The sequence below is a fragment of the Clupea harengus genome, chromosome 18 (genome assembly GCF_900700415.2).
Source record: "Clupea harengus chromosome 18, Ch_v2.0.2, whole genome shotgun sequence".
In the NCBI taxonomy this organism is placed as follows: Eukaryota; Metazoa; Chordata; class Actinopteri; order Clupeiformes; family Clupeidae; genus Clupea; species Clupea harengus.
Genome location: NC_045169.1, coordinates 11,085,132 through 11,155,591, shown reverse-complemented (window position 1 = coordinate 11,155,591; position 70,460 = coordinate 11,085,132). Strand labels below are relative to the sequence as shown.

At 44.1% G+C, this 70,460-nt stretch overlaps 5 protein-coding genes across 11 annotated transcripts in view; 2 read left to right on the top strand and 3 right to left on the bottom strand.

The window, feature by feature from the left end:
* Window positions 1-2,207, bottom strand: part of eml3 (EMAP like 3) — a 40,696-nt gene extending 38,489 nt beyond the window's left edge. The window contains exon 1 of one of the 2 annotated variants that reach the window (XM_031584886.2): window positions 1,743-2,207. In XM_031584886.2, coding sequence (XP_031440746.1) covers window positions 1,743-1,824 — 82 coding nt within the window. In that variant the 5' untranslated portion in view covers window positions 1,825-2,207. The remainder of the gene's footprint in view (window positions 1-1,742) is intronic. The other variant, XM_031584887.2, reaches the window with a different exon arrangement.
* A 108-nt stretch (window positions 2,208-2,315) lies between these two features.
* On the top strand, window positions 2,316-6,929 carry ecsit (ECSIT signaling integrator). The gene is made up of 7 exons (XM_012832837.3): window positions 2,316-3,206; window positions 3,360-3,768; window positions 4,013-4,236; window positions 4,971-5,028; window positions 5,370-5,518; window positions 5,774-5,894; window positions 6,166-6,929. Exons 1-7 carry the CDS (start codon window positions 3,069-3,071, stop codon window positions 6,429-6,431), a joined length of 1,365 nt encoding a protein of 454 aa, XP_012688291.2. The 5' UTR covers window positions 2,316-3,068; the 3' UTR covers window positions 6,432-6,929.
* Window positions 6,930-10,904: 3,975 nt separating this feature from the next.
* On the bottom strand, window positions 10,905-27,074 carry si:dkey-28a3.2 (spindlin interactor and repressor of chromatin binding). 3 transcript variants are annotated; one of them, XM_031585102.2, is made up of 7 exons: window positions 26,895-27,074; window positions 14,574-18,142; window positions 13,226-14,386; window positions 12,972-13,021; window positions 12,769-12,830; window positions 11,959-12,279; window positions 10,905-11,442 (listed from the first exon to the last, which is right to left on the bottom strand). In XM_031585102.2, exons 2-7 carry the CDS (start codon window positions 17,910-17,912, stop codon window positions 11,345-11,347), a joined length of 5,031 nt encoding a protein of 1,676 aa, XP_031440962.1. In that variant the 5' UTR covers window positions 17,913-18,142; window positions 26,895-27,074; the 3' UTR covers window positions 10,905-11,344. The 3 variants fall into 3 exon arrangements, with proteins under 3 accessions (XP_031440962.1, XP_031440963.1, XP_012688255.2); XM_031585103.2 differs by lacking the exon at window positions 26,895-27,074 and adding an exon at window positions 19,152-19,796 and having other exon boundaries at window positions 11,959-12,276; XM_012832801.3 differs by lacking the exon at window positions 26,895-27,074 and adding an exon at window positions 19,152-19,793.
* On the top strand, window positions 24,409-33,798 carry zfta (zinc finger translocation associated). Of its 2 annotated transcripts, none has more exons than XM_031585109.2 (5): window positions 24,409-26,861; window positions 27,505-28,110; window positions 28,457-28,807; window positions 29,224-29,754; window positions 30,814-33,798. In XM_031585109.2, exons 1-5 carry the CDS (start codon window positions 26,732-26,734, stop codon window positions 31,329-31,331), a joined length of 2,136 nt encoding a protein of 711 aa, XP_031440969.1. In that variant the 5' UTR covers window positions 24,409-26,731; the 3' UTR covers window positions 31,332-33,798. The 2 variants fall into 2 exon arrangements, with proteins under 2 accessions (XP_031440969.1, XP_031440968.1); XM_031585108.2 differs by having other exon boundaries at window positions 27,505-28,119.
* A 44-nt stretch (window positions 33,799-33,842) lies between these two features.
* On the bottom strand, window positions 33,843-59,750 carry rtn3 (reticulon 3). Of its 3 annotated transcripts, XM_031585105.2 has the most exons (9): window positions 59,402-59,750; window positions 53,586-53,633; window positions 45,995-48,721; window positions 40,877-41,084; window positions 40,152-40,290; window positions 38,459-38,528; window positions 38,235-38,281; window positions 37,109-37,167; window positions 33,843-36,747 (listed from the first exon to the last, which is right to left on the bottom strand). In XM_031585105.2, the coding sequence occupies exons 1-9, from the start codon at window positions 59,490-59,492 to the stop codon at window positions 36,699-36,701; spliced, it is 3,438 nt and encodes a 1,145-aa protein (XP_031440965.1). In that variant the 5' UTR covers window positions 59,493-59,750; the 3' UTR covers window positions 33,843-36,698. The 3 variants fall into 3 exon arrangements, with proteins under 3 accessions (XP_031440965.1, XP_031440966.1, XP_031440967.1); XM_031585106.2 differs by lacking the exon at window positions 45,995-48,721 and having other exon boundaries at window positions 59,402-59,708; XM_031585107.2 differs by lacking the exons at window positions 45,995-48,721; window positions 53,586-53,633 and having other exon boundaries at window positions 34,240-36,747; window positions 59,402-59,703.
* Window positions 59,751-70,460: the final 10,710 nt, after the last annotated feature.

Sequence of the window (70,460 nt, the reverse complement as noted above, 5' to 3'; positions counted from 1 at the left end):
ATGGTCTGTTTGTGCCAATCTTGTAATCAGCACAGATCTTTACTTCCTTTAGTTCCTGGTGGTTCATTGGGGCCCTCTTCTTCATTAGCCTTCATCAAGAAACAACCAAATCAACAAATCAACAGCACCTTTCTCTGAAATCCAAACACAACAGCACCCATCAGCTGTCAATCTAAGGTTGCAGATGAGGTCTGACAAGCGACTGATGTAGGCTCAGAGGCAAAGTGACCCACTGACAGCTAAAGAGTGACAGCCAAAACGTACATGTGACTGCCAGGTGTGTGCCACGGTCACCAACTCTCAGATAGCACTTAATGCAAGGGCCGGAAACCCCAGTGTCAAGCAATCCCTCAACTGCAGGGCAATCCCCCAAACAGTCCATCACACATTCAGAAAGCTGAATGACCCGCTACGCAAGTCTGGTGTGGCCTGCATCAACATCATAACATGCCTGCAAAGTATGCTGGAGGTAGGGGGTGGGGCCGAAGATGCCGAAGGGCCGAACGTGCCGAAGGGCTCCCCAAAAACCAGGGGCCGGGCTTTTTTACAGGGAGACAAGCAGACACGAAACACATGAGGAGGGACCAAGTCAGACACCCCCACAATGTCTCCATTGTGCCTCTGCATTATAGCAGCCCCCCCCCCTCCATTAAAGGTTTTTAAGAGGCAGCAAAGGAGAAAGCTCAAAGGAGGGGAAAATAAATACACTCACTGAAAAACACACGGGAAGGAAGCCAAGGCTGATGAACAGCTGATGTGAATTATTATTGTTTGCTGTGTGTGTGTGTGTGTGTGTGTGTGTGTGTGTGTGAGTGCCTGACCGCTTTGCATGAACATGTGTGTGCATCTATGTGTGTGTTTTGTAGTGGGGTCATATGAAAACATCAGAGGGTTATCCTGTCAGCATCCAATATTTATCCAATATCAATGTTTATTTTATGTAATTGTATTATCTACGCTTGGGTTGGAAAGAGAGCACTGATGTAGGCCTGCAGCTCAGGAGTGCAAACAACACAACGTTCAAGCCTCAATGAAAATGCTTTTTCAATTTCAGTCAGCGCCTGTGACAGTCGAATGTTTAACTGACCAAAGTAAGACAATTACAACCCGAGTCATTTTTTTTTGGTCACAGAACAAATCAAAGCCCAACCTTCTTCAACGTGTTCTTTCAGTTGAGAAAACACTTGGGCAATGGCAATGTTCTGGATCCTTGTGGTCTTGGCAATGTATTCCGGAAAAAGCAGTACACTATGGGCAAGCCAAGTACTTACTGTAGTTAGACAAGTGAAACACTGGGTAGGTTGTCTCATCTATGTAATGCTGCTTACCGTGACAGAAATATCTGTTATCTTGTGTATCACAACGTGGAGTCTGTCTGGTCTTGTCTTGATTAGAAGTTTAAAGACAGACATTGCTGTCCTGTGATTAAGGTTTGCACTTATGATCAACACTGCAACCACTAGTGCTGTGTGCTACAGACATATGGCTTGTGATGTTGATCCAAACACAATGTGTAAAACTTTCTTTAGTAGGCCTATAACAACATTCCTCCTGTACTGTCTCTGGTATAACATGTAATTTATCATGACAAATGTCCAATTTTTGCTATCTGATTATGTGACTTTAAGCTCAGGTAAGTCGTAAAATGCTTTCCTGTTAACTAGGGAAACGTTATGATAACGTGTGTAAAACTGTATTTTCAAAAATATCAGATAAGCCAAGCTTCATAATAATCAACTTACCAAGGCTGTTCGTAGACCCATCCATGATCGAATCTCCAATACTTTTAAATCTCAGGTTTCTCAGGAAAGCGGATAATTTCATGTGTTTCCCATCCTGTTAGTAAGCCTGGAGACTTGACAGAAGTGAAACGCAGATGCCCCAAACGCAATTTCTCAAGAAAAAGGGAAAAGACACGCACATGACAACGTGCGCTGCGTTGCCACGGGACCGCAGTATTGTAACTCAAAATCACAAATCCAGGAAATGAGTTGCGTATCTTGAAGGCAAGTGCATCATCACGCAGATAACAAGTATGATTCTACCGTTGGAGGGACTCCACTTTTACTCACTAGGGGTTTGTACCATGTGATACTACATGTTCATTACTACATGTGGCGCGATTCACTGTAAAAACTTGAAGGTGTGTAGAAAGTTTTCTCGTTTGAGCGCTGCGACTCATGAACCAACATCCAGTTCGTAATGTTTTCCTTGGGGTGTAGTGCCGCCTACAGGTAAACCATTGCCTAACGCCCCTCTGTAGCGGAACCATTCATGTCTGATTCCTTCAGATTAAGGGAAGACATTAAATGGGAACAGGAACTGCAGCCACCGGCGAGTGATGTTCACAGGTTATGTTGTCTAAAAGTCATGCTTGAAGGAGAGTGCCCGTGAACGACTAAAATTAGGTTGACAGTTGCGTATCACCCACCATTTCAGTTACTGGTAATGTAAGCTTGATAGCCTATTTTTTATACAATATATTAGGTGGAGATGGTATGCTACAACTCTTTGTAATGTGTAATGTTAGTTAGGATACAGTAGCTAACGTTAGTTATATAGGATATTACATGTATGCTAGCTAGTTTGCCAACACACGCAAAGTCGTAACGCTACGTTTGCCAAGCCTAGCTACCAGTGCGTGTCAACGTTGAAGAACGTTTTATAACGTGAATACATTTGAGCATTCTTCAGTTCTCTAATGTAAGATAATTACCTCAGGTGGTCTGCAGTAACGTAATTCTGTGCTGTACGGATATAACTTAAGTATATGGAAGTTGTGCTCCCGTGCCATTTACATTAGCTAGGTGTAACGTCATGTTTAGTAACGTTAAGCTGCTGTACTTTCCTGACCAGCCTGCTACCATGCTACCAGCAGTGTGAAAATTACAAGATCAAGTTAGATGAATGAGCCTGCAACTGACATTACACATTACTGGTCTTTCGGCATGGGAAGCTAGCGATGTCTACCTAGCTGCATTATCTGACTCGGTTGTCCTAATATTTAACTCATACTCACACACTCTTTGTATTTCACCAATGAATACATCTGCTAGCAAGATGTTATAATGAATTCGGCTCACATTCTACTACGGGGCCAGTGTGTCCGGTGCTTAGTTCCTTATGTCAGGACAGCTGTCCAGCAGGCTGTCCTCTTCAGTGGAGGCCTCCCACATCGCCCCACTCTAAGCAGTACCTGCGTCCAGGTAAATAACTACCATACTATTTCACCAATAACGCTTTTGAAAGCACTGATGCTAATATAAGTACACGGTTACGTTTGGTTCATTATACCCATGCAATGATTTGGTTCTGAGCATCTGTGGAGATTCGTCTTCATCTGTTTTTTTCTTTGGCAGGTGCACCGGGCTGTTCACGTCAGCTGCAGGTACAACAAGAATCGTACTGTACCCTCAGCCTTCAAAGGGAATAATGAGGATGCCAAGAAAGAGAAGGCTCTGGTTGCCCATGACGATCTGTTTGAAAGGGCAGGCAAAGACGCAAAGTCTAAAGCCACGTTCAACAAGGTCGTGGACATTTTCAACCATAGGGACAAGCGACGACGGGGCCACGTGGAGTTTATTTACGCAGCCCTGAAGAAGATGCCGGAATTTGGAGTGGAGCGAGACATTACTGTCTATAACAAGATCTTGGATGTTTTCCCCAAGGAGGTGTTTGTGCCACGGAACTATATCCAGAGAATGTTCTACCATTACCCACGACAACAGGACTGTGCTGTGGAAGTGTTGGAACAGATGGAGGGTCATGGTGCGTCTAATGCGTGCGTGCATGTGTGTGTGTGTGTGTGTCTGCCTGTGTCTCTCTGTCTCCACACACATATTCGTGTGTCTTATTGTCAACCAGAAACTGCTTGAATCTCAAAACATGTCTGTCTGCTTAAGCATTTACTTCTAAACATGTCATATTCTTTATGTAGTTAACCTTACTGCAAGTGTATAAACATTTAAAAGTCACACATTTTAAGTTTATATCACAATTCCTGTCTCCACAGGAGTCATGCCCAACGTTGAGACTAAGGTCCTGCTGATACAGATATTTGGAGAAAAGAGCCAGCCGGTGAGGAAGTACCAGCGCACCACCTACTGGTTCCCCAGGTTCAAGCACGCCAACCCGTTCCCTGTGCCCCACCAGCTGCCTGAGGACCCAGTGGACCTGTCTCGCTTCAGCCTTGCGCGCATCGCCAACGACAGAGACGCCCAAGTCACTGTCTATCAGGTCAGCCTGAAGGACTCCACTCCTACACTGACATAGAACCATAGAGTTTTAGATTGATTGATTGATGGATGGATTGATAGATAGATAGATCAATTAAGAGAGCATATTATTGATTGTGAAGCAAATGTAGGTATCCAGTAGCTACTTGCTTCACATGATTAACCCTGATTTACTCTGTACAAAAGCTGCGCTATACATAAATACGAACATCTTTGTTCTTAATCTTGTGTGGAGCTAGTGATCCTCACAATTTCTCGATTACTTTATTCTTCTCTGCTGGTTTTAAAATCAAGAGGCAGGAAACTAGGAGGGATAGATTAAGGAGAAGCCTTGATACTCAAAGCACACCTACTACATGTTCCATGTATCAATTCATATATGCCTAACTTGTTCATGCATAAGTGATAAAAATGTCTTATGGAATTGAAAATAATATTACATCACAATTTCTATCATTCTATTGTAGATACAGTACATTACACAGTATGATATTTTGCAGACTTGGGGCATCCCAAAGGATGCCATGGGGCATGTAAACTGGTATTTACTTGCCCATTTGTCAGGTACAGCTGGTTGATGAACACCTGGGTCTGGTTTAAAACCATGGGTAGAACAATTTGATTGATTGACTAATTTTTTTGGCCATTTCCTTATTATTCATTTCCTATTAGTCCAATTGTTTTGTGATTTACAGCGAACTGAAGCACACCTTTTTATTTGATTGTCCAACACAGATTCCTTACACGGACCTCACAGAGACCGGCGAGGTGATCGAGGAGCCGCACATCGTAGGTACAGAACTTCACTCCTCCACAATTTGAAACATGCATTGGACACTCTTGTTGACTAGTATTGTGAAGTAACAGATGTAAGAAGTCCAGGTTTGGTGAAAATGCCTTTGTGTTTAGACCACTGAGTGATGATAAATGTTCACTTACCTAGCAGCATGGCGGTGTGTGTTTCATTGTTGGGAAAACAAAAGGTGGCACAACTAGTTATCTTGATCAAATTTAAAAGACAATAATCGAAAGTAAGCCACACAGCAGAAAGACATGGCACCAAATATTTGAGCTGAAAATAAGTGTTTGTGTGGTGAACTGGTGCTAAAGGCTAAATTGCTCTCTGCCCATCAGGAATCCAGAGTCCAGATCAGCAGTCCCTGCTGGCCAAGCACAACCCCAACAGGCCTGTGTTTGTGGAAGGGCCCTATCCTCTGTGGCTCAGGAAGACTTGTGTGTACTACTATGTACTGAAGGCTGACCTTGTACCACCTGAGGAGAAGGTTTGACAATAATGTTTTTTTTCTTCTGAACAGGCATCTTTATAGACAGCTATCAAATGAGGTTTGCTTGACAGTTGCTGTGTGGAAGTGACACTTGACACTTGCCGTTGCTATGCTGTTCCTCTAAAGGGATAAAAGGAAATGCCCCCTTTTTTTTTTTTTTTTACAGTCCCAGGATAGCAGGTTTTGGTACCATTATGCAGTTTTGATTTCCCAAGCAGTGAACCCCCTTGTGCTGGTTCCTGTGTCCTGTAGGTGAAGGAGTACATAGACCCGGAGATGGTGGGTCCTGAGCAGTCTCTCTACTACCCTCTGTGGTTAGACCTGGATCTTCAGCGTGACATGGGAGATGATTTCAGCTTTAAAGTGGAGAACTGTAAGTTGTAAAGGTCTTGTATTTCATTTTACTCAAGGACGTAACTCCAGTCAGGACTTGGGTTTCATGAAAAATGTTCTAAAGGTTTAATATGTACATAATATATCAATATCTTGTCTTCACTCTTGCTAGTCAAACATCTGAATCTCCTCTTGTTTGTCAGTCAGTGTCATATTTTAATAATTCCTCTTTCATTTCTTACAAGATAAACGTCCATTACGAGTCTTTTATGTCATTCTTTTGTTTTGTGCCCGTTTCCTTTGCTCTGCAGTGGAGGAGGGGGCTGTCTATGCCATGTGTATGGCCGGTCAGGGCGACCAAGCCACTCTGGCCCGCTGGATCTCCGGCCTCCAGGAGACCAACCCCATCCTGGGCCAGATCCCCACAGTCTTCCGCCTCGATTCCGGGCCCACGGAGCTCCAGGATACCATGGAATCCCAGCGTCCTCCGGGGCCAGACGCCGAAGCGGAACACGGAATGGAATCTGACCGTGTCACAGAGGAGGAGCATCTGGGTGGCCAGAGAGTAAAGCAGTGAGGGTTCGGTTTGTGCTCTGCTAGCTCAGCATAATGCAACTGTCCCAGTTATACTCCAAGACGTCTACCCTCTCACTGGATTAGATAATGACCCTAATCACAGCTAGTAAAAAAACACAGCTAGTTCCAGTGCTCAGATACTCCTGAGGGGCTAGCTGTCACCATGTTAGGTGTGCTATGCTGGGGTTATGACTGAAACTTCACAGAAGGATAGACCTTCAGGAAGAGGACAAGGTACACATAGTTCTCCCCAATAACAAAAATGGTTTAGTGCATCGTTTGCTTAAGTCCTCCGCTGGGGTTTGACTAGATGGACGTGTGTGGACACTTTTGAAATGAAATAGATGCAGCAGAAATATTTTATTTAATCAAAGTGGTTCAGATTCAAACTTTGTTTATGTCGACAGTTGTTTAAAGAAGAAATATATCTGTTGGTAATGTTGTGAGTGAATGAGTTCTATAATTTAATTGAAATTAAAATCATGCAAAGTTGTGAAAACTGGCAAAGTGTGCATATCTTGTGGGGGAATGTGTCAGCTGAGTGTCAGATGAAACTGTTTTCCCTTCAGGTTTTGATTTCACCATCATTGCACACACATAGATAGTTCCCTTTGACGTTTCACAAGGAATTAAACAGTTTGTTTTGACAAAGCCTGGACTGCTGTGGCGCAGTGACTTTTCACATCTAGATATTTAGAACCTGTGATACCTTGTGGCAGAGAAGTCTATTTATTTCACATTTAATCATCCTCATTGAAATAGACAAGCTTGGATTTCAGATGACCAAACAACAGGGAAGGGTGTGTGTGTACTATTTCAAAATGAGCAGTGGGAAATCTGAAATCTTCTTTATCAGAAGTGCTATATACTTCTCCCCCATGATCAGCAAACAAGACTTAACGTATAAAGGGCTTATTTGTCATGGAGACCGTTGCATCCTGCACAGTTTACAGTATAACCCAACAGTACAAGAGAAATTATATTTCGTATGGGCAAAACTGAATTCCCCAAAATCCAGAGCTCTCTAAAGCTCAAATGACCATCATTATCAGCTCCACAGGACAGCATTGTGCTGATGTGAAGGTGACGACCTTGTGTCTGAGCAATACAACTCTGTTACACCTCTCCTGGGAGTGCAGTAGGGGAAATAAACAGATAACAGGGATTAAAGTATTCCGGCACCGTGCCGGATTTCCGGCGTGCCGCGCTTGGCTGCGAAAAAAAATATTTTATTATTTTTTTTAAAATTTTAAACACGTCTCGATATCATCACCATCACTTTCGAGTTTATGAGTTCGTCTGCCAATGAAATGAAAGGAGCACAACTCTCCCGCTCTCAAAATAACATTATTAGCCAATCAGAAGTAGATTGGGGCGGGTCTTGGGAAAATGTGCTTCTAACACCGACTTTTCTCTATCCTCTGCCTAGGGTAGATGCCCGAGTAGAGAGACATCACACCAAAGGAGAGTAGGATGGAAATAAAATAAATGGCGCTGGGCATGGATAGAAGAGATGGGAAGGGAAGGACAGTAAGCCTTTTGGTAGCTGGTGTTAGAAGTTAAGAGAAGCAGCTGCTTGCTTTTGCACTTTGTGCTCCAGAAAGCTAATATATGCAACTAGCTCTCCAACACACAACGCCTTTACCGGGAGCAACATCCACAGCTGATGTACCGGCATCAATAACTGACCGTGTGTTTGACTAAACTGTCAATATCCAATCGGCATGCCGCTATTTTAACACACACGGCATAACACCAGAGTTTAAAAGACGTAAGGTATTTCGGAAAAGCTAAAAAAACGTCATGTTTTCCTTAAATGTCGACGAAGCCACCAACAAGTACATGGACAAAGTCCTGTTTTGTATTTATTTCCCAACATTAAAGTTACCAGTTGTACCAGTTACTACTTGTAACATTTTAATGTTTTGTTTGTTATTTATTGTATTGATATATTCTCTATTAACAAAGTAATTATGGAAATGTTGCAATATAAAACTACATTATTATCTACAGTTCACTGTTGCACTTTAAGTAAATCGCTGTCCTTTTTCATATATCCTCAATGAAATGGTTGCAAATCAAATCTTCTTCCACTGACATACCCTTATAACATGTCACCTTGTGATTGTAGGTCATCTTGTAACCTTTCAAGGACAAAGCTTAGCAGCAAAACTTGATATCAAAAGAAATCGTGAATGCTACATGTGTTAGTAGGCTACCATATTGTAGTGAGGTGGAGTAGCCTACTATTGCTGACCTTTCTTGGGATTGCAGTTTCAAAAGTCTCACCATAATCTGCAATCATTCATTTCTAAATGTTTGTTTGTTTGTTTGTTTGTTTTTTTGACCCTGCGAATGTGTCCATGCCACGGGACACGCCCCCCCCCCCCCCCCCTCCCACACACACAAAAAAGTTCAGGCTCAGGATTTTTTTTTGCTTTAACCCCTGAGATAAACTCAGATAATAATAGCAAGGTGGGCTGCAACTCTGTCCTTCATTCATTCCTCTGAGTCAATCGCCTTGAACTTACAGTCGTGAGTAATGTCCCGGTGGACCTCCCCCAACCCCAGGACCCTTGGCATGTATATTAAGCGGAACTACCTAACGGTGCCTCATGCGGGGCCCCAGAGAATGGGGTAGTGAGTGCAGATGTGCAGTTTTGAATCTACAAGCGTGGGGTGTTTTGGAAGTGTGAGGCCCTACAGGGGAACCTGCTAAGATTGAAGAGTAAGAGCTGGCCTCTGAGGGTTGTGCAAGATGCACTCGAACTGGATGTTAGGAAGAACCATCTAACGGTAGGTTTCCATTACAGGCGAAATTCGCTGCGCTCTCATTGGGGAAAAGAGAGCGAATTCACCTTGGCAATCAAAGTTGGCAAATCTTTAACTTTATGCAAATGAGAACCACCCGAGAGCCAATTAGTTTGGCGTGTATGATTTTGAAGCCTACTAACATATGATAAAGAGCTACGTGAAGGGGCCTCACGACTCGCTAGAAATATGTTGTAGGGAGACCAGACACCTGAGGTTTGGGGCCCCTCATGTTTCTGAAAGGGCTACTGCTACTGTGAACAGCAAGATAACTGAATAGGGCCCCAAACTGTCCATCCTGCCATGGACATTAGTTATGGCTTCAGCCTGTATCCATTCAAGTTCAGGTACATCCTAATGCCTAGAGACTACTTCAGTAAATAAATATCAAATTTACATACAGGATGAATAGCCAGTTTAAAAAAAAAAAAAAAACATGTTTTGTTGACCTTTGCTCAAGGGCTTCTTAATGGCACGTTTCCTCTCTTATTATGAGGATGAGATTGGCGCGTAATCCACGGAGATTAGACATTTTTTTGGATGAAAACCAGGCTTTGGGGGCTTTTAAAGCAGTGTCTGCCCCTTCAAACTGTTTTATACTAATGCTAATCATGCTAAATTATTGATTGTTTCATCAGTGCTAAATATAATTGACCCATAAATAATTAAACATCTTTATATAACATTATTATGTAACAAAACATGTAATGCATTTGGGTACAGATGAGTAATAAATAACCTGAAAGTAATCTGATAAAAACATTTGAAAGCCATGTTTACATATACCTGGAAATCCAATCATGCATTAAATAACTCAAAATGCTGCTGCAAAAAAAAAAGTATAGAAAATAAAAAGCTCTAAATATTGTGCTTTATATACAGTGCATAAATACACCTGTACCAAAGCTGTTGAATTACATTCAAACAATATATTCTAATAAGTAAATATAATAACTGGAAAGACTGTGCTCTTAAATAACTTCCAGGATTCACAGGTACATACATAACCTGATGTCTCCCCGAGCATTCTAAATCTGCTGCTTGTGGCCTTGTCTGGAGGAAAGATTGTGTAGGGAAACTATGTTGATATATAATATAAAATTACATTAAACTTAAACTGAATTGAGGCCAAATATGATGGAAGGTTGTATTAATGTCTCCTGTAATTATAAAAAATGAAGGTAACTAATGACAGCTACTTTTAGGGGTGGGAATCTCTTGGCACTTCACGATTCGATTAGATTCCGATTCAGTGGTCAACGATTCGATTCTAAACCGATTATCGATTCTATACCGATTATCGATTATCAATTCTAAACCGATAAAACGATTATCGATGCATCTCGATTTTTAAAACATTTGAGTTTACTACTCAGAGTCTCAAATCTGAGTTTGCTACTCAGAGGTTGCTAATCACTTCCTACTTTGTGTTTGATAATTAAAGAAAATCAACAGATCAATTACCTTCTCTATTTAAAAAAAAAATAAAAAATACAAATAAAAAATCAATTATGACCTTTTCTGAATCAAGACAGAATCGTTCTAGAGAGAATCGAGAGAAGTCGAAGAATCGATTTTTTTCCCACCCCTAGCTACTTTGATCTGAATGACTCTTTCCATGCGGGATTTTTTTTTTTGCTTATCCCTGTTTCTTGTTCTTTTCTTTTGTTTGTAAATGAAATATAAACACTGCATCCATACAAAAACAGAAAATATGACCATACATTCAAGTTTGTGTGTGTGTGCATGTGTGTAAAAAAAAGTGTGCTGCTACACAACTTGAGTTGTATTAGAAACACATGATGTAAACACTTGGTTCTAGTCCGCTTTGATCAAACTCAACTTTTTCAGCTGTTTAAGTGACATGCACAAGCTGCCCACGGGGGAAGAAGAGAAGAAGAAGAAGAAGAAAAAGAACTTAATTCAACACAAATTTCATTTTTTTCAATGCCTCATTTTCCAAATCTTTTTTCACACACACTTTTAAGCCAAGCAGTTGAAATATAGTACAAAATTACGTCATGCACATCAGTCTCACCACTCATCTTTAAGCACTGCAAATGCATGACTGGAAAACAAGTAGCTGCCATTTTGCAAAGCCACTCAGAATTTTCGCAGGTTTTTAGTCTTGGTCGACTTGCTGTATATTGATTGTGAGGGGTCATCCATATCCACAGTCACCTCCACTTCTGCTATGGATTCTGAAGGGGGGGAAAAACAGTCACATAATTTTGGCAAATCTTAAAGAACACTAATGATTAAAAATGCATAATCAAATTAATTACAGAGGTGAACAAACAGTAAGTGAAGGAATGACTGTGAGAGAAAGCGTGATTGAGTGTGTGTCGGAATAATTGTCAAACATCTATAGCCTAGACAAATAAACACCCACAGAGATGCCACATTAATTTCTCACGTACAGGTAGCCTATACGGACATTTGCAAAGATATAAGATATACAATAAGCAAGGTCTAACTGTGGCACAATCTGTGTATTTCTAGGTTGATTTTGTACAAAACATACAAATTAATTCCAGTTTGCTTAACTTAACTGGCTCATGTGCAGTCTCTAGCATTTCTGCACAATAAACCATGTGACCTCAACCATAGTAGCTTATTAAATGAAACCATGCATTCAACTCCAGCCTGCTAGCATCTTAATCTCTCCACAACGGTAGGTAAACGCATCCCCACTCCTCCGGTGCAGGCTCCCTCACCTGTGTGTGCCGTGGTGTGCTGCTGCAGCTGGCTGGTGAAGAACTGCTCCCGCTGGGCCACCTGCTCGTCCCAGGCCTCCTGGAGCTTCCACCGCTCCTGCTGCCCCAGGGAGAGCGTCTCGGGGTGGGCCTCCTCGATGTGGGCCCTGGCCCCTGCCAGGCTGTGGGAGTACTGCTGCTCCCCGCACACCATGCACACCAGCAGCTGGTTCAGCGGGTCGTAGTCCATGAGGTAGCGGTTCCGCCACGCGCTCGCAAAAGAGGGGCCGCTGGGACAGATGTCATCTTCAGCGTCGTTCTGGAAGACCATCTCGGCTTCTTCTGGAGAAACACAAGGCCAAAAGAGATGGGATCAGCCTGACTTTATCGATTGTGTCTATTTGAGGTGTATGTGAACACAATATAATCCAAGCCAATGCTTTTGTTTTTTCTGTTGCAGAATTCTTGGCAAAACAACTGTGGAAGATTTTTGTTTTATGTAGCAGTCATCTTTACAATCATTTTCAGCCACGAAGAACATTTTTGCCAGTAAAGTATTCTGTTTTAAAATTTTAGACTAAATGGAGAACCTTAAACTTTTAAACGGAACTTAAACATGCTTACAATACCAAATAATGTGGTGAATGTACAGATGCGTCTATCCAGGACATTAGGAAGCTGGTCCAAATACATAAAAGTGATACAGCTGGTCTATTCTCATCTATCACAGTATACCTATCAGATATAAGGTATCTGCTTCCGTGTATAGAGGTGTGTGCGTGTGTAAGTGAAGTGGCACAGGGTAACTTAAAATACATTCGTAAACTATACCTTTCATGGGTTCAGCATGGCTATGTACACCCAAGTACCCCAGATCTGCATCCACTGGTGAGCTGATGAACAACAGAAATACACAAATAGTGGAGTTAAGCAATGAAAATTCTGATCTGATTTATTCTACATTTGCAATTACTAAGATCAAGGAAAGGATTTTTGTTTCAAATAATTAGTTTGTTTGTTTGTTTTTGTTGTACCTCAAAGTTAAGTCAGTCTCTTCCGAAGCGTTGAACCACTGTGTGGAGTCCTGCATTGTTTAAATAAAATATGCAACAATTATTTTAGAAATTAAGAATTCCAAAAAGCAACTGAAATTGGTAAAAATATATATAAGTTAATGTTAGAAATATATTTCTGGACATAGAAATCTGAATGTAACATGCGACACGTCACCCGTAAAATAAAATAAATACAACTTATAAAATATAAAAAATATAACAGCATGGTCTACCTGAGATTGAAAATTGTGAGGCAGTTGGTTCAGGGTGGGGAGGACGGGCTCCCATGGAGGTGGCATGTCCAGGTGTCCGAGCCCTCTCTCTCGTGCTGCCTTCTTGGCCCTTTGCTCCTTCTTCTTCACCCGCCAGTACTCCCTCTTCCTCCGCATAACATCGTCATCGTCGTCCACAGCACTTGCTTGTGTGTGCTTATGGGGACTGAGGGTGTGTGGGTGCTTGGCAGGACTCTTATAGTTGTTGTTAAATGGTGGCGCTACCCTGCCGATGGGCTGAGACGGACGGTAGTTTGGGGTGGGTGTGAGAGTGGCAGCAGGGGGCATTAAGGTGCCTGTTTGCACCTGTAGGTTCCAGCGCCTCACTCCCTGCATGTGGCCAGGGGCAGAATTCCTCCGATTCTCCACCAGGAGCAATGGCCCAGTCTTCTCACCAGAGAGCACAGGGACTGCCCCTTGTTGCACAAGCGGAGGTACACGTCTGCTTCCACCCATAGGGACTGTTCCTTGTTGCACAAGCGGAGGTACACGTCTGCTTCCACCAGTAGGGACTGTTCCTTGTTGCACAAGCGGAGGTACACGTCTGCTTCCACCCGTAGGGACTGTTCCTTGTTGCACAAGAGGAGGTACATGTCTGCTTCCACCCGTAGGGACTGCTCCTTGTTGCACAAGAGGAGGTACAAGTCTGCTTCCACCAGTAGGGACTGCTCCTTGTTGCACAAGCGGAGGTACATGTCTGCTTCCACCAGTAGGGACTGCTCCTTGTTGTACAAGCGGAGGTACATGTCTGCTTCCACCAGTAGGGACTGCTCCTTGTTGCACAAGCGGAGGTACACGTCTGCTTCCACCCGTAGGTGAAAGCACAGGAACGTGGGTGCGAAGGCCCTGGAGGTCTGCCCTGGGAGGGCACACAGGTTGAGCTGATTTCTGTGCAATGGGGGATCCACCTGAACACGAACCATACTGATGGAAACTCTGTTGCTGGTTCGCCTCAGAAACAGGTGGGCTCACGACATGGACAGTGGGCAATGGGTGGACTGCAGTAAGGTGTGTCTTTCTTTGCAAGGTGCAAGCTGAGGAGAGAGACTTGTTGAGAGGTAGGCTGGCCTTCGGGTAGCTGCTCGGAATTGGCCTCTGAGCACCGGTCACAAAATTTGGAGCCTGAAAAAAAACAAAAAACATTACATTCATATATACATTTACTTTTTAAACATGCTTTTTCCCGGAAACCCACACTTTCAGCACACTATTTTTACTTCCTAAGAAATAGAACTATAATAACCTTGATGTTGGCATGCTCCATCAGTTCCTATCTCTACCCCTTTATTACAGTGTTCTGATGTTGTACCTGAAATGTTCTTGTGGCCGTTTTCCCCGGTCGGAAGCCCTGCTTCTCTTGTGCTTTCCTGGCCCTCTGCTGTCTCTTCATGAACTTCCAGTATTCCCTCTTCCTCTCCAGGACAGAGGTTTCATTAGGCACCTCTGATCCATGCTGTTGCTGATGGTCAGGCGGTTGTTGATTTGAGGTCTTCAAAGAGCAAGATGGCTTTAGTCTGGCCCTTGGGGAGCAATCCATCTGGACTGTTTGTGGTGAGGCGAGGGGTGGTGAGGTTTGGGTGCAGGGAAGATACTGAGACGAGCATAAGGAGGCAGGCGTAGTGGAGGCAGAGGAAGCCATAACTTCAGGACAGGAGGAAGCATAAGAGGATGGTGGAATGTCTTGACTGGAATGTGGACTGACTAGAAGAGGAGGTGACGGAGGGAGTGTATGGCCTCCTGAGTGTTCACTCGTCTGTAGATGTGCATCTTCAGCAGAAAAATAGACGGGACCTGGGATGTCAGCCTCTACAGACTCTTCCACTGGATCTAACACAGGGTCTGGTTTGATGGCAGGGGTGGTGGACTCCTCAACAGGAAGTGGCTCCACTTCAGTCTTACATTGAGGCTCTTCCATCTTAATGTTTGTGTCTGGTGCGTCAGAGCTCACAACAGTACTGAGTGATTCTTCCAGGAGTTTCTTCATGGAGGCCACAGCCAGGAGCGTGGTGGCCTGGGTGTCTGTACTGCCTGATGGGTCTGCTTCACTCGGAGGCTCTGAAGGTGGCGTGAGAGAGGGTTTGATGTCATTGCTGAGGGGCTGTTCTAGAGGAGGATTCACCTCTTCCTTGACAGACAATTCCTGTTCTTGCTTTACTCTTTCCGCTGGGAGAGCATCTATGCTGGGGGGGGTGGGGAGACTGGTTGAGGTGTTGACTGGGACAGAAGGGTTCATATTGGTGGTTTGGCGGACAACACAGGGTGAAGATAATGGAATCTGGTTCAGTCGTCTCCTCTTAGCTGCTATAGCCCTTCCTCGTAACAGTCCTTGTCGAAGTCGGGCAGCACGCTCGGCTCTCTGCTCCCGCTTTTTTATTCTCCAGTACTCGCGCTTTCGAGCAATCCTTTCTTCTTCAGTTATTTTTTCATTTGGATAGAGTGCAGCAGCCACAGAGGCTGTGCCAACTGCCCTGGCTACATTGCCAATCCTCCTAAAATTTGTAGTATCATTAATCATATTTTGGGCATGGTCAGGAGCAGAGACATTAATCTGAGAAGTACTAGGACTTGAGTTTGTGAATTTATTATGATGGTTATTTGACACAAGCCTGGGTCTAATACAAACTAATTTTGGAGGTGTTTGGACAGACACTCTGACAGGATAATTATTTTTCAGTTGAACTGCTCGTTTTTGTAACGGTGGAGGGTTTACATGGCCACTGAAACTGGCACAGTCCCTACTGGTGGAAACGTTAAAATGTGGAAACGGAAACAGTGGTTTGGTGGGGGGAACCATTTCAACGCCAGATTCTGTGCCTTTTGCAAAAGATGGAGTAGGAATACCAATGGTGACGGTCCCATCCTCCTTGATGAATCCGCCAATGGCCTCTGAGGTACTGGTTATAGTATTTATCCTAGGCTGCTGTGCCTTTTGACTTTCTGCACGCGCCCAACGCATTTCCTCCAGGATGCCCTGGTAGCGTTTCACGCGGCGCACCAAGCTATCCCGCTCCCTCAGCTTGGTCTTCACATCTGAGGACAGTTTAGCCCGCTGCTCTCGTTTTTTGATGCGCCAGTATTCTCTCTTCCGGGCCATCCTTTCCTCCACGGTCTCTTCCGGATTTTCGTAGAAGGGTGAGAGAGACAGCCTTGTATTTCTATACAGAAACTTTTGGGTTCTTATAAATGTATTTATTTGTATTCGGGAATTGTATTTGTATTTGGCTGTGTTTGAAAACTGGGCTGTGACTCCTTTAGGTGCATAAGTAATACCATGTTCCAATTTCATGTTATTACTCACAACACAAGTTGCTGTTGTTGTAGAGGGTGCATAAAATGCCTTGTTCTGTTTTGGGTCTCCTGTTTTCACAACCACAGATGGTGGCTCAGGATCTATCACAATATGATTAGTCAGAGAAGAGCCCTCAGATTTAATTGCAATTGCAGTATTTATGCTTTTTGGGATGGGGCCAGACAATGCTAATGCATGGTTGCTTCTTTGCGTTTGCGAAGCAAGAACACATGGAATCCTGGCTCGATTTACGGCTTGCCTTTGACCCTGCCTTGACAGTCTTGAGCTGTTAAAGGCCACCCCGACAGCCTGCGCTCTCTCTTGTGCAGGCACACCCATTCTCTGGATTCTCTCTCTCTCCTTGACTATCTTTGCTGCCCGCTTTGCTCTTTGCTCCCTTTTCTTGACGCGCCAGATCTCGCGCCGCCTTACTGCCCTCTCCTCCTCTGTCTCAGGTGTCTGTCTCTCAAGAGGTCTGGTGAGTGTTGTGGCCAAGGCACACTGTTCGGTCTTCATGTTGGCACAACTGACATCTGAAGGGCACTGTTTCACATCAACCCCTACTTTGTTTGTCACACTAAGAGGCAAGGCTTTGCGCGGGATTTGGACTTTGACTTGAGGCCTCTTGTGGTCATTAAGCCCTGGAACACCGTTTGGTGGAAGGCTCTGATTATACACCTGAACTGAAGATGTTCCATTAGTAGCTGCTATTCTGCTTGGAATTCTGTGGTTCACAGTAGTAGCAGGATGTACTGTGACTCGAACCGCAGGCACTGGGACATTGGTGTTTAGCAGAGATCCATTGGATTTGGCTAAGGTATTGGATGCAACTAAAGGCCCTGCTGTGGACGTCCTTACCACTTTTCTACAACCCATTGCTCCACCTTGTGGAGGTCCTGATCCCTCTGGAAACTTTGGTAAGACTCTGTTGAGTTTAATCTTCTGAAACCACCAAACTCTTTGACCAGGAGAAACATTTTTAAGTTTCCGCGAGGAACCTGGAACACAAGCTCCTGCCACAAGAACTTCATTCACACCAGTCTTCTCCACTTGCTCGCCACAGCTGGAGGTCAAAAGACCTAATTCAGATGAATCACATACATTTGTCTGGTGTGACCTATCGCTATTCAGCAACGTGGGACCGGATGCAGCGTTTTGCATATGGGCACTCAAAACATTACGCCTCGCATCATAGACCCTTGCATTCTCCACACCAAGCTTCTTCCTAACAGCGGCCACCTTTGCCCTTTGTTCCCTTTTCTTAGTTCTCCAGTATTCCCTCTTTTTAGCAAGCGTGGTATTGTCAAATTCAGAGGCTGGGTGATAGCGCTGTGTGCGAGGCCCTTTCGCGGTGGCCATTGGGTCAACTCTCAATCAGTCTTCAGCAAAGAATCTGTGCTTTCTCTCCTCACATCACACACTCTAATGTGTTAAATTAATTCCTCATCTGGAAGGTTAGCAGCAGTGTCACCGTGCAGTCACATATCGGATCACCTTGGTAGTCTCTCCTCTGACTGTAATCAAATGACATGTCAATAAACAAACACGTGTGCCTGTATCAGAGGTTTGTGCAGAAGCATCCTGAGGGCCTGAGGAAGAAAAGAAGAGCAGAAAAACAGTTTTTCACAATTTATATATTTAAATTCCAAGATGTTTTAAACACATATCAAAGGAGAGGTAGAAAGGTTAAAAAAAAACAAAATAGGATACATAGTATTTTTAGACTATTTTGCACATTTCATTCAATAAATATACATCTTGGTGGCAAAAATATCTGGTAACACCTATCAAGATATAGACAACACATTGCAAAACATAATTGAAAAGCATTGTATATCTCTTTGAATGAAAATAGCTTTCTAGATCATTAAATTTACACCTAATTGTTGACACATACACAAATAATTAGAATATGCGCAATGTACATTTCTGATTTGACACGTGTGAAATCAAGGCCACTAAATGTGAAATGAATATAGTCTACAGTCAAAGTAGCCTACCCACAAATGCAAAAGACCAAATGCTGTTCTCTGCCTATGCAGTTCAAGGAATGCCCAGTGTTCAACTGCAAAAAAAACAATCCCCCAATTCTTTAGCACACCGAAATAGCACATAGCACATTGCCTCAGAGAAGGCTTTTGAAGGAATGTTTTCTTTTGTTGGCTGGAATGCGATTAACATTCCTGAAAAATCGAGAAGACAACAGACAAATCAGGAAGCAAAAAAAAAAAGACCTGTCTCTTTAAAACATGTCCCTCTGTCTATCACGGATGGATATGGTCGTTAGCCATTATTCACGTTTTATTCACAAAAATAACATTCATCTAGAGCTCCGTAGCATTGCTTTTGGTGGTACAACAAAATTGAGAGCTAAAAATAACTCCGAAGAGACAGTTTCGCTGCAATCGTGCTTTAGTTTACGTTGTCTCTTGTGTACTGTACAATGGACAAGCTCTTCCTTCTCCTGTCCACACAGACTGGCGTCTGTCTGCCAGGCGATTGCTTTATGTAAAACGGAGCGATAAGTACATACAAATGATCAGAGCCTTTCAAATACATTCTCCGACGTGTGTGAAATAAAGCATGCATCAGTTTTACCTGGTAGCTTCACCTAACTTTCCGGGACACTTTTCGAGCGCTTGGACATGGGCACTGTCAGGACACTGCAGCTACTTGGCACGAGCCAGCCTGCCTTTCTTTCTATTGCTGCCTTGACAACGGTGAAAAGTACCAGGATGTGAGACCTAACAGTATTGAGGCGGAGCGAGAGCAGCAAACGTACGACAACTTCCGTGTTCGGTGTTTGCAAGTGGGAGGGGGGACTTATCCCCCCTTCATGGGGACCAGGGGGGGATTCCAAGTACGTGGTTTAGTGACAAACCTGGGCCACGTTCAATCTCAAAACGGTGTGCACCGTTTCGCTATGGTTTCCGGGTTGAGCGACATTTGTCCTCATGTGTAATGGTTTTTGGTGTTTTCTCTCGTTTGGTGGGTGTGTCAGAGATATTATCCAATCAGCAACAACATATATAACTAACCCGCCTTATTAAAAAGGCAGTGCGCACAATAGATCCAACCAAAGTAATTTACCAATGCAAGATAAAAATAAAATGTTGGAAAAAAAGTAAACGCGTATTAAAACCGATTTCACTAGGCTTCAAAAATTGGCCTTAGCTGCACTTGTAAAACAACAAGGTGTTCAGAGTACCACCATTTCCATTTAAATTTGTCAGGGCTGAAGGCAGCCCTGAGTAAATTAATTCAGAGTAAGTGGTAAACCTCCATATAGAAGAGCCCTCTTCTATTAGGAGGTTTACCACTTACTCTGAGTCAAAGGCTGCGATAGGATAGTAAAAACAATTACGTCTTACTGAGCTGACATATCACAGGCAAAAAAGTTATCCGACAGCTACATGTTGTGGAGATGAGGATGCCTGTTCGTAGCACTCTGTTTAACATGAATCCAACTATTCCTGCAATTGGGTTATGCAAAACTACTAAGCACTGTTAAAATAACCCATAATGGCACAGCAGCTTCATCTCAGCTTTAACATAGACCAACATGGTCAGTATTGCACAGTGCAACCTCACAATTTTTTTTTAAATGTTCCATTCTAATTATTTCTGCCAGATCAGCTCAGATCCGTATTATGGGTTTGGGTCTTTTAAACACATCTTCTGAGGATTTCGGCTGAGTGGTGAAAAAAGGATCTGGGCCGAATCTGTAAGCCGGCAAAAATACTGCACTGCTTGCAGTTGGGATATTTACATTAAAACCTCTGTCAGACACCATGTGTAAGCTACAAACGGATCTAAAGGCTGTGTGGATCTGGTCCAAAGGGAATTGCTATCCGAGTTCCTAACCACTTTTCTTTGACCTAAATTGAAAATGTCACAAGGTCAATGAAAGATGGGAGAATTCATAAGGACTTGGAAAAAGACAACCGCGGTGCTAAGAGAATCCAACTGCACTGAAAGTAACACTACAATTTGACACTTTTTGAGGTATGGTTTTATAGGCAACTAGCTTTGGTACCATCCTCAAATTCATTTTGATAGCATATGGACATATAAAGGACAGATAAACACCTGTGCCTTTCCTACTAGCCATCCAGGATATGCCCTATGTAGTTATGTATACCGGGCTGGAATACCCTGCAAAAATGGAAGAAAAGCTTTCACAGCATGACATTGCCAGCTATACTGCCAAAAGACACCAGTTAGTGTATAGGCAAGCTTATATCAGTGTCAACTGGGCTGTTGGTGGGGTTTGCAAGGTTTTTGCATGCCTTTTAGGTAGTTAGCTTGCTAGTTTTGGAACAGAATTCCTTATTGCTGCTTTAAGATGGTGGATGTTATTGGCAGGGGTCTTTAAATGTTGCTGCCACAAGGAATTGTGGGACAGCATTATCTCCTTTTCATTCGCAAAGGATGGTCCAGTGTACCCTATGCTAAAAGAGATGAGAAACGATGGTCCAGTGTACCCTATGCTGAAAGACATGAGAAAGGATGCACTAAAGCACCTTTCCTTAGCATTTAGGGAACACGGATAGGTCTTATCATAGCTGTTACTTATAAATACTTCCAGGTCATGTAACTTGGTTAGGAACCTTCCTAAGTAAAAAAAATTATATATGACCGAAGCCAAAGACTGTAAAACAGAATACTACTTAAACCAGATTTTTCACAAAACCACATACTTGGAATAAGCTCATTGCCCTATTAAGGTCAATGAGAGAGTCAAGATTTAACCAAAACATTATTTCCCCCTGTTTTTTCTCTCTTGAGTGGTTAAGTGGTTGTGATTGAGGTGATTTGGAGAAATTTTACTCTAATGGTAGCCTGGTTGCTAGCTAGCAGAACTAGCTAAGGCATCTTTTTAAATGCAGAAGAGTTGTTTCTATGAAATGATAGCTAGCTAGCTAGCTAACATAACTGATGTTAATTAAACTGACGTTTAAAAATTCAACAACTCTGTGTTTTAGAGTTTAACTCACAAGTATTAAACTTTGCAGTTGTGAAGGAGTTGCGTGGCTTTTTAATCCCCATTGCTGTGTCATAAGCACATGTGGTTTAACCTGTAGCTCAGGCCCATTGCTGTGTCATAAGCACATGTGGTTTAACCTATAGCTCAGGCCCATTGCTGTGTCATAAGCACATGTGGTTTAACCTATAGCTCAGGCCCATTGCTGTGTCATAAGCACATGTGGTTTAACCTATAGCTCAGGCCCATTGCTGTGTCATAAGCACATGTGGTTTAACCTATAGCTCAGGTTTAGGTTGAATTAAATTGCTGTGTCATCATGACCTCACAACTGCCACTAGAGGTTGCCTTTTGTTTGTCTAAATTTAAACCTGGTGCGATGTTGGTTTATGGAGATTAGAATGACTTTTCCCAGAATTAGACTGATATCACATCCATCACACAGTCTTGTAGGCTATGTATTTATTTACCCATTTTGGCTTATGTTGTCTTTCAGACCTACTTTGACTGTATGAAATGATGAAATGTAAATGTATGAATTAAATGCTTTATAGGCTTATTAGCCTACGTCACATATACAACGTGGACAACTGTAGCCCAACTGGGGGTGGTTTCTCTTTTCAAAAAATGTCAGGCCAAATGCAAATAGCAATTTTTTTTCCCGCCATGCTTACAACAAGCACCATTGTGAATGTTGATTTATGGGCCATTTCATTTTATGTGACATTCAAACATAAGTCACACTTGCTTAGGCTACTATATTAAATTTAAGGATCTCAAAATTAGTAGGTTTAAACTTACTTTATGTACCCTAATATTTTGAATATTTTTTATTATTGATTCCTAATGAACAGATTGTGGATTGTTAAAAAGACACGACAATGCCAACAGTGTAACCGTTATATTCTTTATTTTATTCCTTTTTTTTTTTTTTACATTTGATGGTGAATGCGATGTTGATTGTATTAAATAGCCTGACATTTTTATTATATTTGCTCAGATCTAACTTCGTAATTGATATCATTAAGTGATATCATTGTACAGTCTGGATATTGGATATTGTATATCGGATATTGAATTCCGGTTCCCAAACTTTTTTCTCACACAGCAATCACATTCAGCTGTGTTAAACTCCAAAGCTTCCAGTTTAATTAGTAAAGATCTAGAGTGCAGCAAAGCTAACTGAGAGAGCAATTGCCTCTGTCGGTAAATGATTGGTGGAAGCCAGACGATCCGCTTCGCCGGGAAGTAATTACAAATAATAATTGGTTAGAACCAGTCACCTGACCGGAACGGAAAACACGATACGTTTGATTGGCTAATACCAGGACCTTTACTTTTTCATTGAGTAACGTTGTCGATTGCCTGGCTTTTAAACATTCGATTTTGTTTTATTCTGTAAAGTTATACCACTTAATACACAACTGACTTGTTAACCGAACAAGTTTACTTGCAACAACACAAGTCAGACTAATGTCCTTAGCTGTTAGTTAGTTAGCGCATGTTAGCACACATTAGCCATGTTGCCATAGATACTGCCAACTGTTTATGTATCCTCCTAAGCTAGCGTTAATTAGCTAGCTAGCTAGCTCAGTGAACCAACCTAATTAATTGCATATCCGAAAGAGTGATTTATTGGTATTATACACAATCATAGCCAGTAATACAGCACAGAAAATTGTGTGATCTTCTCATATTGCTTATTAAGAGAAAATGTTTATGTTGTGACGTAAGATGACACTCACACCTGCCTGACTGTGAACTGAACTGTCCTGCGTTTGGTCTTTATTGATTCTGGTGATCATAATTGATTTTCAGCCACCATTTGAATTGTTGATAATTTTTTTGGAACGAGGTGGTAAGGAACTACAATTAATACATTGCATAGATGACATCACTAGTTAGCCCCGCCTTACCGAGCTGATCAAAATGGTAATTTGTATTGCTTGGCTGGCTTAATATTTTTGTAATGACAAAAAAAAATCATACAGGGTGGTGATAACCATTATATGAAAAGAAAGCGGCAATTCATATATTGCTTGAACTTTTCACAGTTAGTCAGTTATTACTCTACAACTTTTTGCCTGTCACCTTATTGATATGGCTTCGTAGTATTTTCTTTCATTTGGTTTATGGGATTTTACATGTAGCCTAATCTGTTCTCCGATAGGAATGAAACCACTAGGGGCATAGATTTTCACCTTTCCTCCCTATTTTGAGGTGTGTTCCTGCTAAATCCGCGAGGGTTTAGGGATGTCAAGTGCATGAGGGGTCTCTTGCAGACATTTTGACCCCTTTATGCACACTTTATGTAAATCCACATTTTTGCCTTTTCCCTGAGGGGATTACACACAGTTCCTAGTGCTGTGACATGGAACACGGGGTTACCAGGGGAAGCCCGGAAGTGTTATAAAAACAGTAAACAACCGCCATAAACCAGAAGATATTTTCTCTGTTGGAAAATAACAGGATTTTGAATAACCGCACCTACATATTGCCCTACATACTTTTGTTGTCTGACTTTGAGTGGGTCCTGTGATCTTCAATGCCATTAAGATGGTAAACTAACAATTTTGCTACATGGGAGCTAAGCTAGCTACTTCTGGCTACTTCTGGCCTAGACTCGGTGCAAGAAGTCAATCATAATTGCAAGTCTGCAAGTTGCAAAATCTTTTTTAACTTTAAAGTAACACTATACAACAATTTGACACTTTTCGAGGTATGGTTTTATAGGCAACTAGTTTTGGTACCATCCTCAAATTCATTTTGATAGCATATGGTCATGTGAAGGACAGATAAACAACTGTGTCTTTCCCACTAGCCATTAAGGATATGCCCTATGTAGTTCTGTATACCGGGCTGGAGTACCCTGCAAAAATGGAAGAAAAGCTTTCACAGCATGACATTGCCAGCTATACTGCCCAAAGACACCAGTTATTGTGCGGGCAAGCTTCTATTAGTGTCAACTAGGCTGTTGGTGGTGATATGGTGACTAATTGGTACTAAAAAACATGTTTCAAACGAGGTTCAATGTTTGGATAATTGCCAACTAACAAATCATCAGTTACAGTTGGAAACAATGTACAAACAAAAACCCACTGTCATGTAGACTAAGTGTTCCTTTGTGTTGAACATGATTATTCCAATCATCATAATATAATAACATGGGCTATTTAAAGGACATAATTTCCTGCCACAAACAAAACATTGCAATGAACACCAGTGTCAAAAAAGCATAGACATTGTGAGTTCACAAAAAAAAAAGGGAAGTAACAACAGGTCCAGCAACATCTGTTTTCTAGCAGCAGTACAACAGTTGAACTGTTCTGAAAGTTACATCGTGCTCTGGTGAAAAGTACTCTGAGAGATCTGTTGAAAGCAGTTTAAAAAAAAAAAAGAGTTTTCAACTGGAGATGACTAATAATGTATCTACTTAAAGACGGCTAGTTACGTAGCTTTCTCACTCGTCTCAATGAGCTGTCACAAAAGCAATGGTGAGACCTTTTGCTTATGGACACATGCACAACAACTAATGAGGACAAATATTTCTAGAAGTAGGTAGTTTACACTGCCTTTGGATAAGCCAGGATTTGCAGAGTAATAACACGCCCACACTCATGTATTCTGTACCTGTGGTCTCAATGTTCCGAGCACTGATTAAGCAGATTTGATCATGCATGGGTGGGCCGGGCGGACCTCATATACAATTCTGGCTCAAAGTAGCCCTTACTGCACAGAATCTACAGTTTTCAGAAATGTGGCACTTTGGGCAATTCTCAATTCAACTCATTTTGGTTTCATTTCCTCCAATTATAGACACGAAGCCATACTGTCCATACTTTTTACAGTCATCGGTGAACACTAACTAAGCACTCTCTAGGAGGATGCAGATTCACCAAAAACAACTCACACTTGAACAAAACAAAACGCTGTAACAACCAATCAACATGAAGCCAAATTAGTACATTTCTAGGCATCCAAAAGAGTCTCCTATGAATTTGTTATGGGTGTATATAACCTGATACCTTATTAGACTGATTAGTGAGATCTTAACAAACCTGCAGCTGTTGGCCTAAAGGGAAATGCACATCACTTTCAACAGGCTAAACTAAAACCCACTAAAAAAAAAAAACCATTACATGAACAGCCTACCTTATATAAGACAATCAATGCAGTCAACTCATTCTCCTATACATAAGGTGGATCTATTCCCCTGTGAACCTGTAAGTGCTTGAATTGAATGAGTGTGACCTAGGTGCTGCAGCAAGCAAAATTGGTAACTTGTTGAAGAAAATGGATTATTGTTTGTGTTGTGGAAGACATGAAACTAATCATATCAACTACTAGATAAGCTGTGTCCACAATGACTCGCCTTAAATATGAAGGAACTCTAGGCCTACTGTTTCTCAGAAAAGACTGAAGTAAGAATTATGTTGTACATAATAAGCGGGGAAAAATGGAATCATCCATTAACCTGTTCTTCAACTGCTTTCTTAATTTTTTGTATTTGACAAATAGCCTAAATTGGTCTTAAAATAAGATTATTTTTGGAGAGTGATTTAAAAAAAAAAAATCCTCATACTTCTAAATATATATTTATATATATAAACATTTAAAAATGTTTACATTTACAAAACCCTGAAATATGTAGGGTTATGTGAAATGTGGATGATGGTTAACTGTAATTAGTCGATTTGGCAGTGTAAGAGTGTGGGACCAAATTGTAATCCTGAGGGATATGGCCAGGACCTTCATAGACTGCCTGGCTGAAATCTCCTGGCCCCCGGATATGCGTGTCGCTGCGTGAAAGCCGCTACTGTCTCTTTAAATTTACCCAGGAGCCCCTTAAGGAGCCCCAGGGGCCCCTAGCTCGGCTCCCCACCCTGAAGACAAGCTGAGTCTCAAAATACGTCCAGGAGGCCGTTACAAAACCGACCGACCAAAATCTGACAGGCCCTTTCGTCGATTCCTCACATGGATTTATGACCGACAGTGTGGTATCGATGCATAAAAAGTTAAGTTGACTCGCGCACTGAGGGGCACCGCACACCACTGCACTTACAGGAATGGGTGCGTGCGTGTTTCAAATAGCTCACTAAAGCGCCTGCCGAATGACTCAAAAAGCACCTCCGTCCGTGGCACTGCTACAAAGACGACGTAGGAACCGCTTTCAACACAACGACGTTACATAGGTATGGAAAAACAGGAACCGAAGGCAACCGAGGTCCAATCGTGCGCTGAGCAGACAGATTGCCTCTCATTAATAATAAGCGGTGAGGAGGAGACGATAGAAGAGCCGACGGACTTTGGAGTTCCTTTGGGAGGTAAAGATTGAACCGTTAAAATATGGATTTTACCCTTTCGCCTGGTCACCGACCTCAGTCGGTGTTAATCCGTGTGACGGACAATACAGTTGGGCAGCATGGCCCCTCGTTCCATGGGCTCCACTATAAACAAAGGCATAATACCATGCTGGTTGCGTACTGTGATGCGCAGTCGCCACCCAGCGGAAAGCAGCAGTGCATCAAATGGAGTCGCCGCCCCCCGCGTTGAGGGCTTGTGGTGCTTTGCGGAAATGAAAAACTCCGTGTGTGACTATAGCCACCCCTGAGTGAAATACACACATTATCGCCACAGATTACAGACATGTTTACGAGTGGCCGCGCTCTGCTCCAATTTTAACCTAAACTGAGGTCCAAGCGTGTGTGTGTGTTTTTTAAATTAAATCCCTACACTTAGAGGGGGCTCTAGAATTCGAGAAAACCCATGTTAGGATAGGATCGAAAACATGACCTTAATCTGTGCTAATACTTTCTCCCATAAAACGCCATGTACCAGTCACTCATTTGAAAATTTTATCATTTTAAAAATAGCTTTGTGTAGGTGTAGTCACATGTGATTAACTCCATATGTCTGCTGAAGGGAGGTACAATCATATCTCTCCCCTTTCCGCTGTTCTGTGTCTAGGTGAGGATGTCATCACTAACGGCCACGGTCAGGAGGAGGAGGAGGAGACGGGGATCCCCTCAGGTTCACCGCACACCACCTACTGGAGTGTCAGTGAAGACCCAGACTCCCCTTTCCTCCTGTCCCCAATCCCTGGCCCCTCTCAGCGCAACCCCAGCCCTACACCATCGCTGGGAACGCCACCACCGGCCCGGCCCGAACGGGCCTCCCGACCGGGCCTGAGCCGCATCCCGGGACGGGACCACCGCCGCTACTACCACGAGTACTGGCGCAGCGAGTACCTAATGGACTTCGACCCGCGACGACACGGGATGATCTGCATGGTGTGCGGCAGCTCGTTGGCCACGCTCAAGCTGAGCACCATCAAGCGGCACATCCGGCAGAAGCACCCGGACTCGCTGCTGTGGAGCGCCGCCGACAAGGAGCTCATCCGGCAGGGCTGGGAGAGCCACCTGGGACTGGAAGCCAGGCAGAGGCCCTTCTACTCAGGTGTTGGAGGAGAAGATGGTGGAGGAGGAGGGGGAGAGGGCGAAGAGGATGGAGGAGGGGGCGGAGTGGGAGCAGCAGCGCCTGAGGAGATGCTGGACTGTGCCATGCGCTCAACAGGTGTGCGTGGTCGGTGTTACGTCATATTTGGCAAAACTCTGTGAAAATAAACCCTTGTAAAGCCTGGTAACCGATGGTGAAGCTGTCAGATGTCTGCATACATTAATTTTCAATAATTTAGCTTATAACTGCTGCAGGGAAAAATCAAACATCTGACAGCTGTCACCAAGTTGCCTTGCAGTCGCGTTCGGTTGTGCCACACCCACTCTGGTGAGAGTGTGTATGGGGGAATCATAGGGAGAGAGCCGATAGACTTACATTCAATATGGTTTTTTCTATAAATCAAGGAAAACTAATAAGCTAGCTGTGACACTTACCCATCCATATCACTGTTTTCTCCCCTCAGGTAAACTGACTGCTATGACCCCCAAACGGACACCACCATCGGACAACAGCAGCTGTAGCATGACCCCCGCCTCTCCCCCATCCCTCCCGGCCAGGGAGGAGTTGCAGATGCCCTCGGCCCAGACCCTGGAGCGGTACCTGAACGACTCGCTGCACGCCTGGTTCCGCCAGGAGTTCCTGATGGAGTACCAGGCGGAGGCGGGCCAGCTGGTGTGCATGGTGTGCGGGAGCGCGCTGCCCTCACTCCACCTGGACCACATCAAGAGCCACGTGCTGGACCTCCACCCCAACTCGCTAGTGTACAGCTCTGAGGAGAAGCACTGCATCCTGCAGAGCTGGGCACAGACCCATGGTGAGCAGGGCTGGGAGGGGGATTGTGTGTGTGTGTGTGTGTGTCTGTGTCTGTGTGTGTGTGTGTCTGTGTGTGCGTGTGTGTGTGTGTGTGTCTGTGTCTGTGTCTGTGTCTGTGTCTATGTCTGTGTGTGTGTGTCTGTGTGTCCACAGAGTGTTATTGCAGTAGTGTACCTTTATGTTAGAGTGAGTAGTGTGTTCATAAGTCAGGAGGAGAGTGTGTGCTCGTGTGCATGTCTCTCTGTGTGTGTGTATATGGCGGTCTAGACACGGCCTCTGTAACACTCTGTGTTAACTGGTGCACTGAATACGTCATCATTCAATGAATGAAAAACTCCTCTTTTTCTCATTCTCTCATCTGTCCATTTCTGCCCTCTTTCCACCTTCTAAACTTCACTCCTACACTCTTGCCATCAGAATCGGAAACCAGCCCTCTGCCAGAATTTTTCAAATTGGAGCCCGACGCCAAAGACCCCAACGACTCCACCCATCCCACCGACTCCATGCACCCCACCAGTTGTATGGGCTTCCTCCCGCAGGACGTCGACGATCTCCTCACCCCCATCCCTACTGACACACCCCTCGAGATCAACAGCAACAACAACAGCAACAACTCCTCCGCCTCGCCCTCTCTCCCTCTACCACCTCCTCCCCCCCTTCACCACCACCCCCACCGCCCGCCACGTAAGCGGCAACTGCGGGACGGGTTCCCGTGGCGACTGCGCCTGGACTACATGGTGGCGTATGGGCCGCAGGGAACGGGCTGCTACTGCATGGTTTGCTGGCAGGCGCTGTCCGTGGCCAAGGTCAGCGGCTTCAGGCAGCACATCCAGGAGAACCACCCGGAGACCACCAGGCTGAGCCGACGCGAGAGGGAGCAGGTGGCCGACGCCTGGGTCCGGGACGTGCCCTCGGGGGGGCAGGACAGAGACAGGACCGTGGTGAAAGGTGAGGGGAACTACTGAGAGAGGGAGAGACAGGGAGGGGGAGGGGGAGAGGGGGAGTAGTTTAACAACATTTTGCAGTAGCTTGCTGGTGGTTCAACTACATTCATATTTGCATAGTGATTCAAGTAGTTAAATTACTGTTTTGCCATTTTTGGTGTAGTTAATTACTGTATCTACAAACAGTTTTGGGCCAAGGAAAGGAACTTTTATTTTATTTTACTTTTAGTTCACCATTGCTTTTCTACTTTAATTGATCTCCCTTTGACCAGCCCCACCCCCTTTTTCTTTCATCCTGACCGCTGTGAAGGCACACCCAGGCAATGCATTCATCAGGCAGCCACCACCACACACTTGTCCTTTGTGAAGAGCACGTGCAAAGGGTGGCTGTTCAATTCCCTGCAATTAAAAAGCCCAGATGGGACTGTTTTTGTTCAGGACAGGTTTAGGTCTCAGGGGTATTCCAGGAAGTGAGATTGTCAGCTCACCTGTGAAAAATATTTGGCTATAGTTTTTAATGTTTGGAATCTGAATTTGTAAAACGAAACTTAAATATATTAGGTGTCAGTTAGTCATAAGTATTGGTTGCCTGGCTAACTGAGTAATCCTGTTAGGTCCAATACCCCAACGGGTATTCCTTGCACTTTCCCATGAATAGTGGGAATTGTTATTTTTTTGTGTGTGTATGAACTTTTTACAACAATTTAGCACTTTTTGCAAATAAGCTCAGTTGAGTTTTTTGCTGGCATATTGTATTATATTTAGTTTTGATTTCATATCACATGTACATTGTCTGATACTTTGAACTACTTTTTCTTAGTTGCTTTAGTTAACCAAACTAGATTTCTCCCAAGGGTAGCTTTGCTGTAGTTCAACTTCTTCCAGTGTGAAGTAATTGTTTTTTGTAAGTCTTCTTGACTTCATCTTGTATCTTCAGTGTTTTTAAATTGTTATCATTGCCAATATCCAGACTAGTTCATTCCTGTTTAAGTTTATGAGTTTTGTCTTGTCCTGTAATCTAAAATGGTTCCTCACTGTCTTTCTATGCTGTCCATGTCCGTAGCTGAGTCTGCAGGAGACCTCATTGCCCTTTCCTTATCGGATGGAGTGGACAGCCAGACATCTCCCAAAAGGAGCAGTGGACAGACCAAATCAAAGAATCAGGACGGCGTCAGCCCCAAGGGCGCGGCCAAAAACGGCCCTGCATCCACAACTACGGCGACCGCGTCCGGCGACCCGTCGCCGGCCTCCTCCTTGGGACGGCACGGCCACTACCCGGGCAAGGACCAGCGGCGCAACTACCAGGTGCGCTGGCGCACGGAGTACCTGATGGACTACGACTGCCAGCGGCACGGGCTCATCTGCATGGTGTGCGGTGCCACGCTGGCTACGCTCAAGGTGAGCACCATCAAGCGGCACATCCAGCAGGTGCACCCGGCCTCGCTGGCCTACGGACCCGAGGAGCGGCAGCAAGCCCTGCAGGCCTACGGACACACCGCGCCCCACTACGTCCACGCCGACGACTGCTTCTCCGCTCAGGATCACGGGCAGGCAGCGCATGCCAGCCTGTTTGTTACTTAACACGGGAGAGAGGGAGAAAGGGAGGATGCTTTTACTGATGAGGATGGGTTTCATTCTCTCGGTTTCTCTTTCTTTCACTTTTTCTGTAGCTGTGGCCAGTGATGGTCTGCTTGTCACTTCATGAAAGAAAAAAGAAAGAAAGACAGAAAGAGGGGCGGATGTGTGTTGTTCTGGTCCTTCCTCACACTCCCTTCCTCTTTTACTTTGACTTTGTCCTTTTGTTTCGTTCGTTTTCTCAGGAAATGGGAATGAAAGCTGATTTTTCCAAGGCTGTTGCAAAATGCTTTAGTGATTTATTTTTTTCCTCCTTTTTTCTGTAGTGCACTTTTTTCCCCCTTAAACACAAGCATGTTACAAAGGAGCAATTGTGAAAGGAAACTTCACATTACAAATAGGCCTATCACTTAAATTGCAGATGCATACAGCCTCGTTTATGATCTTGTGATCCTTTAAGGAAGATCTTGTTCGTAAATGTGGTGTTTGGTCGACTCTGGTTTCTCCTTTCCCAACCTATTTAGCTACACACTAAATTTTGTATGAAAGTGGTTATGGACAACCACATCTACTTTAAAAAAAAAGTACTTTTATGTTCGGAAAACTTTAATTTGGACTGCACTTTCTTATTATCCTCAGTTTAAAGATGATTACACTGAGAAGAAAAAATAAATCTTTTTTTAATTTTTTTTTACAAGCACTTTTATGCAATGCTATTTGTACACCAACAAGGTTTGTAGAGATGCCCTTTTGTATGGAAACCCAGAGAGAGAGAGAGGGAGAGATTGTGTGTGTGTGTGTGTGTGTGTGTGTGTGTGTGTGTGGGTGCTAAGATTACACTACGTATTCCATTTTGCATGGAGGTGGTCATGCATGGTTTTCGGAAAGCATGTTTCTTATCTGTCGGAGAGCCAAGCTTGCCCAGGGCTGGTCTCTAAAGCTGGCATCTAAAGTGGCACTAACTAGCACTCAAAGCCTCCATGAAGGTGCTCAACGGTGTGAATGCTTTGGCTAAATTATGGGCTATAAAACCTGTTTTATTTTTCTTTCATTTTTCCTCTTTATTGTTTCACATTCCATGCAGTCCATATTTGGATGACCTTGAGAGGGCGAGCATGCAGAACAGTTAGGAGTAGGTCGGGTTGTAACGACCTCCCTCACACCAAATTGTTTTGAATCTGAAGAATGTGACCCATGTCTGTAGACACTGGTTAGTGGGGCGTTCGGGCCTCTGAAAGGGCTAAGGTAGCCATTCCGTTGTACAGGTGTGTGTCAAGCACCCTGATAACATCTAGTTTGTGGCTCAGTTCTACAGTACTGTAGCGTACAGTATGTGTGGAGAGTTACAGTGACACCAAATTGAGACTTGTGAAGTGTCTCTTGGTTTATATCCCCCATTTTGAGTGCACTTGAGGTTGCAACATTGACTGTGTTATTCACAGCTGAAGGATGACAGCAGATAAGTGGGAGGCAGAGAGAGTCAAGGTTTCCAAAAATTCCTAACCAGGCCTTTTGAGGCCGATCTGGAAGACAGCACAACCTTTAGCCCTCAGGGCTGAACTGACGGGTTACAACAGCTAGCCTAGAGCTTGTGTAGGATCGATCCACAACAAGATTTTAGTATCTCCAGAACCTTGACTTTTGTGCTTTACAGTACCATTCCAAAACCCAATCCTCTGCTTCCGACTATGGGGCCTACTTAGTGGGGCGACATGACCCCTGAACTCACCAGGTCAGAGACCTCTACTTGTACTGGTGGATGAAACGTCAAAATTTCATCAATCAATGAAGCTTACCGTTCTCAGCGACTTGCGCTGCATGTCTGAAAATATCACCTCCCGGTCTGTTGTCTGTAACAGCCTCTCAATTGGAGGGGCGGCTGATTATAAGAACTGCTTTTCGGACTGTCATCGACCGAATGTGGACAAAGCTTTTTCTATATGTGGAATAAGTGGCACGTTCCCATCTCAAAGGTTGTTCTCCGACCATGACAATTGTTAATGGGTTTTTTAGCCAACCTAACGTGTAATTTAATTTGTTCCAGGTGTCCAAGGCATGTGTCTGTGCAAGCTGTGAAGTGCTAGTTTTGGGCAAAATGCACAAACTGCGGAGATAATGCGTGAATCAAATCCGTAGCATTGCCAGTATGTAAATCTCAAACATGCTTCCAATGGGTCCCTCAGAACACTGGAACACTGGAAATTGTGAAAGGAGGGTCCTGGAGAAAAATCCTGAGCAATCAAATCAAATTCAAATCAAATTATTCACGGAATGAATACACATGGTGTGAGAGGCTGAAAGTCTTCATCTTTGGTAGGAATAGAAATGGCATTTTGTTATTCACAGTGTTACACACATCTGTATCCCAACGTTCAAACACATGGTGGAGAAGGCTGGATGTTTTTGCTATTGGCTTTCTAAGCATCTGCCAAACCTTGTAATAAAAAAATTAAAAAACATGAAAAAAAAAAAATTGTGTTGGTGGGATTATTTTAAAAGACGACTGGACACGCAGAATGTCTTCTGATGTACTTTTATTAATTCCACTTTTACACCAGCACAGGGACCACATAGTTTCCTCTGTTTGCAACTTTATTTTTTTTTCTCCAAAGCACCCACAAACAAACTAAATCTGCAGCTAACAAACAGAGCTTAGGTGTTAGTTAACACATCTAGTTAACAAGAGAAAGTCAAAAGCAAAACAAGAAAAAAAATCCTGACCAGAAATAAATGACTTCCAACTCCCATCAACCCTCCCTTCCCAAGAAAATAAACAAGACTAAGGTGGAAACATGCACTGAAACTACGGGATTAAGTCAAAAATAGTCATAGTGTAGTTCTTCCTGAACTCTTAGCACTAAAGGAGAATAGAACAACAACTAAGGCATGGTATCTACAGAGAAAGAGGTTTGTGTAGTCTATTGATGAAAAAAAAAAAAAAAAAAAGAAGACAGCATTGCATGTCACTCACGACTGAAGAAATACCTATGAAAACCCTATTTGCTGGAGCGTAGCCTATTCACCAAAAAGCACCGCACCCATGATTCAGCTGCCGAACAGATGAACGATAAGCATGTCAGTCCAGCGGAAAGCAAAGACACAGTGGTTTTCAGACGTAGGATACTTTCAACTGTAGGTGAGTGTGTATGCATGTGTGCGAAGAGCCATGTACGTGTTAAGTGCGCGTGTACAAGTGTGCAACCGAGGCGTGCATGGTGAATACGCGACGATAACTCCTACGACGACTACACATCCAATATTGTGATTCGAGAAAACAGCTTTTATAAGGAGGACAACGAATACAAGCCCAGAGTGTCTTGGTGGGGAAAGCAGAAGAGCATGTTACCAAGTAAAACCTTCTGAGGTCCTACCAAGACACTAAGAACTGCATGCACAAGATGGAATGTACTATAAATATTGCAGGGAAGACACATTCAGCAGGAGACAGACTTCTGTGTAGTAGTAGTAGTAATAATAATAATAATAATAATAATAGCAGTAATAGTTAATGCATTGAGAGGCAATCCGAGAACAACCATTAAAACATAACTGAAATACAGTGAATGCATTTTAGTTTTTTTTAACGAGATCCCATACATTATCTACAGAGATGGCTTGCAGAGATGCAACACTTGTGATGAGAATGATCCCTGTTCAGTTGTTTCATGGGGGGTGGAGATGTTGGCAAATATACACAACAAAACACACAGCAGGAAAAAAAAAAAAAAACCTATATAAAAACATTTCCCCCCAATTTTCTTCATCTCAAGATCCTTTTAGAAGTACAAAGAAAAGAAGCTACAAGGCCCTTGAAGATGCGTAGCCCTGTCAGACAAAATGGTTTTCATTTTGTACGACGAAACGAAGGCGAAAAAAAAAAGACCTCACTGAGCATATTCATAACTCTAAGCTGTGTGACACATGGGCTGTTGCTGACACCAAAACAGACCCAAGACAGTTGCTGACGAGGAGGATATTTAGCAGGACTTTACACCGATATACCTGGGAAGTTCATTTTAACAGCCTGCCATACGAAACATGGTCATCAGGGCGGCAAGGCCATGACAATATATATCTCAACCCCTTGGGTGCAGACAGACACCCTTACCAACACCCTGGAAGTCACAGATCAACACAGGTCACGACCTTTGCAGTCTGAAGCCTCCGGACGGGAGAAATGCAAAGCTTTTGCGATGACACATAACAGGGAATCAAAGCGGTCATTCTAACCAGTGATAGCAATAATATCAACTGTAATGACAATAATTATTATACTATCAACAGTAATGATAACTAGAAGGATAATTGTGTAAATGTACATACGAGCGCAAAAGAGTGACACTGAGAGATGTAACAGAAATTAGCACATTTGCCATAAGGGGATTATAGTTATATAAAAAGCCACACCTTACTCCTTTATGGCAGACAGTCTGTTGCCTTGACTTATTATATACATATGGTGCAGTTTCCAAATGCACCAGAACCAACCGGGTGAACTAGACCAAAAGTATCACAGCTGGCACACGGCTTCAATCCTCTTTATTCCACCTGCTCGGATGAAGCTGAGACATGTTCAGTGCATTGCAGATAATATACATACATAAGTGCCTATAGGTGAACAGGACACAAACCATGAAGTGAGTGTCAGGCTAAGCAGCGTATCAATAACAGAGAAGTCCCAGAGATATCCAATCAAAAACTATCATCATCCAAAAACTTTTTTTGTCTTTCAAATGCATGGAGGCTGGGAAGAAAGAAAAAAATACAACAAAATTATATAAAAAAAAAAGCCTTTTCTCATTTTTCTTTTTTTTTAAAGATACTTTTCAGTTTTATTTTTAAGCAAAATGTTTCGTTTCAATTACAGACATTTGCTTTTACAACACAAACCCCTGTTCGTTGATAATTGAAAGCCAAACGCCCCACCACTGCAAAACCAGGTCATAGATTCAGTCTAGTTCACCAGCCCTGGGCCACTTAAGAGCGCCGATACAAAAACAACAACAACAACAACAAAACAACAAAATGTATCCAGTTGCAGTGTTACATCCCTTCCTCCTCTACGTTGTGTGCCCAAGGCGGCACGACTGGGGCCACTGGAGCTTCCCTATAGCGCTTAGAGTTAAGCCTGCGCGGTTAATTGTAAATACTGAGAAGCTTGTAAAATGTTTTGTTGTATTTGTCCCCACTAGCTGGTTCAGTGCAGGGAGGGGGGGGGGGGGGCTGATGGACAGTGTGTGTGTGTGTGTGTGTGTTGGGGGGGGGGGCAGAGAGGGTTAGCTTTAGGTTGGGAATGAGGGAGGAATAACATTGTAGGATGAGAAGGGTGATGGTTAGGGTGGTGGCGATGAAGGACGATCCGATGAAGCGGGATTATTCCGTTTTCACTCTCTTCAGTGATCCAGGAAGTTTCTCTTGTAACCTGCAGTAAAAAAAGAAAGAGACAGACAGACAGACAGACAGACGGAGAGAGAGAGAGAGAGAGAGAAAAAAATAAGCAGAGACAGATATCACTGTTGCCATAGTGACATTAAAATCTAGTAATACCTACTGCCCATCAGGTGGCGATATCCTTCCAGCTTACTGGAATCTAATTTTAAAATGATGCACATTTCCCTGTCTCGCTCTCACACACACACACACACACACACACACACACACACACACACACACACACACACACACACACACACACACACACACACACACACACACACACACACACACACACACACACACACACACACACACACACACACACTTATATTCAAAATGAGTCTTACTTGGCCATTGTGGTGTTGATTTGAGTGCGTGCGATCTCCACATAGTGATCGATCTGGGTCTGTGAGCAGAAAAAAAGGAAGTGACATCAGGACAGCTGGATCAACTTTCTGCGGATCATTTTAGAGCTCACATTTCGCACTGCATGACAAGCATTATGGGCTGGGGTTTCAGACCGGCAGTGAAACAGTAAAACGCTTCAAGGAAGTCTGAAATATCTCCCTCATTCTGACCACAGGCATATCAGTGCAATAACTCATTCAAAACTATGCTGGCTTAAAGAAAAACACCTCCATGACATAACACAGTAAAACCAGAGTGAGTGTGTGTGTGTGTGTGTGTGTGTGTGTGTGTGTGTGTGTGTGTGTGTGCGCACATTCACGACTGTTGGTAGATGTATGTGGTTTTGCATGAGCATTGATAAAACAGTAATGGCCCTCAAGTCAAATTCACTTAAATGACATGATGCAATGGACACCTGGACCATCACAGGAATGTTGTACAGCAACAATTGCCCTTTTGACTTTGACATAATTGTTGACCACGTCCCATAAAGATGATGTCAAGAGTGGTGAAAGCTTGTCATAACCTGCACACCCCCCTCCCATCCTGTTCTGTGTGGAATGTGATCTGCTGTGCTTAGTGATCTGAAGGTCTCATGATGACTAAGGTCTTTATATGGGAATGACTCATCAGACTGGGAAAATGGTTGGAGTGGATTTTTTTGTGTGTCTTTTACGGGACAGAGAGAGAGAGAGAGAGGAAAATAACTGAAAAGAACTAAGTGCAAAGGCCAACCAGGAAGTACTCCCCATGAGTCACTTCCTCTATGTAGTTCCTTTTAAATTAGAGATGGCCAACTGACACATGTCCGACCTAAACCTACAGCCCTGGCCATGGATCACAATCATGGTTGGATTTCTCTGCTTTTAAGTTCAAGAAATAAAAAGTAGGATTCCAAAGGTAACAATTTAAGGATTGTTAGCATCTTTTCTGCAGCAGAGGTTGTATTTACACTTTCTCACTTCAAAATATTGAGGCGTCGTGATTTCTTTGCCCAGTGGTGCGTGAAACTGTAAAAGGTTCATGGGACATACATTTCATGTCGAAAATACTCTGAAATCTCACCTTGTTCTTCTCATACACCAGGGGCAGGGTGAAAATCAGGATGTCGGCTACAGAGAGAGAGGGAGAGAGAGGGCGGGAGAGAGGGAGAAAAAGGGAGAGAGAGAGAGAGAGAAGACAAGATTTAGCAATCGATACTGCAAGCATATAAAGACATTTGCAAGATGGGGTCAAAACAGCAGTTGTGACTGTTTTATATCTACCAAGACTACTTGATCTGGTCTTACCCAGGATGAGGATGGTGATTCCATTGAAGACGGCCCCCACGTAGGTCATGAGCCACATGGCTACTGCCAGCTGTAGAGAAAACACACACACACACACGGTAAAATGGTCAAAGTGTGTTGGTGTGTGTGTGTGTGTGTGTGTGTGTGTAGGGGGGATAACTTCTACTATGCCCAACTAATCTGACTACATAGTATTTGTTACAGGAGCCATGGCTTCTTAAGCATGCCTGGAGGGCAGCCAGGTCTACAGCAGTGCATGCAAGGTTTTAAGGAGGATTGCCACCAAACAGAGCGATTAGAAAAAGGCATTAATGGCACAAACACAGGGCTTCTCTTCCCATGTGCACTCACTCTGTCTCACTCGCTCGCCTCCCTCGCACAGTCAGTCTCCTTTTCTATACACATCTATTGCTCCACTATCCTTTCCTTCGCCTCTGTCCCTGGAGCTGATGTCACTGCCAACCCTCTCCTCTCGGTCCCTCATCTCAAATGTGTCCCTCTCCATCTTTTCATAACTCTGCCCTCTCTCTCTCAACCTCTGTTGCTCTCCCCTTCCCTTCCGCCCTCTCCATCGCTCTCCCCTTCCCTCTCTCTCCCTCTCCATCGCTCTCTCTCTCTCTCCCCCTCCCTCCTGAGAGCATCCCATTCTGGGTCAGGCTGTAGATGAGTGCTGTAATCCGCAGGCTATGTGTGCCTCTCCACCGCTGCTGCTGCTGCTGCTGCTGATGCCACTGCTGACCGTGTTGCTCAATGAGGTCATCAGACATGACCCACCCCTCACCCCCTCACATGACCCGGCCACGGAATGTGATCAGGACCCAGGTCAGGCTGTGTGACATCACTACACTGGACACCCATCCTCCACTTGGGCCAAACAGAGATGCAAGCCGGAAGCAGAGTGTGTTGGTTGGGTCAGAGCAAGCTGCTGCTGGTGGTGTCTCTCTCCCTCTTTTTTACACTCCTCCGCTCTCTACCTCTGTTTTACACTCCTCTGCTCTCTCTCAGGTCCTCTCCTCTTTCACTCACCCTCACTCACCCTCTCACTCTCCTATTCTCTCGCTCTCTCTCTCTCACTAGCTGTCTCTGTACATCAATCTCTCCATCCATATCCCCATTTTGCTTTCCATCTCTCTCCCACACTCTCTTTTCCTCCTCTCTCCATATATTTAATCATCTCTCACTCCCTCCCTCATCTTCCATTTGCAATGTCTTCTTCCATCTCTCTGTCTCTCTCTTTCACTCTCTGTACATCAATCTCTCCATCTCCGAATTTTGCTCTCCCTCGCTCTCTCTTTCTTTGCTCTCCCTCTCTTTCTCTTTCTCTCTGATTCTCTCTGGGTCGCTTCCTCTCGCTCTCTTCTGGCCTATGTGTGTGTTAAAAATAGATGGCACAGCAGCAGAGACCAGAGAGAGAAGGAGGGGGTGGGACGCCAAAAGTATGAAGGAAGGAAGAAGAGGAGTGAAAAGATACCAATAGGCTAATGAACATAATGCATAATGCATTGTGATTTACACACACACACACACACACAAACACACAACCTACAAACAAAGCTCATCTAAAAATCAGAACCAGGCCAGTGTCATGGACTCATTTTTGATACGTGTTTATCTAGATCTGGAAAAAAATGCTTGTGCAACAACAGATAGGGGAAATATGAGGTTAAAGACTAAGGGGGGCCCCCACACACACCTTGAGGGAGTCCACCAGGTCCTCGACCAGGAAGAGGCGGCTCATCTGCTTGAGGGCGCAGTTGACGTAGGTCAGGCACACGTCCACGTGCTTACGGAAGGTCTCGGGGGGAACACTGACGTCCTTCTCCATGAAGGTTCTGCCAAACACACACACACAAACACACACACACGTGTGAGAGAGTGTTACATACCTCTAAAGCAAGGACAGCCCGGCTAATGCTGCCAACATGAGATGCTTTCAAAACTCCCTGTGGGAAAGATGACCTCCTTCTCAGTCGGTGGTCTGCTCATACACCACACAAACTACACTACCCATGCTGCCCCTGCTAACATTACATTCCAGTCCCCCACTGGGATGATATGATATTGACATGGGATGTCTAGACCTCACAGTGGGGATATTGATTAAAATGTTGACACAAAAAAGGGGGTGACCTAGATAGGAGTGGAGGTGTCCTCTATATCTCTCTGTCTTTCTACCATTGCATGGAGCCCAAAAGGTTTTTAGTCAACCTCCTCCCATGTGCAATCGTTGCTGCTTCAGCAGTGAAGACCTACAGTTGCATGTTGGGATACAGTTGCAAAAGGTTGCATACGGTTACGATACAGTCGTATTGCAAGCATTTTTTTAGTTGTGACAGATTGTGTGAGAGACAGAGAGAAAGAGAGTCAGACACAGAGCGAGAGTGTGTGTGTGTGTGTGGGGGGGGGGGTTGTTCTTACTTGAAGGGGTGTCCATCGCCGGACTTCTGCACGGCCTGCACGACAGACTTGTAGATGCGGAAGCTGATGGTGACGAAGAGCAGGGCGAGCAGGATGTAGGAGATGACGCTGATGACGCTGAACGCCGCCAGAGAGAGCAGCAGCAGCATGGACACGCCGAACACCGCGCCCGACTTCTTGGGGTCGCGCCAGGACACCAGGTCCTTAGCTGTAGAGGTGCAGGGGGGACAGTGTGTGTGTGTGTGTGTGTGTGTGTGTGTGTGTGTGTGTGTGTGTGTGTGTTTGGATTAGTGTAAAGTGGGTGTTGCGGAGAGGTGTGTGTGTGTGTGTGTGTGTGTGTGTATGTATGTATGTATGTGAACATCAGAGAGACGGGTTACAACGTGTTGAAAAAGTGTGTGTTGTTTGTGTATTTGGTTGAGTGCAGATGTGTGTGTGGTTGCAGACGGAGTGGAGCAAGAGGAGAGAAGAGGAGATGAGAGGGAAGAGTAGAGGAGAGAAAACAAATACTGTTAATAACCAAAATAACACCGACAAAAACAGACCTTCCGCTTCTTCGCTTGCCCATACATGGCAAGGTGGATATAAAGTAACCCTCCAGCAATTTCAGTCCTAACAGCCAAGACCGTGGACCATGTGTGCACATGTAAGTGTGTGTGAGTATGAGTGTGTGTGTGAGTATGAGTGTGTGTGTGTGTGTGTATGTGTGTAAATGTGTATGCATGTGTGTAAATGTGTGCCTGCATGTTCATGTGCTCGTGGTCACACATGCAGAAATGATAGCTTTCTGTGTACCGCACTGGTTATGTTGGTTACGTAACACCCCGAGAGCCTGCTACTAAATGGCTTCTTCTGCTGCATGAGAGGAGCCTTTGAAAGAGAGAAAAAGAAAGTAGAGAGAGAGAGAGAGAGAGAGAGAGAGAGAGAGAGAGAGAGAGAGAGAGAGAGAGAGAGAGAGAGAGAGAGAGAGAGAGAGAGAGAGAGTAGAGAGAGCGAGAGAGAGAAGGCCCCAGAATGAGTCGTAACCTCTTCAGCACAAGGTTGAGCCCTGAGGGGAGACTTGGGTCCCGTGACTGGGAGTGTGTGTGTTTGCGCTGCACTGCTCTTAAGGGCGAGCCGATGTGGGTTGTGTGCATACACTAAAAGGATAAAAGAGGAGGGGGGGGGATCATATAGCCTGTGTAGCGTTATGGTTTGCATGTCATGTGGTGTACTGACAACTTGTTTTTTGGGAGTGCAATGCTACAGATTTGGAGCGAGCTGGGTAAAGGCCTCGGGAGAAAATGAAAATACAAACACGCCATGCCCTGACACACACACACACACTTCGCCTGAAATCACAGAGGCATGATTATGCACACACGTGTACCCACACGACACACACCCACACACATATGTTACCAAACATGCTAACACACAAACAGGCCAACAGCTGGCTTAACCCCCCTCCAGCGTGAGGGTTTAATGCTACCAGGATGGGACGTGCCTGGCATTCATCCCCAACCCCCCCCCCCCCTCAGTGGATTACTCAATCCCACTATGACTCACTCTATATCACAAGTGCGACACATACCACGGCCCGTGCTTAGACTGCACCGACTGACCAGAGACCAGTGTGCATAGGCCGTGCGCTGTGTAAGCATCCCTCCTCGTGCGCCCTACCCACCCCCCAACCCTGGGACAGTACCGTCAAAACAAGGATGACATCAACGTACGCTGACGCTAGCACTGCGCGCGTTTGCTTGCTCGTCCGTTCGTTAGCACTGGCGTGAGAATCAGTATGAAGTGGAATCAGGTTAGATCATTCTCATTCTCGCAGGACATGGGGATGGGGGAGGAGGAGGGGGTGGGGGAGGGTTGGTAGGTTCAGAGATGACTTAAGAGTGTCTTTATGCCTGTGTTTATCATTCTCAAATGCCACAGATAAAATCTAGTTGAAAATCCAGTTAGATTGTAGTCATATCATGGATTAAGTTGCTAACTATAAAATAGATAATGAGTGAAGTGTGTGTGTGTGTGTGTGTGTGTGCATTGGGGGGGGGGGGGGGGGGGGGCACACTTAATACCTCCACACATGTCTTACAGCAGTAAGTCTTTTAGCTCTGGGGAGCGGGACATGGTAGGGGTCTGTTGTTGTTTTGATAGAATGTTATATAACTCTCTGCTTTACATCATAGGAGGGAACTGTAGCTACATATTTCACGTTCTGAAACTCCAATTTGATGTTGAAAATGGTTGACAATGGTTTTGGTCAATCTTACTGAGTGCTTGCCGGTCTCAAAGTTTAGACATGCTGACGTTGCTTCAAGAAACTATGTTTGTAACATTGTTTTTTTTGTTGTTTTTGTAATCCTTTGAAGCCCTAAATATGTCTTCTGAACATGGGGTTTCCATAAGTACAGAAAAAAATATTTAAAAATATTTAATTGCAGAAAAACAGCTCATTGGAGTGCAACATAAACAGAAAAAACTGGGGTGGGGGTTGGGGGAAAAACAGACAGAAAAAAAATTGTTTACAAAGGAATTGTCGTGACATAACTCCATGGCCATTGTACACGGGCGAGTGCTTGAAAGCGCTCAGAAAGCACACCATTGTTTCCAGCGCCTGAATTCAGATGTGGGGTGGTGAGCTCCCCGGTGGAGCGGAGTAGAGTGTGCGCATGGGGCTTCCTCACCCACCACTGCAGGGGTCTGAGTCCCTCCCAGCATGCTTTGCTTGTGCCCACAGGGAGGCAGCCTCGGATGACAGCCCTCGTTCATTATTGCTCTGCTCCCTTCCTCTTTTCCTCTCTCTCTCCCTCCCTCCCTCTCTCTCGCTTTCTTTCTCTCCCTCCTGCATTCACCAGCCCCAAATCCAGCTACGGGTCCCTGTTACTGCCGAGCCGCAGTGGCCTCTTTTCAGCGTTGCCACTGCACAGCTCTTAAAGGTACAGGCCTGTGTGTGGGTGTGTGTGTGTGTGTATGAGTGCTTGTGTTTGGAAGAAGATATAGAGAAAAGTGTTACATTGTAATGTGTGTGTGTGTGTGTGTGTGTGTGTGTGTGTGTGTGTGTGTGTGAGAGAGAGAGAATGCGTGAATGTGTGTGTGTGTGTGACCTCATTGCATCGCGGAATATCTGGCAGATTTAGTTGCTAATAGCAAACCCAAGCCAAGACTGCAGCTTGGATTATGACCCCAAAAATAAACATTTGATTTAAGCATTTCGCATCTCATGCCTTACAACAAAGGCAAACAAACACAGACTAAGACATTTCCACACACACCCAAACACACACACTCAGTGGATAGACACAAATCTTCTCCGACATATGGCCCGACTTGGACTAATCTTAAAAGGCGTAACAGCACCCTTGAATTTCTCTTGGCCTAGGGTGCCCATTTCTCAACACATTTCCCATCAAATCAGACGACTACACTTGCCAAACTAATCATAGGCAGGAGAGTATTGAGCTTCTGATTGGGGACTGGTATGGGAGTGCCAACAGCCCTAGTGGAAACGAGCACCAACCGAGCAGGCCACACCCTTGAGAGCAAACCTTTTTTTTTTGCTTGTGAAACACTGGTTATGCAACACTTCAGCACACTTGGAGCATATTCTGAGTCAGCCTGATGGCTAACCAGACATTTAAACCAGACATTTCAAAAGCCTTGCCAAAGATGCACACAAAATCACCCAAACGGGTTAAAATAAATTAAATAAACTAGCCTTTCGTTGGTAGTGGGAACAAAAACAAAGCAAAAAAACAAACAAATAAAAAATAACCCACAATGGGCAACTGATCAGAACTTCCTCATATTTAATACTATTTAAACCAGTAAACAACATGGACATGGTAAGACTGCTCTCGAAACATTCCTGAAATAACACATTCAGACAGGGACTCCAGTTAAACATTATTGTCATTCACTGCCCAACCTCAAGTCTACACTTTCCCCTAGTTTCTGGTTACTGGGGAAACAACCTTTAAATTCAGAGCGTGCCCAGTGTGAGAGAAGCATGCTGTGTATGCACGCGTTTCGACGCATGCGCCAGACACAAGGCCTGCACTGTCTACATACAAATCCACTCGCAACAGGGCTTGGATTTCATGTTTGCTCTGCAAGGATATGGAAAAAGGTGTAGACTGGGGCTATGTTCAAACGCTCCATCATGACTTGGTAGATGGGTGCGCAGTCCCAGGTCTACTTTGGTTTGGGTTAAAAATCTGATTAGTAAAATGGAGCCAAGAATAGAGTATTTAGGGCATTTTTTTATTTTTTTTTTACACTTAGGCAAGTGCCTGTTATAATGGGAAATGAGGCGTCATTGTTATTTTCAGGGGGGAAAAGGCATTTGTGGACCTTTAAAACTGAGTGAACTGATGCAGTCAGATTTTTATAGAAAACAGTCGAATAATCTGGGGTGTAGATTGTGATGCGAGATAAGGAAGCGAGTCAGGTGCACATATTATATTTCTGCATCTACACTTTCTCTATCAAACCGCATGCCTCATCGGCATAGATAACATAATTACTGACATACAATGCAAAATGTCAAATCAACATTTCTGCTTAAAAAAAAAAGAAGACATTTTTTTCCTGGCACGGTCGTGTGCTGTAAATGTGAGGTGACTATGGAAAGTTGCATCAAAGCAGAACTCTAACACTAGGGATGGACTGTACCGTCTGACTGTGGGGCAGTGCAATCAGACACCCGAGGACCATGTTTAGACCACCTTCCCCCAAGCTATGCCTCTGGGTGTCTAAAACATCTAAGGACACAGGGTTGGTTAGGGTCATAAAGTCGGAAAGGGAGAGCATAGCATTTCAGGCTCAAGTTAGCTACCTATGTTTAGAGTATAACCGGCCTGCTTCTACTTGACATGACGCAGTGTTTTGCACTATGTGTAATCAACTGAGCCTTGTATTAATGACATCAATTCATTACACTAACTGCTATAAATACAATGTGATGCTGAAGACGGTGTCGTCAACTGCTGTGATTTGTGTTACTGTTAGTGCTGTCAAACTGGGAACACGGTCCAACTGGGGAAAGGGTTTGGGAGGGTGAGGTGCACTGCAGAGCTTTCCTTGCGTGGGAGGTTAGCAGGCTGAGAGCCCAGAGGGAAGGAGTGTTACCTGACAGGTGGGTTAGTATTGCTGCCAACACATGCTCAGCGAGGTGGTAGGCCTCAGCCACCCAGACATCGATCGCCTCTACCTCTTTGGACAGCGAGGTCTCCGACGCAGGCCGATTGGCTGGGGAGTCGTGTGTGAGATTTGAGGATACGTGACTCGGTGTTTGTGGCTGAGGAAATTTCGTCTCCTCTTCTGAGGTCTTGGACTTGGATGAGGTCTTGTTCTCTTCCTCTTTCTCCTGACTGCTCCCGAGCTCTTTCAGAGCACGGATGGTGTTGCTCTCCTGCTCCAGGTCCATCGCCACAGCTGGGGAGGGAGTGGTGGCGGTTTCGGGGGTTTCAGCGTTTGCCGTGCGACTGGGGCACTGCGCCTCTGGCTCCTCATCCTGTCGAGACTTCAAGCATTCTTTCATGAATTCCACAAAGCTGTCTGTTGCCAGGGAGACAGAGCAGTCAGGCTCAATGCTCTCAGGGTCGCTTGTGTTCTCAGTGGGTGGGGGTGGTTCTGAAGTCATGTCTTTGGCGTCCTGGTTGGCCTCGAGGTCCCCCATCATGTCAGGGAATGAGTCTGGCTGTTCGTTGTAATAAGAAAAGTCATCTTGAGGATATTCCTGCATGGTTGGCTGTTCCTCTACAGGATGGGAGGTGTAGTTATCTTCAGCCATAAGAGGGAGGTCCCCTGAGTCGGTCATTGTCTTGCTGTTGTCACTTCCAACATTGGAGATGTTCTGAGAGACCAGTGGCTCAATGTAAGCGTCTGAGGCGAAATCTGAAGGAGAGGGTTCAGGTACAGTGTCAAAGTTCAGCTGTTGGTCATCACAGGACTCATCCAAGCCAGGCAAAGAGTCATCTCCGAAGTGATCTTCGCAGGATTGATCGATAAGTGAGCCAGCGTTAAGATCTGAAAGTACATTCGATTTTGAAATGGTATCTGATACATAATCGTCCTTGGAGATTGGTTCAGACTTTGTCTTTTCCTTCTGAGAGAGATCCTGAGCAACAACGTTTTTTGTATAAGAATCAATTACAGGCTCTGTGTCATCTAATAGGTTCTCTCTGTGATCAATAATGTTAACCGACTTCTCTTCTTTTCCCTTAATAGCAGACTCGAGGGCTGACTTTGACATAGAATCATTAGAACTATCTGACTTCTCAGAAACCACAGCCTCGTCATGGGGCTCCTCTCTGCTAAGGCCTCTTGAGATCGGAGTCTGTGCCACACTGCCAACATCTCCATCTCCGCCTCTTGAGATCGGAGTCTGTGCCACACTGCCAACATCTCCATCTCCGCCTCTTGAGATTGGAGTCTGTGCCACACTGCCAACATCTCCATCTCCATCTTGGCTGTTGGGTTGCTTGGGAGCTGACTCAGCAGATTCTGTTGTGGAAACCTGAGAAGATTCGTTAGGCGGTTTGCAGTCTTTAGCAGAGGGTGCATCTGAGAGTTCAGGTTTCTTTACATCCGAGACGGGCTCTTGTTCTTTCTGCGGTTCTCTAACTGGGTCTTGCGCGACCCTGTAACGTTCATCCTCCTCTTCTGGCTCATACTCTTCCTCACTTACTACCTGCTCCTCCGTCTCAATGACATTGATGGTGGGGACCTGCATAGGTTGCTTCTCTGGCTTGGCCTGCTGTGGCTCTTTCTCTACAGAAAGAGGAGTACTGTTCACTTTGACAGCAGCACAGGCATCCTCGATCACTGTGTCATCTGACTCGCCAGAACTGTCCATCTCGTGGGTCTCGGACGACTCGGCATCGACACCCTTAAATGTTGTTTTCGGAACGCCAGCCTGTGGGGGAGATGCCGGTGGGGAGGGTGGGGGAGACAGGGGGGGAGAGGGGGACCCAAACCCTGCTGGAGGAGGGGCGGTGGCAGGGGGAGCAGACATATCAGATTCCTTTGCTGCAGGCTGAGCAGGAGGGCCTTTGGATGCATTATTCTCCTGCTTGTCCCACATGTATGCAGTTGGTAGAAAGTTTAGATCAAACTCAGACTCTTCCTCTAGGCTCTCTTGCTTTTCTGGCTTGTAATCATCTTTGATTTCAGGAGGCTCAATGGGAGTGTCCATAAATGCATCAGGAACCCCAGCAAATGCCTCGGGAACATCTGCTGCTAAAATGGTTTCCACCTTACTCCCTTTCAGGGAACCTTCACTCTCCACGCTGGGCACGGGCACTGGCACGGGCACTGGCACGGGCACGGACACGGGCACGGGCACATCTTTTCCTTCATCCACCTCTGGATCCTCAGTGCCGAAGTTTGGCGCCGGGGGTAGGTGGGCCCGCATCCAGTCTGCAGTATCCTCATAGTCTGTTGCTGGTACAGAGTCCCCTAAAACCTCAAAGGGTGATTCTGGGGATTCCGTCTCTTGTGGGGCATTCTTCTTTGGGAGAGGCGCAGGAGGCGGAACTTCAGTGGGCGACTTCTCATAGTGGCGCTCCCTGAAGTGAGGAAAGCCTCCATCGTTCCTGCTATCTGGCTCGTTTTTCTTCGCAGCAAGAGCCTCCAGCGCTTTGATCCTCTCAGACACGGGGGACATTTTTATCGGCGAGTCCTCTTGGGGAGACGCAAGGGTGGAGTCGGAGGGCTCCTTCTTCTCTGGGCCTTTGTGAGAACGGTCAGAGGTTTCGTGGCCGTAGGTGACAGGAGTAAAGGAGCCTGGTTGGAAGCGAAGTGATGTGGCCACGCCTTCTGAGGGTTTGTCAGAGCCTACTACCACCCTTTTGTCTGCATCCATCATGCAGGTGCAGTGAGCAGGAGGGGAAGAAGGAAGGGTGGGGGGGCATAGAAAAATCAAGACACACTCTAGACCCATGCAGATGTGCTAAAGCAAGGGGTCCCAACCAGTCTCCTGTCTTACCTCAATTAGGCTCCCTAATCTTAATCTGATTTTCTGATTAATAATTAATAATGTTTTATTCATGATAGTTTAACCTATAAGGACCCCAAACTTTAGCAAATCGCCGGTCATATACTTGTTAATGCTTGTGTTGTTCACGTTCCCAGAAAATAGTAGCATTTTATTCTTTGCAGCTCAAGCAGTCATGCATTGCATCCCAAATGTAGTCATGTGTATGTGCCATCACCTGCATGCTGCGTTCACACTCATAAGTTGTTGCCATTGACGAGGCAATAGGACAACAGACAAAATCCATTTATATGGTAGAAATGAAGTTGCTGCTAAACAAACAAACAAACAAACTGTGCTGATCAACAACATACTGTGGTGGGAAAAAAACATTTTGTTCTCGTGTCAAGACACATGTGAGGTCTAAAAAGCAGTGCGTTTCAGTGGCCTGGTTGCCAGAAGGGAACGGGGGCTACATGACTCTAGGTTAATCAACATAGGAAGCGGAGGTTACTGCATTTCCTGTGACCAATGTTCAATAGCTTTAGGAATGAGAGGCATGTGCTCTTATTTCCTGCTCACTCCCACGACACAGACCAACTACGGCCATATCTGATCAGATCTTTTAAAAAAAGACTTCCAGATAGAGGAGATCCCAAAATCACTAGTGCTACAACTACCTTTTCATCACTGGAACCGAAAAGCCAACAAGCAATCACAACTCACTAGCAGGAGTAATAACCCAGACGGTCATTTCACACTGAACACAGAGGACACATCATACAACTTCAAGTGACACAATGGGGACTTTGTAATGACATGCCTGCAGACAGTTGGGGGAGAGGGGGGAGGGCAAGGGTCACATGGGATAAATGCACTGTGGTTTAACTACCAGTGACCTTTAATGAGTGGCGATATGCCCCACTATGGCAGTTTGTCTTCCAACTGCCTGTGCCAAAACCGCATTGCATAATTTCCCTGAAGGCCCATTTAACATGTGTCTTATTACATTATGCTCGGAAACACTGATTCTGACCACAGTAGCTGAATATTAAGGAAATCTGAACCCATCCCTTTGGCATGTCATGCACTAGTTATGTATTCATTAACGAGGGGAAAACACAGGGTATGACAAAGCACCAGCAATGGAAGATTGCAAGAAAATGTATTGTCGGACTATTCATAAATTCACAGACCCTTGGGCTCGTTATGTAAGTGTTATCAGTCTTTTTTCAACTTATTTAATTCATTCTAGGATAAATCCAGTGGTTTAACAGGGGCTAACAATCCACGCTAAATAAATAATAAAATAAAAATCCTCAGTGACCTTCACTTGCTCTTGATTTCAACAGCGGCCTGGCCACCAAAAAACCCACAGCGCAACTCTCACAGTCACAGCTAACACAACATAGATAAGGGACCTACACAGCGCAGTGTGTGCAGAGTGGGCTGTCTGTCTGTTACCTGACCCAAACCCGATATCCTACTGTAATTACCCCCTCCCCCCAATCACTCAACCAAGGTGACCTTAGCGAGAGGGGCTGTAGAATCCCCTTCACATGATACCCCACGGGGTACCCTTGGCTCATATCACAAGATGTTCCAAGCAACTGTGCTCATGATCAGCTGGCCAGCTGCCAAAAACGATCCTCCCTGCCAGTTCCATTTGTCTGTGTTAAGTGGACTGGCCATTTGGCAGATATACTGGGTTAGTAGCAACTGGCCACTAGCTTGAAGCGCATTGTGCTACCTCTTGGTATGAAATGCGCCGTATAAATAAAGTTTGATTTGATTAGTTTGATCATCTCGGTAGGATGAAACTCAAAGTCAGGCTTGACAAATAATAGATGAGTTGATATTAGCACAGTGGTTAAATGGAAAAGTAAACATTAAGAAATATGTTCCAATGCCCTGCCCAGAGGGGCACCGTGAGCGTGTGGAAACGAATATTTGCTTTTGCCTGGTGCCAGGGGTCAACTGATGAGGTCAATCTGACCCTGTAACCCAAAACCCTGCGTGGTGCAGGAACGCAGAGCACACCAAGTGAACTGCTCTCTCTCTCTCTCTCTCTCTCTCTCTCTAACAACTGACTATGCAACTCAACAAATCAGCAGCCATCTCTGCCCTTCGTCTTTTGCCCTGTGCCGCATTCTCTATTGTTCGCACTGGAAGTCACTCGTGGGAGTCTACATTTATGGTGTGGGGATTTTTTGGCTCGATGCTTGAAAACAAAATTCTGAAAACCGCTTCGCAGAGTAACAGCTTTGAACTGGAAGGAGACACAGCCAACAGGCTTTTGAATCGCCAAACCACTGATGACTGAGAACTGGTTCCAGCAGTCACAAATAACACGTAACTACAAATCATGACTCACGGCTACACACTGTGACACTCAGTAATCAAGACCCAAGTTTGTACCAATAACAGAAATAATTCATCTCAACACTGCATTCAAGTTGAAGCCTAGAGTCAACTAGAAAAACAGGATGATCACAACAGAAGGCTCACATCAATTTGCCAATCAGGCTTTAATAGGCCACGGTATCTAGGCCAAAGTCTCTTCCCCCCCGAAGATTAATGAAATCACAGGGCGTGTGCGCAGAGACAGGAGTCTGTGGGCAACTGACGGGACCCAATAAATCAATGACTTAATGAGACTGCCAATCCTCAGCTTGCTGACACTGGAATCTTAAGTCAACATTAGTGGAATCTAGGAAAAAATCAAGAAAGGCCATTTCCTAACTGCACCTGCTCCTGTTACTGGATATCAAATAATCAATGGCTCATTTGACCTCAACCTCGCAACACAAAATGTGCGACTGAATATAGACACTGATCTTACTGTCAAAGATTCATAAGAAAGACCTACATTCACAGAAAACCAATACACATCGGGTGCAGCTTTGTGACATTAAATTAAAAGTGCAAGCTAGACATCCAGGACCTCTTAACCAGAACTTCACATTATTTGCACTGTATATTTCATTTCCTCAATTCCTACTACTTCCTGTTACTGCTTATGGAGTAGATACACTTTAGATTGTTGGCAATAATCTTGCCTCTGGCTTGGGAAAATAGGCTCTTCCTCACAATGATGATAATAATGTCTAATTAGATGCTGTGGATATCAACAAAACAGATAAAGAAACTTATAGATAAAAAAAACAAATATATATATATATATATATATGCATATATAATGCAAACATACATGAAGAAAACACACCGAACAAAAACATACCCAAACAAACAAACAAACAAACAAATGTAAAAAACAAGATCCTATTATCTGGCTTTAACATGCAAGATGTCTTAACAAGCCAAAAGCAGAGTGGAGAGAGTGAAGTCATGGCTATGGGGTGTGTGAGTCCCCGAGCTGGTGAACTCACAGCCAATCCCTCCCAAGTGTCGCTCTACCTGTGCTACCACAGGGGGGAGGGGGAGGGGGGCAGGACGAAGAACAGAGTAGTGGCAAGAGAAGAGAAAAGAGGAGGAGGAAGGGGGAGGGGGCATCAAGGACAGAGCTCTGGAGGGACATCACTCGGGATCCATTTTTAGGATTCTGCTCTCGCACAAAGTGAACTTGAACTTCTCTGCTATCTTAAAATAAGGTGGCAAGTCTAGGGATTATCCTGGGCCTACAGAAAACATTGACCTAAATAATGCACACAGCTGGTAAAGACTGAAATGGATCAAACTGTTGTCATCTTCAGGGACCTTCTGCCTCTGCGTTTTAAATTTGGCAGCCCTGTTGAGTGTGAGGAGAGGGGTCACTAAGGTTCAGAGAGGGATTGATACAGCAAAGGTCAGATCAGGAAATTGAAGCATTAAAAAATAAATAATGGAAAAAGCTTCTGCAACATTATTATGTTCCTATCTCCCATTAGGAAATGAGATACTCTACCAGTTAGGGGTTTCAATAAAGCCAAAGCACGGTAACTGGGAGTGTGGTAAATTTCCGTTCATTAAATGACTCTGCTAGAGACAAATAACGGGTCTTGCCAGATTTTTCCATTTGTTGTGGAGTTCTACACTGTGGAGCTGCTGATTCAGATGAAAAAAAAAAAAACAAGACTTACCACAATGGTTTCAAGATGTCAGCTCAAATTTAGCACACAGCAACCCTTCTCAGCATCTTTGGATTCTTCACTAATCATGCTGCACCATGGGAGTTTTAGGGCTTTGAAATCGGGAATGGGGGTCAGGGAATGAGTCAGCACGATGCCCAGTTGGAATTCAAAATGCTCTGAATGTTTTGGGGGGTGGGACGGGTAGAGCAGGGCAGGGGAGGGGGGCGGGGGGCGGGGGGTGGGGGTTACTCGACCATCAGATGCCGGTGAGTACAGAAGGGGCTTCTCTGGCCTGTTGAGTTACATGAAGCATGGCATTGCAGGGTCAGAGCAGAGAGTTGAGGGAGCAGATGGGACCCTGTTACATGGCCCTGAGGGTCGTGGCACTAGCAATGGGGGAGGGGGAGCTGTCGAGTCAGTGGAGGGGTAGACACCAGAAGGTTGGACATGGCCTCCGCGTTTACCGGCCCTACGCGAACCCCCCTTATCGCACTGGTGTGGAGTAGGAGAGGGGCACTCAAGAGAGGGATGGAGAGCATTACAGCAGCAGCCCAGCGAGCGAGAGGAAGAGAGACAGAGAGAGAGATAGGGAGAAAGGACAGTTGAGAAAGGAGAGAGAGGTTTTTTTTTTTTTCAAAAGCAGGCGAGCAGCGTAAGAGAACCATACACTTGCCTTGAGGAGACTGAATGAGAGATACAGGCGAAGAGGAAAGAAAGGAATCTGAAAAATTAAAAAAGGACAGGAAAATGAGCATCCTGAAATGGCAGGATGTAGGACCTCCCCCAAGTCCTCCTCCTCCTCCAACCCAAATCCATCTTATGCTTTAAGAACAGAGACATTAGTGCTTCGTCTAGGGCTAATAGTAAAGTAATTATGATAAGGAATTAGAAGTGGATTAACATAAAAACCTAATCAAGCAAATCCATACCAAGTACCATAATTTGACCCATGCATATATCCCTACTTAGGCTTATTTACAACATAAACACAGTAGTCCTTAGCACTAACATGAACCCTTAACATGCAGGACCTCCACCCCGTGTGGGCGTTTCACAAAGGAAATACATGAATTATCAGACAGCGTTATTCCTTCCTAAATAGGCCATTGTGCAACTTTTTTCCCAGACAATTCTGAAATACTTTCTCCCATATTTTCCAAAAGTCTTACTCTGAGCAGGGCGCCCACACTGCTCCCCCTTGGCATGGATTATGTAACCTATTTAGAGAAGACATTTTCAGCCACACTTCTGAATCACATGTGATGTTCTACGACACAATGTGGGCCTTTGTGGCGCTGCACTGCCTAATGGTCTGGAATCTTATCAAACTGGAGCACGTTCCAAAAAAAGAAGAGTTTTCCCATCATACTGCTACCTTGTACTTGAGATGTGTCGAGGTTTAGGAGGCAGGAGGGGCAAAGGCCCAAGTCCTAATGGCAGCGAAAAACAGGTTTTTCAAGGCTGTGATTCATAGAATTCCAGACTTACCTGCAGGATTTGGTTCCACTCAGTACAGACACACACCCTGCGGAATGTCTGTGCCAGTTAGACAGCACTGGGTCTGCACCGTCACATCACACGCCCTGCAACACACCCCTCTGAATGGGCCGACTCAGATCACACACACATTCCAGAGGGGTGTGTGAATAGTGGAAGCGTGTGAATCTCTGCTAAAGAGGACAGATTGATCTGATCAGGAGCACACTGAAGTGGCAAACATGTTCCAGAGGGCTCGATGTTCTACGTTACTGTAGCTGGCTGCATAAAACCAAAACACCCGACTGGGGATGACTAAGATATCGGATGATAAAAATAAGCAGATGAAAAATAAAAACACCACCACAGTAGTAATTCACCTTTGCTTGAATGTTCTTCATTAGTTCTAGTGACAGAAGAGTAGCTATCCCCAGTACTATACATTACCAACATGGCAGCACAATGCAGTAGTAGCCTATAGATAGATGCATCTTTCTGGGGCAGAGGTTGAACGTGGCTCTGCAGATCGTGTTACAAATACCACTGGTCAGTAGTACCATTTCAGGCTATGCATGTGGGGCTGTGGGTGTCTTTCAGGGTCTACACGGCACCTGTGGGATAGCCCATACTAGTTTCAGCTTAGGCAACACTATACTATGAGGAAGGGGTGAGGGTGGGGGTGAGGGTGGGGGTGGGGGTGGGGATGGGGGTGCTTTGGTATCCTTGTCACGCCATTCACTTCAGTCTCATCCCACGGAAGAGTCGAGTCATGATACCCAAAACCTTTCCGAGGGTGAGGCTGCTGCATCAGCCTCAATCAGTGACCTTAGCTATTACATGCTAGCCCCCAGAGGAGGACAACATAGACCGACAGAGAGACCCTAAACGATGGGATGGGGAGAGCATGGAGACAGAGATAGAGGAGGGTTGGAGAGAGCGAGAAAGAACGAATCAAAGAATGAAAGAAAGAAAGAAAGAAAGAAAGAAACAGGGGGACAACAAAAATGACCATCGATGTGTTTCTGCTGTCCTTACCAGAGAGAACCAGAGCGATGTCAAGATGAAACCTGGGGAGGGCGGGGGTGGTAGTAATTTTCAAAGCACTCAGATTAAATGTGCAAGGTCACCAGCTCACAGAAAACTAGGCTAGCATTTTCAGTGCTGGTGTTAACCACCACCTGTTTTTTTCTCCTCCTACACCACAGCCATACAGTAGATCACAAGCCAGTCTCTTCTGACCTTGAAAAAGCATTTTGACTAAATCAAATGTCTTATGAAGCTAAGGCCAGTGGAAATGAAGGGATATGAGATTTTGAAAACAAGAGGATATAGAGATATTATCAATCAGATATTATCAAATGAAGCTTCTCTCATGAGGACTGTGGAAAGTATACAGTGAAACATATAGCTAGTGATTATGTTGAAGAGATGATCTTGACACAGAATTGGTCAGTGTTCAACACAACCACCTGGACAATAACACAGTCCTTTTGAGGTTTTCTTGCTCTGACCTGTTCTCCAAAGCACCCACTTGACTGACACATGACGCTTTGAATGAGATAACCATTAGCATCAATTTAACTTACTTAGCCACCAAGGAATGTTACGGAAACCGCTTGGCCTAGATAGGCCTAAAGCAGCTCCTGTGCAAGGGCAAAGAATCTGTAGGAAAAAAATAATCCTCCCGAAGTAATAGGATTTGAGAAATGTGTCTATAATTAAAGAGTAAATTAGTTATTTGATTCAACAAAAGGTTCAACAAAAACGTAATTGTTACTAGAGACACATGAATGACTGTTTGGCCATCTGGTTCAAAACTGAAGTGAACTGAACAGGAAACACGAAGTGCATCTCTTCCCTGGCTGATAAACATTCCCAATAATTACAATCCATGCCAACACCTGTAAGGAAGCATCAACTCTACATCTTTACAGCCACACAGCTAAGGGTTAGAAAAGGAGGGGAAGTCTTAGTCAGGGCCAGATTAACAACAGGGCTGGGGGGGGGGGGGGGGGGGGGGGGGGGGGGGGGGGGGTGAGGGGGTTAAGACCCTGGGCCCACAGGCTGGCAGGGCCTTAGTTAACAGAAGAAGGAGACCTTCATCAGTTCAGGGTAAATTTAGACTGGGGACAGTTGCAACAAATCGTAATACTCCAGTCAGAAACCTGCTAGAGAGGTGCCACTCATACTGCACAGGCTCAATTAGAGCCTCCCCCAAAAACAAATACAAATGTACTTAGTTTGAATCGTTGTTTAGCTGACTTCTAAGTGACATGGTTAGTATGTGTCGAGGTCAGTGTGTTTAGTTGACATATGATGTTTTATCATGGCACAAGTTGTTGCAACTGTCCCCAAGCTCAGCAGCCATGACAAAACAAACCACACAACAGGGGGGGTGTTGTTCGTTCACTTATGAATCTTTATCAAGGGAAGAAGGGGCGTGGGTTGCTTATTAGCTGTATCATTTTGGGATGTCTGCGCACCTTTCAGGAAACCCAAAGTTGCAGTTCACATTCACTGGAGTGTGACAAAAATTCGTTTTTTAAAACAGTTGCAGTTTTGTACAATTAATGTTTGCACATTTAATACATTTTTAATAAAAGTTTGTTGCAGTGCAAATATTGTTCCATTCTTCCCGTCTCACATTGAAATACCGAGTATTTATCAGTAACATCAGCATATTGACTTGACATTGACTCAAGTTAGGCCTATGAATAAACAAACAAAATTCAATAACTGTTATTTGATCAATATTTCTATATAATATAATTGTATAAATAAATAATAATATTGTAAAATAATGCATATTTTAAGTCATTTTCTATAGTTTATTTAGGTATTGAGGTAAACAGACACAGGTCTCTGATGCAGATGCTTGCCCCATAGGATTACATTGTATAGATGCTTTACGGTTCCCAGTTATTGCAATGCTGGACCGATTTACTTTAAAATTCTGGACCCAAAATTACATGAAAATAGGGCCCAGGTTAAGAAGTACCATAGTTGACCTATAATACTGCAGTGTAGTCAACATTAGATTAATAAGATTATTGTGTGTTACGTTTTTGACGTTCTAATTAGCATCACCTCATCTAGTTGCCCACACTTGGTGTAGCTGAGTTGTCATTGACGTCAACTGCTACCAGTGTGCATGTGTTGTGTTAAGGGTAGGATAGTCAGTAGGTAGCATTTGGTTGTGGTTGCAAATTGGTACATTTCCTAGATGGCCAGAAAATATTGCCAGATCATTTTGAGGGAGGCCCCTTTGAATAGGCGTAGCCCCAGGGCCTTCAGTGTACTTGATCTGGCACTGGTCTTGGTAAGAGAAGCTAGGTTTACCAATCCTTTAGTGTTCTTAATCTGGCACTGGTCTTGGTAAGAGAAGCTAGGTTTACCAATCCTTTAGTGTTCTTAATCTGGCACTGGTCTTGGTAAGAGAAGCTAGGTTTACCAATCCTTTAGTGTTCTTAATCTGGCACTGGTCTTGGTAAGAGAAACTGGGTTTACCAATCCGTTGGCTTATCTCCACTTGGACTGACCATCACAACCACACATCAGAATTCTTGGGTGTACAGCAACCAATACCCATAAGCTCACTGTGAGTATACACAGACAAAAGACATGCAGGCTGGGAGGGTCTACCCAGGGGGCAAACAGAAACTGTCTAGGTGTATGGATGACGTTTCTAACAAAGGGACTCTGACTTCAGGACATTATAAATTATTCGTGAGAAGGGAATAGGTTATTTAATAGCGGTTGGGGGGAAAAAAACATATGAATGAAGGAATGAATTAGGCTTTAGAAATAAAAGTCTCTCAAAATCATTCATAGAGAGAAGTCATCAGATCAAAGGACAACCATTTATTATGGATCTGAGAACGCCTCCCTAATTCCAATAGGTAATGCCTTGATGGTTCAGTTCCCTTGTTTTCATGGGGTTGAGCCTGTTACTTAAGACTTCCAACTGAGCAGTTGTCATAATTGGACTATTTGTTGGATTAAAAAACAGACACCCGACTATAAAGAAAGGGAGGGGTGGGATGCCTCATGCCAACTAGGACTGCTTTAATTTTCCATTTCACTTCATAACAGACACGGGGCCATACACAATATAAACAGAATACGCCCCTCCCTATTTACCCAAGATAAATCAACAGCTTAAAGATGGCTGCAATGTGGGCAACATCAGATTCCCTCTTTGTTTTCTAGCCAATAAAACCTCCAGGAGATATCAAACAAAGCAAGCACAGTAATTGCATAATATCCCATTGTTGTCACATGTGCGCAGATAGGTTGAAGATTATTTTAATTTATACTTCAGACATACACATTCGACGCCAGGGGGTTGATCAACGTGCAATTGATGTTTCGCACATAAAATCAGACAGCGCGCCTTTAAGGGGTCCACCCTGTGTTCGCAGTAGCCCAGTTACAATGTATCTGCACTGCAGATTGCTCTCGCCGCAACATGTAGGCTACCGATTTCATCAGGCCCAAATGTGGCAATAAAAACAAGTCATGGTTTTACACCGTTGCTTGCTTTTTACATTAAAGCCAAACTGTTCTCCGACGCCAACTCTGGCAATGCCAGAAATGCAGTCTCATACGAGGCCAGTCTAGACAATTAGCGAAAGGTTATAAGTTATGAGATTCTAGCAATAATAGGTTATTTCGAGTTTATTCCACCAACGTCGACTCGTTTACAGAAACGAATGTGCTGGAATAAACGCAATGTGCCGCAAACACAAGTAACACAGTATTCAGTTGCCGTTGCCCACATTGCCTGCGTTTTGACTTGTATGGAGACTAGCAGGTGGAGAACCCTCAAAGTGTCGACATCTTTCACTTCTAAATAAAACCGTTTTACAGTTTTTAAATACAGGTTTCAATTTCAAGAAGACAGGAAATCCGGTGACTCTAACGAGTGCAGTCGATTAATTTCTAGTTTTGCATGATATTTTTCGCGCAGGTAGGACACTTTAGTGTTTCCGTTTGATGAAGCTTATATCTTACCGGTGAACTTCGAGTCTTTCGCGGAGTTCTGTCCATCGGCGAGTCCCTGTGACGATGATATTTGAGAGGACTGGGTCATTGGATCTGCCATTTTTTCGTATTATCTGTAAAACAATGTCTTACAGCTGTTGGTTATAATGTTGCTTCTTGTTGGTGATGTTGTCCTCTGAAATAGCTTGACTTTCCTCGTATTTCCCCAAGAGCGGGACGCAGCGTCACCCAGCTCGAACACCCACACACACGTATGACTATTGAAATGGTGTGGAAGCGAAGGCGGATACACAGACAAGCGAGGGGAAAAACTCTCCAACATGCAGAGCGAGAGGTTGTTCGACGTACTTAAAGGCATACACCTCTCCTTTTCCTTTGTGTCGATGGTAGCAAAGCCACCCCCTGCGAAGCAAATAACCTGTTATTTGATTCGTTTTGGGTAGGTTCATTGGTAAAAACAGCATATGGTAACCCTTGAGTGGGGTTTGTTATTGAAATCGACCATATTTAATAACCTATGCTATTTCATAATAGGCAAAACTCTTTAAGTGCAGGCCTAACACGCCATCAACTAACCAAGCACACTTTAAGCTATTTAGTCTATTTAATTAAAGAACATATAGTCCCATAGGTCTAGGCCTACTTCAAACATTTTGCAGTATATTCCCCTGCAAAGGCACCTTGTTAACTTACAAGTCTACAAATCTTTGACATGCAGTTATAAAATCTAATAGCTCTAACCGATTAGGTGTGTATGCATGCCTAAACTAGCAGAAATAGACTGTAGGCCTACGACAGAGCTATAAAATGACATCCTGTCCTGGCTGCTTTGAGAAATGAATAACTTCAAAACACATAGTGCTGAAATACTCTTAGCATGCCGTTTAACTGCATTTAAATGTTACACGTGGGTTTATGGGCCATGTCTTGAATTACATAATCACTTTTGTTGTTATTCTGTGTCTCTCGCGAAGACAGTAGCTAAACCGACGCCTTTTATCTACCCACGAGAGAAATTATGTAATATACACAAGTAGCACGTTGGCACCATCTTGTGGTGTATTGTCAAAACTCAGATTGCACAAGTGTACTGAAACACGTTGTCAACACTGGAGTAGACAATGTCTTCTCATGTGGGTTCATTATTCAACAACAGCTGATTTCTTTCGATTATTTCTCATTTCTTCCAGTGCCGATTTTGAGATAGTCCTATTGTAGTTTCACATTTTCCCTTCTATATAGGCTATGATAAATTCCTCAGGATCTAAATAGTTTCGAGTCATGGTAAATCTGAGGCCTACCTTTGTGACTGACCCTCATCAATCTTTTGGTCTTTCCTGTCACAGAGGGGGCTGGCTGCTCTCCATAGCAGCTTCATATAATTCGTATTCTTCTACTACAATGTGACCATCAACGAGGATGCCTTGTTTGAGTAGGTTACTGGCCTGCAAAAGATCCTAAAGGGGGGATCACTTGAAGAACGGAAAAAATCTGAGACACTGCTTAGTCAGAGATGGAGCACAGTGGTTACCCACTTCAAAGAAAATGACATCCCACACACTCACCTGGCTAGGTTAGCATCTGTTGTCATGTGCTCACCTGGAAGCAATTCACTAGTTGAGAGAATGTTCTCCCAAATGAATGATATATGGACAGCAGCAAGAAACCTTCCATTAAGTAAGTAAGTAAGACTTTATTTATATAGCACATTTCATACAAGAGTTGCAGTTCAAAGTGCTTTACATAAAATCAATAAAAACAAGCAGCAAAAGCAATGCATGGAGTACAATTAAGGTCATATTTACTGTGTAAAACTTCAACCTCCCCTGCCAGGAGTTCATGGAGACGCTGGGCAAAGACAAACCTGAATACAAATACATTCTTCTGAGAAATGTACAGATTAGGTTGGTATAAGTATATTATGTAGTTACCAATCTTATTTCTTTACTACGTGATTAAGTATATCACATGAACTATTGTCTCTGTTTTTCCAACTTTGCTCACGTTGTCTTCTGCTCTTTTTCTACCCAGACTACCAGGACCACTGAATGGCTGTTCAGGTCAAATACTTCGGTCTTGTGTGTAGTGATGGTTATTAATTTTATACCATATATTGAAGATTCAGTCTTAGGTTTGATCAGTCAGGATTCAGGTTTATTCTTGAAGAATGGCGGCCGACCACTGTGAGACAGAGACTGAGGATCCATCCTCCCTCACAGAACTTCACCTCAGTATATCTGACTTGTTCCTTGAGGAACAGTCTGTTAAATACACTGATATCTAAGGGGTGTTACCGTCTATTCAAGTGGGCCATGCATGCAGGGTTCTTTGTCTCGACCTGGGGGGGGGGAGGTGAGAGTCTAGTATCACACCTCACTCCCCAGGTCAGCCCAAAGTATATTCACCAAGGAAAGTCCACTCATGGCTAGTTAAATCCAAATAAAAGTAACAATTATTACTAGGTATAATATCATTGACTTATTGACTATGGCATATTCTTATGACCTATGGCGGTCCCTTCAGTAGTGTTTCTGAAATATAGTCGTAGTGTTTCTGATTTCAGAAATCTGGTGACCTTAATATAAAATATTTCAACAGGCAACATGAAGTAACATTGTTTACTTATACATCTTTTAGTATGGATACTTGGCTAACAACTGGCTAATGATCAGGATTGAGAGACTAAAAGCTAATGATCAGGTTTGAGAGACTAAAAGTCAATGATCAGGTTTGAGAGACTAAAAGCTTTGTTGAATTGAATTCTACACAGTCCTTGTTATACATTATGATGGCGTTTCACATTCCCAGGAAACATAAACCTTCAAAGAAACAGTCTGGTCATAGCAAAGGTTGCAATAAATGGCCAGTAAACTGATTCTAGTTCAGGCAATGCTCATACCTTGTTTCTTAAATTATATGATGACAATTATCTTCATACACTTTCATGCAATAAGAAAGTTGTTGATGGCCAAGTTCCCAAAGGGTACATAACAACCGTAACAGGACCACTGAAAGATGCATTGACATCAGACCCGTCAATAAAAATGTATTTACACAAATGTAAAGTACAGATAGAACAATATATTGGAGCAATCTCACAGAGTCAGGTGATATCTGACGTTCTTGCCATTTATTGAAGACTCACAGGCAGGGTGTGATTTGCCGGTGGGGGGAATAGGGAGATTTCCCTTCTTCTGTTTAATGAAGTCTAGGTCAAGTTGTGAGGAAGGACTAGTTATATTCTGGTGAGACATTTGTGTTCTGTACGTAGGTGCAGCATTTCCTTAATGTATTACGCTAATAACAATATCAGCTGTCATCCTGATCACAGATCAGTGTACAGCACTCTAATGAGATCATACCACGAGAGAAAATTAAATTACAGGGGTCATGGGGTCATATTTGGCTAAAGAAAAATCTTAACCTTTCCCTTTCTGGTTAGTTTACAATAAGGAATCACTTGTGCCTTGAAATTTCACATTTCCTCCATTTTGTTTGGAGGCTTCAGTGAGAATAGTATTGTCAGCCCCCATTAACCAACTCTGTAGCTGTGAAAGCAGTGGCATAGTGCTGCCATAGCCGTCCTGGTGACAGGGAGTTAACAGTGAGTCCACTGGATGTGTCCATCCTCCATGCAAACGTTGTATAAGCATGATTGTGGATTTGTCCTTTATTCCATGGTCAGAAAGCTTGTCTGTGTCCCTCAACATCTTGGCTGCATACAGGAGCCGTAGCTCAGAAGGATCTAACAGGTTGTTCTTATAATACAAACACATGTTGTCATATATTTTATTTGTATGTGAAATAAGTAGGCTATGTATCTTTGTGCATTTTCATAGGTGCAGCCAATAAAGCATATATGTAAAGCATAGCGTAAATATTCATATAATGCCAATGGGGAGCTAACAGATACTTCAGCTTATTATACGGCTCTTCAGAATGTTCCAAAAAGTAGCGTTGATTTGAATAGGCCATCCCAACGTTCGCAGGTGAATATTTCTTGATATTCACTGCTGCGAAAAGATATTGACCGCTGTCATTGGCAACAGGTTTTGTGCTTCTAATTCACATCTTTGGTATCATTCTGCAAGTAGTCCGGTCATTTAACGTAACAGACTCATTGTAATTTGAACACCTGAAACTTAAAAGTTCTATTTGCTTGAAGAACAATTTTTTTCTTAGTGGAAATCACGAAACGGCAACTAAATCATATTGTCCCTTACATAATGCTCGTTTTAGCTTGTGAACAGATACTTCAGCAAAGTGTAAATTTTAGCTTGTTAACAGAAGATTTCAAACCTGGCTGTACTTCTGAAAACATGTATCTTTTATTATTGTTATATTAACCAATAATCAATACACATTTTTCATTCGGATCACAGCATTCATATGCTGTTATGTCGTCACACTGCCCTCTACTTCCACTTCATGCACCTGGTGGCGCCCAGAGTTGAGTCATGTGTGCTTGAATGCTACGAGTCCATTCAGCACAGTCTGAGTTTTATCTGCAGGAAGTACAGTATTTCTTTGACTGTATGCTGATTCTGATACGGAAAAATAATCTTCAGCTGAATAATATTGTATAATAATAACATCATAATAATATGAATAATAATAACTGTAATAATAATTCAGTTTTACTCAATGCATTTGGAAGCAAAAATGACGTAAAAAAAGTGCGGCAGACTTTTTCTCACTGCGCATTGCTTTGTTCGTTGCCAGTTGCCTGTAAATGAAATCAGGGCCTATGCAGTATATGGCCATCTGCAGATTTTTAGAATTGGAATAATGACTTAGTACCTGTCAAGATACAATAGCCTACATCCAAAGGTTTGGGGCGTCCATGGAATTCCTCCGTTCTTGTCCTCCTCCTCCAGGCAGGTGTAGTACCCACACGAGTGTGGAATTGTCCTTTATTCCATAGTCAGAAAGCTTTAATGTGTCCCCCAACTGCTTGGATCCAAACACTGTCACGGAACGAACAGACTTCAAGTTGTGGGATACTTGGAACAGAGTTTATTGCACACGGAGACAGCCAGGAACACACACAGGACAGACAACAGGTTGCAGACACAGAGATGCTGATACAAACACAGAGAGGCTGCGGGAGAATCCTCAACAACACAGTCTCTACCCTCGGAGGGGCGCAGGCGCGTAGCACTGCTGGGCACTGGTGGCACTCGCGATCTAACCGCCAAACTAAAGAAAGCAGAGGCAACCTCTTGATGAACAAACTATAACAGAAAATGCCGTTGCGGCAAACAAAACACGAGTCACACTCGGCAAGACACTTAACTAAACTATAACTCAGGTAGTACTCAAAACAGGAACTAAGGAGAGGAACTAAACCGAAACGAACAATGATTGAAGAGAACGTAATCCTTCGAAAAGCCAGGTCGCGGGAAATCCAGTGGGAGTGCTTCCGTTTGAAGTGCGATACCAGACACCGCGTGAAGGGAGAGTGAGGTATATGTAGGGGCTGTGACAGGTGTGGGTGATTAGGAACCCGGTGAGTGTAAACGCGGTGCAGGTGAGTGAGGACAGGTGTAAGTGATCAGTACTCCGGTGAGAGTGAGCGAGTGGAAACCAACGGGGGCGTGGCTGGTGCAGGTCCGGGCTCTGATGTGACATTACCCCCCCTTCCAGGGACCGCTCCTGCGGGCCTAGGACCCCGACGTCATCGCGGTGGTCTACCTCTTGCTCGAGGTGCTGGGCGGTGCGGATGTTCCTGATGGTAGGCGGCGAGGAAGGCGGGGTCCATGATATCGTCCCGAGGCACCCATGCTCTTTCCTCTGGACCATAGCCCTCCCAGTCTATGAGGTATTCCAGGCGACCCCGACGACGTCGGGAGTCCAGGATCTCCTGGATGGCATAGACCGGACCCTCTTCAAGCAGGAGCGGCAGCGGGGGCACGTCGACGGCAGGCTGTGAGGAAGAGGGGAGAGAGGTGATCGGCGGGTGATAGGGTTTAAGAAGTGACACGTGAAACACCGGATGGATACGATAGTGAAGAGGAAGCTCTAGCTTGAAGGACACATTATTGACCTGGAATATGATAACAAAGGGGCCAATGAAGCGAGGACTTAACTTGCGGGAGGGCAGTCTCATCCGGATGTCTCGAGTGGAGAGCCACACCTTCTGTCCGACGGTGTAGTCGGGGTTAGGTCTTCTCCGAACATCCGCATGATGCTGGTGGCGCCGGACTGCCCTCTGGAGGTGATGGTGAGCCTCGCTCCAGACCCTCTCACTCTGCTGGAACCAGTAATTCACCGATGTAGGTCTTCCCGGCAGGGGTGCCCGGCGGAGCTGGGTCCTCCACTTGGGCTAGACGGATCTCCTCATCTAGAGCCCACAGGATCGGGGCGACGATCACTGGTGTGGGCAGAATTCTCTCGGGCTACTCCGTGCTTGCCTTCACCTCGTGGAGTCGGGAAAGTGCGTCAGCCTGGACGTTCTTGGATCCTGGCCGATAGGAGAGGGAAAAGTCGAACCTGGTGAAGAACAGCGCCCACCGGGCCTGTCGGGGGTTCAGTCTTCGGGCCTCCCGGATGTACGCCAGATTCTTGTGTTCCGTAAGCACCGTGAAGGGGTGCCGAGCCCCCTCAAGCCAGTGCCGCCACTCCTCAAGAGCGAGCTTGACCGCGAGGAGTTCCCGGTTGCCCACGTCTGAAGGGACCGGCATAGGTCATAAGAATATGCCATAGTCAATAAGTCAATGATATTATACCTAGTTATAATTGTTACTTTTATTTGGATTTAACTAGCCATGAGTGGACTTTCCTTGGTGAATATACTTTGGGCTGACCTGGGTAGTGAGGTGTGATACTAGACTCTCACCTTCCCCCCCAGGTCGAGACAAAGAACCCTGCATGCATGGCCCATTTGAATAGACGGTAACACCCCTTAGATATCAGTGTATTTAACAGACTGTTCCTCAAGGAACAAGTCAGATATACTGAGGTGAAGTTCTGTGAGGGAGGATGGATCCTCAGTCTCTGTCTCACAGTGGTCGGCTGCCATTCTTCAAGAATAAACCTGAATCCTGACTGATCAAACCTAAGACTGAATCTTCAATATATGGTATAAATTATATCCTATCAATTGGAGGTCCTCACCGAAAGATACGTTCTTGTATTGCTGATTCGAGTTTGCTGTAAGATGTCTCTTTACCCCGGTTGACACAACGCTTTGGTAAGTACACTTACCTAAATCTTGGGAAATATAGGAAGTAGAGTCCTGTGTAATAACAGAAATCTTATTTTATTTTACTTTTATTTTTATTGTGATTGTCTTAGAAGTTGACACACACGGTGATTGTCTTAGAAGTTGACAAAACACTCCTAGTTTTCCGGGTATTGGTCCGAGGCAGTCTGAGCTGTGCTTGTGACATACTCTATTGTTTTACTTACCGCTCAGATAGATTTCCCAAGAGGATACAAATGTTGTGATCATAAACGGGTGTTTGGAAAGGGATCTACAGCATTTTAATATTTGAATTTAGAAATTGTTCTAAGTCAATTTGTAAATTATTTACATTAGATTGTGGAGATTCAGTTCTTGGATTTGACCAGTCATGATTCAAGACATAAGATTCCTTTAAGTCCAGATTTCACAATGCTTTTGATAAAGTCAGATGTTAGACTACTAAATGTTAAACTGTGTCTGTTCACACAATAGTTAGACAGCTCTCACGCATACCACTTAATTCACACTTCAGGCACAGCCGCACCTGTGACCTTGATGGCCCATTAAGCTGAAGTGAACCACACCAAAGCCACATAGCAAGACAGACTTTAAGCATTTGTTTTGCCTACACATTGATTTTCTTAACCCATGCTAAAATCATTGTATGAAGTGTTACAATTATGAATAATTGTAAGCATATTTTTAACGGAACAAAGTCTGCATCCTTAGTGTATGGGTTTAAGGTACATGGAAAATAAGATGTTTTTTTTCGGAAACCGTACGTGATCTCACAGCAGCAGACGACTGCTGTTAGATCAAAAGGGGGAGGAGTTGAGCTTCAGAGAGAATTGACCTTAATAAGATGATAACTGCAGAATGTGTTTTTTCTCAAAACAGGTTTTAGCTGCTGAATTTCTGACTTCATCAAATGATCCAGGAGCAATGAATGAATTAAGGAATGCCTTAAATCAGGGGTGTCCAAACTTTTTTCAAAGAGGGCCAGATTTGATAATGTGAAGATGCTCGGGGGCCAATCGTCCCTTCGGACATTTTTTAACCATAAAAGTTACATGCAAATAATACACAATTTTCATTGTCACAATTATGTTTATTTTTTAAATGGCAATGTAACCCAATATAAGCCACTCAGGAAGGCGTGAACAACTGTAAAAACACAATTCTGCCTTTCATTCATATCTGGAGTCAGATAACATTGAACAAACTACATGAAATACCTTTAACTTTCATGAACTTAATTTTAAACAGGAGTAATAAGTAATGCTGTCTGTTAAAACATGTAAAAGACAGAGCAAAATTCAGAAGATCATTCAGACAGTAATAGTTTATGTCACATCTATAGGTACATAACATCAAAAGTTATAGCCAAATCTTATTCAAGAGTTTAATAAAATAAGTGCCATAAGTCCAAGTGCATATATTAACTGTGCTTTTGGATTTTCACTGTTAATAGTGACAGATGTTACTGTTCAAAACACACATAATTTCAGATTGACCAAGAAACAGATAACTTGCTGACACTAATGAGAAGGGTGATACTGAGATCTGGATTTCAGTAAACAGGCCAGGTCGGGTTTGACGGCACTGGTTGAGATGCGTAAAATGTCACGTAAGTGGGAGTCACTTAGTTTTGACCTCAATCGGCTCTTGTTTAAATTCATGACAGAGAATGTCTGCTCACACAAATATGTGGAGCCGAATAAGCTCAGCATTTTCTTCGCAAGTGTTCGCATTTCTGGAAACCTGCCTTTATCCAGCTGCCGGTAAAAGTCAACAAGAGAAAGCTGCTGGTGTCTGCCGCGCCACTCGTCGTCACACTGCAGCTCAATGAGCTCCAGCTGCAGCTGTGGAGGAGCATCATCAGGGTCCACGGAGAGGGGAGAAGAGAAAAGCAACATCTCCTTTTCAATAGCTGCAAAATCCCGAAAGCGTTTGTTTAATTCCACAGAAAGAGATGTGACGTCTGTTGCATACCTCTCCATTTGCGCACCGATGTTGTCCTGTGGAAAACGGTCAATGACCTCTTTCAAAGCTGAGAAATGTGCAGTGCAGGGTTCTGATTGTGACAAGTGTCTTCGGAAAAGTTGCAGCTTGCTTCCAAAGGCCTTGATGTGTGCATATAGCTGGCTCACCACTGCGTCTCGTCCTTGAAGATTAACATTCAGTGCATTCAGATGCTTCGTTATGTCAACCAAAAAAGCCAAATCTGCCAGCCACACAGGATCTGACAGTTCTTGCATTGGCTGCCCCTTTTCATCCAAAAATTTTCCGATTTCCCCTCTGAGAGAGAAAAATCGCTGCAATGCAGACCCCCGACTGAGCCACCTCACATCGTTGTGATATATTACGTCTCCGTATTCAGCCTGGATGTCAAGCAAGAACTGCTGAAACTGGCGGTGGTATAGAGCTTTAGATCGAATGGAATTTATTGCCTTTACCGCCGGTTTCATAACGTGATCAAATTTGAGAATTTTTGCGCAGAGAGCCTGCTGGTGAATTATACAGTGGAGTTTTATAGCGTTACCTCCTTCTTCGCTGACTTTATTGCAGATCAGTGTGGACAATCCACTTCGTTCACCAGTCATGGCAGGCGCACCATCGGTAATAATCCCACACACTTTACTCCATGGTAGTTTCATATCCTCAACAGCTGCACAAACAGCAGCGAATAAATCCGTTCCTCTTGTTTGGCCTTTGAGCCTTGGAGGTCAAGCAGCTCCTCTGTTACGTTCATGTCGTCATCAACTCCTCTTAAAAAAATCAGTAGCTGTGCAGTGTCAGATGCATCTGTGCTTTCATCGCAGGCTAATGAAAAATAATCAAAAGTCACTCCCCTGTCCCCCAATTGTCTATGAATATCTGACGATATGTCCTCAATTCTCCGTGCCACAGTGTTACGAGCCAGGCAAACGTTCATAAATTCTTGCTTCTTCTCGGGGCAAATGTTCTCCACCATTTTCATGACACAGTCTTTGACAAACGTACCCTCTGTAAAAGGTTTGCCATGTTTAGCTATTAACATGGCCACTTCGTAGCTTGCTTTGGTAATGTTTTCATTGGAATCATTGGCCCGCGTGAAGAATCGCTGTTGTGAAGCCAGAGCAGCTTTGAGTTGCTTTACTTTTTCAGCACGGTCACTCGCCGTTAGCTTGTCAAATGCGTTAGCATGTTTTGTCTGGTAGTGTCTCTTCACATTGAATTCCTTAAACAAGGCAACCGTCTCTTGACAAATTAGGCAAACACAATTGCCTCGAGTGTCAGTGAAGAAATAATGTCATTCCCATTTCTCCTGAAAGCGGCGGCCCTCACTGTCAACTTTCCTCTTTTTACTTGCCATGGTAGAAATGATCGGAGAAGGGTTCGTGGCAACGTGTGTTTGAAAGTAGATTGGACAAGTGTGTGCAACAGCTGTACTAACTATCACACTGTGGCCTTGTTCTCGCGAGACGAATATTTGATCGATGCCAAAGTAAAAGTCCAATACCCTAGCGGTTGAAGGAGGAATTGCATTTGAAAGTTTTATTATTTATTTAACAGTGCTGGCGGGCCATAGATAACACATTATAAGACCGAAGCTGCGGGCCATATGAAATCTGACCGCGTGCCGTGATTGGCTCGCGGGCCGGACTTTGGACACCCCTGCCTTAAATGGTTTGGCATTCAAGTGCCATTGGAATCTGGATAAAAATGGATTTCATGAGATCATTTTGTAACTAACTAACTAACTGTAACTCTGTAAACAGATTGATTCCTTTCTCCTAGGAATGGACACATCTGTCTCCGGAACAAGCGAATGAATGTGTGTGTGTATGCCTGTAGGCTGGCCAGCCGTCGTATGAATGAATGAACTTACAGGACTGTTTA

Coding starts and splice junctions, on each gene's coding strand:
- ecsit (XM_012832837.3), top strand. CDS start 3,069: ATGAATTCGGCTCACATTCTACTACGGGGCCAGTGTGTCCGGTGCTTA. Junction 4,237..4,970: donor CCCAAGTCACTGTCTATCAG/GTCAGCCTGAAG, acceptor TGTCCAACACAG/ATTCCTTACACGGACCTCAC. Junction 5,519..5,773: donor TTGTACCACCTGAGGAGAAG/GTTTGACAATAA, acceptor TGTGTCCTGTAG/GTGAAGGAGTACATAGACCC.
- si:dkey-28a3.2 (XM_031585102.2), bottom strand. CDS start 17,912: ATGGCCACCGCGAAAGGGCCTCGCACACAGCGCTATCACCCAGCCTCT. Junction 13,022..13,225: donor CTCACAATTTTCAATCTCAG/GTAGACCATGCT, acceptor TAAACAATGCAG/GACTCCACACAGTGGTTCAA. Junction 11,443..11,958: donor GCACACCACGGCACACACAG/GTGAGGGAGCCT, acceptor CCCCCCCTTCAG/AATCCATAGCAGAAGTGGAG.
- zfta (XM_031585108.2), top strand. CDS start 26,732: ATGGAAAAACAGGAACCGAAGGCAACCGAGGTCCAATCGTGCGCTGAG. Junction 28,808..29,223: donor GAGCTGGGCACAGACCCATG/GTGAGCAGGGCT, acceptor TCTTGCCATCAG/AATCGGAAACCAGCCCTCTG. Junction 29,755..30,813: donor AGACAGGACCGTGGTGAAAG/GTGAGGGGAACT, acceptor CCATGTCCGTAG/CTGAGTCTGCAGGAGACCTC.
- rtn3 (XM_031585105.2), bottom strand. CDS start 59,492: ATGGCAGATCCAATGACCCAGTCCTCTCAAATATCATCGTCACAGGGA. Junction 37,168..38,234: donor TGGTGTATGAGAAGAACAAG/GTGAGATTTCAG, acceptor TTCTGCTCACAG/ACCCAGATCGATCACTATGT. Junction 36,748..37,108: donor ATCAACACCACAATGGCCAA/GTAAGACTCATT, acceptor TTTTTACTGCAG/GTTACAAGAGAAACTTCCTG.